The sequence below is a fragment of the Phasianus colchicus genome, chromosome 6 (genome assembly GCF_987193195.1).
Source record: "Phasianus colchicus chromosome 6, bPhaCol1.hap1.1, whole genome shotgun sequence".
Taxonomy (NCBI): domain Eukaryota; kingdom Metazoa; phylum Chordata; class Aves; order Galliformes; family Phasianidae; genus Phasianus; species Phasianus colchicus.
Window position 1 is genome coordinate 29,172,153 of NC_143441.1, and position 71,874 is coordinate 29,244,026.

At 43.6% G+C, this 71,874-nt stretch overlaps 3 protein-coding genes across 3 annotated transcripts in view; 1 reads left to right on the forward strand and 2 right to left on the reverse strand.

The window, feature by feature from the left end:
• Nucleotides 1–12,600: 12,600 nt before the first annotated feature.
• On the reverse strand, nt 12,601–39,345 carry SDHAF3 (succinate dehydrogenase complex assembly factor 3). Its single transcript, XM_031614401.2, has 2 exons — nt 39,132–39,345; nt 12,601–13,318 (listed from the first exon to the last, which is right to left on the reverse strand). The coding sequence occupies exons 1-2, from the start codon at nt 39,312–39,314 to the stop codon at nt 13,115–13,117; spliced, it is 387 nt and encodes a 128-aa protein (XP_031470261.1). The 5' UTR covers nt 39,315–39,345; the 3' UTR covers nt 12,601–13,114.
• A 25,017-nt stretch (nt 39,346–64,362) lies between these two features.
• DLX5 (distal-less homeobox 5) lies at nt 64,363–66,794 on the forward strand. Its single transcript, XM_031614441.2, has 3 exons — nt 64,363–64,915; nt 65,814–65,998; nt 66,115–66,794. Exons 1-3 carry the CDS (start codon nt 64,564–64,566, stop codon nt 66,436–66,438), a joined length of 861 nt encoding a protein of 286 aa, XP_031470301.1. The 5' UTR covers nt 64,363–64,563; the 3' UTR covers nt 66,439–66,794.
• Nucleotides 66,795–71,653: 4,859 nt separating this feature from the next.
• The window catches only part of DLX6 (distal-less homeobox 6), a 3,724-nt gene continuing 3,503 nt past the window's right edge, over nt 71,654–71,874 (reverse strand). Inside the window, exon 3 of the mRNA XM_090142770.1 lies at nt 71,654–71,874. This exon is cut by the window's right edge and continues 820 nt beyond it. The gene's annotated coding sequence lies outside the window, so the exon portion shown is untranslated.

Below are 71,874 nucleotides of genomic sequence, written 5' to 3' on the forward strand. Positions count from 1 at the left end.
TCATTAAGTAATCTGCTTGCCAATCAGGATTGCTATAATTAAGGTATCTGGCTAAAACTGAATGGTTCCGTTTAATTAATCTCGTGTACTCTGTGAGCTCACACCAGTAGATTTATTTCTCATGATACTTACACTGACATTTATATGTGATGTTAATTTCTGTGTGTCATGTTAAATTACCTGTGAAATATTGTTTTACAGAATCTGATAAAAATAATGTGATTGGTTAATTCGAAATGAAGTAAATTGACTTTGTTTTTATGAACTGATAACACGACCTGCTAACAATCCCATCTCATTTGCAATGCTGCTCTTCACTCTGAGGCCTGTGCACATCAATGGGAGTCAGCCAGAGCACGTCCATCCTGTGTTATATTCCCAGCATGATTGCCTTGTGTTCCCTCGGTGAACTAGAGCAGGCACATCATAAGATATTAGGAGGAAGTTTTTCACACAGAGGTTGGTGACGCACTGGAACAGGTTGCCCAAGGAGGCTGTGGATGCCCCATCCCTGGAGGCATTCAAGGTCAGGCTGGATGTGGCTCTGGGCAGCCTGGTCTGGTGGTTGGCGACCCTGCACATAGCAGGGGGGTTGAAACTAGATGACCTTTAGGTCCTTTTCAACACAGGCCATTCTATGATTCTATAAAATATCGTAGTTTGCAGATTCGATTTCGCTGCAAGACCCAAAAGCTGCAGTGCACAGAGGGAAGCCCATGCTCTGATGGGAATGCAAATGAACTCAAGCTCATAAAAGTCCAGGCTGACTTGAAAAAGTGTAAGCAAATAATGGAAGGCTGGAGCAGGGAGTGGCAGGGGGGTGTTCTGGAAATTTATTCCAAGTTTTACCTGGGGTTTGCAACGTGTTAAGTTGTAAGGGGCAATGAAGGGAGTTATGACGCACTCCAGCTCTTTGTTCCAGGGCTTCTGTTTTACTGTCAGCAGGTAAAACTGTGTGTAAAAAGTAACTGCAAACAGTAGGTATATGCAGCTGTGAGCTGAGGAGCTACCGAAAGTACTAACATGACACCTATGTAACTAGCAGATTTCCAGAGTTTCTGAAGCACAGATTGAAAACAGAAATATGAGAGCCGTCAGAGCTGCTCTATGGACTGAGCATGAATGAGCACAGTGGTTTCAGCTAGTGTGTATGCAAGCAAGAAACTGATTAACAAAACATGCTGAGTGCATTCATCCCTACGAACAAATTAATCTGAAATTTGGAGACGGGCATAATGGATAATAGCCCATTTCTGTACATATCAATATCCCGCCAGCATCAGGTTCCCCACCCACAGGGCTGGTGCCTGCTGGGCAAGAGAACTCTTCCCAAAAGCAGTGAAGCTGCCATGAGTCACTGTGATGAACAGCAAAGGGCAGCAGCTCATCCTGTGAAGAACAGGTCTAAAAATGTTTTCCTTTTTCATCAGCAAAATATTGTTGCACTGGAAATCATTGAAGTTTTCTAATACAAAAAAAAAAGTTTCAGGAGCTTAGGGCTGTAGAGCAAAGCAAGGGCTGTAAACCTGTTTCTAAATGAGTTAATTGACAGGAAACCAGGATGAACATATTTTCCAAGGGCATGAGGAGTAATGTGGTTTCACAACAGAAATTAGGTCAAATCCATCAGAGCTGGTATCTTGTTACAGGGACCTATTCATAACAGATATACCATTGCCATACATTTCACAATTAAAGCAAATTTTGAAGAACAAATAGGAAAAACACAACAAAAAGAATGAGTCGTATTTGACATGGATCAAGGACAGGGCAGAAAATATCCAGCCTCTCCCCAAAAAAGTCACATAGATCAGGTTTCATGCAGGAATGTCAAAGGTATCTTTTAAATAAGAGGGAAAGGAGAACAGAGGAGAGGAGAGGAGAACAGAGGAGAGGAGAGGAGAACAGAGGAGAGGAGAGGAGAACAGAGGAGAACAGAGGAGAGGAGAGGAGAACAGAGGAGAGGAGAGGAGAGGAGAGGAGAGGAGAGGAGAGGAGAGGAGAGGAGAGGAGAGGAGAGGAGAGGAGAGGAGAGGAGAGGAGAGGAGAGGAGAGGAGAGGAGAGGAGAGGAGAGGAGAGGAGAGGAGAGGAGAGGAGAGGAGAGGAGGCCAGTGCTACTTTAGCTATGCTGCACCAGCAGGAGTCTGAATCTGCGTTTGCTGCATTTCAGCTCTCAGCTCCTTCCCACCCTCTCCCTGACCCCACCAGCCAAAAGCGGAGGGTTTAATCTAAAGGGATCTCCTTCTGCAGGGATCATAATCTTTAATCAATCTACATTTTATGGTGGTGAAGTACACACACCTTCAGCTAACCAAAGTATTTGAGGGAAATCGAGTTTTTTATAAAACCAGAACTATTCTGAATCAAGACAAAGACTTTTTTTTTCTTCCCAAAGAATATATTTTTAAATTATTTATTTGAATTTCAGCACTGATCCATTAACTTCTCAGTGATAATAGGGAGCATGTTGCTTCTTGTGCTACCGTGCTTACGTATAGCAGTTGCCAGATTTGGTAATTTTCTGTTTACAGGAAGCCAACATTTATCAGTCATTAGTCTCTCTCCTTTTCATCCTTTTGCGGCAAGGAGCGATCTGTATTTTCTCCAGTGGAGTCACTGAAGTTTGTAAACCATATAGCCTTGAATCTGATATTATTCACGATGGGAATGCTCTCTCAAATTAACTTATTGAAGAGAAATGTAAATCAATTATGTTTACAGCTCTCAACAAACAGAATTAAAATCTTCCACCAGTCTGCTTCCAGCTCCTAATCATCTGAGTGATTAACCCAGGGCCTGGGATTTGCAAGGGAGTATGAGATGAATTGGCTTGTCTTCATTATCGGACATGGTTCCACTATTCCCAAGGTGTCCTAGAAGAAACAGGCAAGCAAAAAATCCCCCTTAAAATAATTATCCTTTAAACAATGGATAACACCCACCATCGTAGCTTAGGGCCCATGCACGGGGTGCGTGCCAGTCAGAAGGTTTCTCTCTGGAGGCTGCTGATGAGGAAAATCCCAGGCCAAGAACGTGTGTATGGTCAGAGCAGCTCTGCCAGTGTGCTCATGGGGGGGGCATGGGTGGAGGTGCGATAGATAGCAGCACAGCTCTTGGAAACAAAGAGCAGCGGCCAAAGGGGAAAGCTCACAGTGCTATTACCTCCCCATTACAGCGTTTTAATACTGACCCGGCACGATCCACCCATCAAGCCCATGGCGGCTGTGCAGCTCACCTCCTCCACATCCTTACTCAAACCTTTGCTCATTCAGGAGCTCGGAAAATATACAGGCAGTACTGATATCTATAAACACGGCATTTGCTGGCTTGTCACACTGATAGAATGTCACCCTTTATTTATCTCAACCTTATAATCAGAAAGTCAGAATTGCAGTAAGTGGAATCTTTTCTATCCGCTGTTTTAAAAGGTCTAATTATTTTATTACTCGTTGTATGTACATGCAGATAAGTAATAATTATTCTGAGTATTATCCTACATAGTAGAGGCAGTTAATGCTCAGAGATAATAGCACGCAGACAGCTCATTATGCCAATTTGTACTAAAATAACAGGGAATTATTAATTCTTCTGAAAAAACTCACTTGAGTTGGATAATAGCAATTTTCAATCACTTCTTTATTTGCTGAAAAATTAAACTCTGAGCAGCAATGATTTCTGTGATGGATCACTACACGCTTTCATGCTGGATTCAGAGCAGAATCAGCTGCCCAAGGTTTATGAAGACAAATTCATATAAAGCTATGCTAAAATAAAGACGATCCTGTTTATAAATGGCCTGCTTACAGGAAACATCATTTACTATTCTGTACTGCTGACTACTGAAAAACTCGATGAGAATGAGGAGGGCGAAGTCTTCCAGCATCACAGAATCACACAACATCAAGGTGCAGAAAACCAGTTGGGCACTGGGCAGGTTTGGTTTCTCCGAGACTGAGGTTATGCCACAGAGCAGGAGAATGGCAACCTGACAAAAATACACCAGCTTTATTCCTTGGTAATCCCAAAGATCTCTGTGCTCCCTGGTGCACCAGCAGGGAGTGTGCCAGGGACTCCTGGCTGCACACTTACATCCAAGGAAAGAAAATCATTCACAGAGGAAGAACAAAAATAAATCCTCCATGGTCAAGGAAGACTTTATTTCAAGGCTTTTTGTCTTGGATCCCTTGGACTCTCATTCTGCAGTGAAAAGAGAAAATCACCACTGTAATGAGCAGCTTCATAGCTCACTTCTGCTCTTGACAAAAACTCATTCATTTGCATCTTTTTTCTGCACCAGCATCTATCCATATGCCCAGAGAATGGGAGGGTTCCTCTAAAACACATGAAATACTGTTCCTGCCTCCAGGCAGGCATTACAGACTTTGCACTTCTTATCTCCCAGCACAGAGGAATGTGAAGCAATTTGCTGTTGGCTTTGCTTTATCCCTACACCAGACACTGCCAGCGTTTTGGACAGACCTACAGCACTGACCCATTTCCTCACTGGCACAAACAACACCAACCTGGTTCTGTGTGTGCAGGTGAACTGTGCCACCACCTCCACCATACGGGGGATTTATTGTAGGAAAGGTGTTTTCCAATTTCCTGTGCTCCAGATAGACGATGGCAGTACTGGTTGCAAATCTTATTTCCTCTGCACTGAAGCACTGATGAGTCCCTTTTCTGTAGATTACAAAGGACATTTTTATCATTCGAGTTGCAGGAACCAGCAACATAACTCAATGGAATATAGTACCTCCATAAATATTTCACTGGAACATGCCAACCACTATAAATTGTTCATACGGCTACTTCCAAATTCTTCTGAAGCACACTGCACATCAAATGCATTATAAGACCTTTGTTCCAAAGCCACAAAAAAGGAACTGTCTGTCCCATATGTTGGCAAAGAGAAGAGAACACCATCACAGCTTTGCTCAGGTGCACTCCTCAGCAGCATGCCATCCGCAAGCTCTGGGTCACCCCTGGATTTTGGTGACATGCCATCCAGGCAGAGCACCATACAGAGAGCGGAAGAAACTCCAGTTTATGGCAAAGGCTGTGTCTCTAGCGATGAGCTCCATTCCTCAAACTTGATCCTGCTCTGCCGTGCTGCCCAAAGGCAGCAGAGTGGGGATGGCAGATAGCGGGGGAGCAGCAGGGAGCAGCAGCAGGCCGGCTCATCCCACTGCAGATCTGCCTCCAGGGCAGATGTGCTCCAAGGTACGTAATACATCTTTAGATCAGCACAGGGTCTGAGAATTGCTAAAAAGAAATAAAATAACCTGTCTGGGGGCTTGTTGTCCAACTTCATTAAAAACAGTGCAATTTTTATATAAAGATTTGAATTTTTAGGGGTATTTTCTTTGAATAGTTTATATTGGACACCTTACCTGTTACCCTGAGGCTGAAAAATCCCAACTTGGAAATGCTTTGATCTCAGATCTGTAGGTGCCTGAGAAAGACAGCAGTAACACGCACTGTTCTGCCACAAGGGCAACATAGAAGAACAATTCACAGGAAAGGAAAATCTGAGCACATCCACACCAAAGGTAATTTCCAAGAGATTCACTGGCTGCCCATGACAGAGAGATGGGACAAACACTCATTTCTAACACCTCTAGAATGTGTTAAAGATGTCAGGGAAGCTCACAGCTTCCTTGCAATAACAGTGGAGACCCCTATTATCTGAGCAGTGGTGATCATAGAGTCACAGAATCCTTTGAGTAGAAAGGGTCCCTTAAAGGTCATCTAGTCCAACCCCCCTGTAATGAGCAGGGACACCTACAGCTACATCAGGCTGCTCAGATCCCCCTCCAGCCTGACCTTGATCGTCTCCAGGGATGGGGCATCCACCACCTCTCTGGGTGACCTGTGTCAGTGCTTCACTACCCTTATCATAAAAAACTTCTAACTAATCTAAATCTCTCCTGTTTTAATTTGAAACCATTTCCCCTTGCCCTGCCACAACAGACCCTGCTAAAAAGTCCATCTCCTCCTTTCTTCCCTCCTCTTCCACATGGGGTCGATGCTTCCCAGTCCCTACCACCACATCCTTTGGGCCATGAAGGAAGTAGCAGGGCTGTGATGTCCCAGTGATGTTTAGAAAGAAACCAAATGAAAGCTAGAGCATATGGTTCAGTTTTTAAAGACAACTAAGCATTATGCCTTGTATTCCCAAAGCATCCATACTAAAACACACGCTGCATGGCATGCTGTTAATCATAACAGATATTGCAAAACAGCAGTTAAATTCCACAGGTAGCACTGATATTTCATGTTATAGCTCTTCCCAGTTCCCTTTAGGCAGGAAACAAAGTTTTGCTCTTACAAATTACTCCACCATAACTAATCACATAGTGATCTGTTTGATTAGAAGGGTACACATGGCAGTGATTAGACCAAGCATGACTGTACATCACATAATGTTTACATGACACATCCACAGAACTGTACACACATCTCATTCCACACATTCTCTTCAGGAGTAAGCATAACATTATTCTTTGTTTAAATCTTTCTTTCCAGCGTGGCATAGCCCAGGCATTCTCAGTTTGTAGCATCTCATTTACTTACAAGAACTTTGTACAGATGCCTTAAGAACCCCCAGTGGTGTTGGTTGGCCATGGGCAGCTGCCAGGTGTGCACCCAGCCATACCACCAGCTACCACCAGGAGTACAGCAGACTCAGCTTGGGGAAGACGAATGCAATGTATTGCCAACTGATAGAAGAGTAGAGCAGCAAGAACTGAAAAGAAACAAAGCCTGCTGGATATTGGTTTTGAAATAAATATTCACGTTGCACCATGTCAATATCATATAACCAGCTTTTACAAGGTTTTCTCTAACAACACATGCCCCTAGGCATTCCAGGTCAATACCTCTTGCTTTGTCTCACTGTGTAGGTATTACCAAGCTACACAATGAGCTCAGAAATGAGCTTTTATACTGACAACTTGCAAAATGACTGTCACAGTTTGAGAGAAGGAATTTAACCAGTAATTCCTGTAACATGTCTCCTGGCAATCACTGCTGTTTATTTTTTCCTCAGAGAGCTGTTTGCCATACTCTAAATCAATGCTAGCCAGCACAAAAGACAGCACAACCTCAGCCCAACTGCTTTTACTGCATAGAGGCTATTGGAACTGCTACCAGATAGCCAAGAGGGCAGCATGTGCTTTGGGAGCCAGCTGGCACTTAGCAGAGCCAGTGTGAACTGAGGAAGAGAGAACCAAGAGATTAGCTTCATATGGCTTACTGATCCTGGAGCACCTCCATTTGGTGAAATGCTGCTTCTGAACTAATGCACAACTACTGGTGGGGAAGCACAGTGATTCAGCCATGACCTGCAACAGACACATATGGCCATTGTGATATTACCTCCTTACAAAGTTAACACCTATAAGGAGATTATAGAGAAGAGGATGTTGGTCTCCATTCTCAGGTGATAAGTGATAGGACATGAGGAAACAGCCTCAAGCTGTGCCAGGGGATGCTTAAGCTAGAATATTTCTTCAATGTATATTTAGGCATTGGAACAGTCTGCCCAGGGATGTGATGGAGTTGCCATCCCTGCAAGAGGATTGAGATGTGGAAGTGGCAGTAAAGGTCATCATTTTGTGGTTTATTTCATTGTGTTTATACTGATGGCTGGACTTGATTTTAAGTCTTTTCCAACCTAAATGGCTCCATGGCTCTGTGACAAACAGAAGGAGGTGCTGATGGATCTGGATAGTTAGGGATGGGGCCATGCAGCCTTCTCATGTGTTCCTCCAGCCTCAATGCTCATAAAACCAAAGGGATATTTCTCCAAAAAGCTCTGACACCTCTTTGATCTCACTGTGTTAGGGATGTCTTCTGCCACTGATCCAGTAAATCCTGTGCCATATAATAGCTTTAGCCTGGCAGAATCTCGCTCTTTGGTGCAGATGCAGCATTTTTTGAAAGGGCAGTCTGTTGTGCTTAAGACACATCATTTTTTGAAATCTTAAAGCTGCTTTCAGAACTATTCCTAAGCAAACACTGCAACAATCTACTTATTGTAGCAATGTGATCAGGCACACTTCATGCTTTAATCAGGCAGTACAGAAGAGCACAGACTTCATGCAGTGTCTCTGTATCCATGCCAATCACATATACAAAACAAACTGATAACACATTGGTGTTTTGCTACACAGCCATGCAATTTTTGAGTAGATTTTGCCTCAGGGAGCGGACTAGCAAGGGAAGACTCTCACAACTATTTAGAAGGTTGAGTCTCAAAATTCATATCCATGTTGTCCTAAAAAACTGATAATAGAGCAAATACAGGTAGGTCTTATATTAGAATACATCACGCTGTTCTCTGCAGACACCTGATGATGACATGCACGAGCTGAGGGGCTTGGAGCAGTGACTGTGGACTGGGAGCACTCGATCCTTCCATGCCTTGCAGCAAGTGTTCCTCATGTCCCAGGTCCTCCTCCACCCCCCTTCCCATCTCTGGAAAGGGCTGTTCTGTTTCAAAGACTTTTTCCTTCTTTTCCTGTCATCTGTGTCCTTCTTTGAGATGCTGCTGGTAGGACACTCAGATTATAATCTCACACACCAGAGGTTTTCGTTTGTACTTTTCTTTTGTTTTTGTTTTGTGGGGTAAGGGGTGAGAGGTGAGGAGTGTGGAGAGGGGGCCACAAGATGGAGGAGATGGCAGAGTTGGGAACAGAACAAGTGACTGCTGCACAAACTCAAGCCCTCATAGCAACAACAAGAAGTGTTTTCCTCCCTCAGTTTTACAGATATCACCATTCTCACTTCCAATACCATCCATGTAGAATATGTGCACTGAAAAAAAAAAAAAAAAAATCAACTTCTGATAGCTGTAAACACAAATCATCTGGCCAAAACAGCGATATATGAAATTACTGTATTATCCTAATGGATTGTTTGAAAGCACTGTGCATCAACAGCTTTGATGATACTTCCAATTGTATGAAAAGGGTTACGTTCCCCTGAGAGGCTGCATCTTTGAAAGCATTTCTGGTACTTGGATTACATCTTCGGGTGAATGTAAATGGAAAGTTGATTATATAAATGTAAAGCCCCTTACCTGTCTGGGAACTGAAAATCGCCTTCTTTTACAAGCATACAATCAGTGAAAAAAAGGCTTTCTGTTTATATATATAGAACTGAATTGCTTTTTTTAAAGGAACTGAGTTCTTCTGTGCTTTTAAATTAGGTAATGTCATGTCTTTTTATTCTGTGATAATCTGTAATTTGTCAAAACTGTTACAGCTAAATGAGAAGCTGTAATTGTTCAGGTATTTACCTGAGCCATCACTGCATGTCAAGGCAGCCACAGCCTCAGAGAAGCTTGATCTTTGCAACACATTATCCATAGCAATCCATAAAACACATCCTTCTCCATAGCAATCACAGCTGTTTCTCTGAAAGAAGCAGACAGCAAGGCAGGCATCAAACATAAGCTGAAAATGATGATATTGGAATGTCTACGGCCATTAAAACTGTAGTCCTCAAAATGTGTTACAGGCAACATAACGCCTGTGAGATCTTCCACTATTACTTCAGGTTCAAAGTAAACAATAATGGGACAAGGAGTAATGGCCTGAAACTTGAACATAGGAAGTTCTATGCTTCTATGTGTGGAAGAACTTCTTTACATTAAGAGTGACGAATCACTGGAACAGGTTGCCCAGAGAGGACATGGAGTCTCCTTCTATGGAGATATCCAACCTGCCTGACACTCTCCTTTGTGACCTAATGTAGGATAACTGCTTTAGTGGTGGGTTGGACTTGATGGTCCTTTTGAGGTCACTTTCAACCCGTGATTGCATGGTTCTGTGAGTAAGGTTGATGACAACAGTTGGAGGAGGTCTGACTGCTCAATACTGCTATCTAGGAGCCAGTGAAATTTTAGCTTTTGAATCATCAGTGAATAACCATCTACTCATAAATACAGATCCAAGAAAAAATAGAAAGCCCACTAGTAATTCAAAAAGATTAAAGCAACTCTAAATAGCTGAGGAATGTAACTCCTTCATGAATTATGCTATTTATTTTTAAGATAGAAAGAAAATTTACCAATAGCTACTGCTAGACAGTCAGTTAAAAGAAAAAAAAAGAAGACGAACTCACAACACTGAAGTAATAAAACACTGGAAGAATGACTATTTTGTTGTTCTTGTTGAGATCTATAGCTGTATTTTGCATATCCACAGTGTGATAACTTTCAGAGAGGCGTATTTCTCAAAACCGTTTGCTGATACCACCTCAGCCCACATGTCTTGTGCAGCCACCACAACCTCCCACTCATTTCTGCATCCTGCCAGCTGCCAGGCAATCACTCAAGGTGTTAGCACAGACAAGGTCCCACCAAGTTAACCAGTGAACTTTGTCACTCACTTTTAGCTCCCAACGGCCAATGAATGAAGGATCACCCAAGCACAAAGGGTCATCCTTAATGGATGAGCTGAATGGAGTGAAGGAGTTCTTGTGAGGCTGGTAGCGGCTTTTCAATCTTCATCTGCATAAAAGCAAATGGCTTATACAAAACATAAAAGCACAGTTTAAAACTTTGTACTAATTTCTAATGTGCTTATAATTATCTTTCTTTTTTTTTATTATAATTCATTATATTTTTCATAAGATAATTAGTATCTTTTCCCTAAGCAAGTATTTTGCCACTTCAAATCACCAACTGCTTGCAGTTCTGAAGTAATTTTGATGGATGCTTTTCTTTGTTAATTATCCATCCAATACCGTGTAAAATTCCCCATAAAAAGTATCCCATGCCTTCAAAACAAAAGCGTCACTCCCTGCCTTCCTTAACTAATGGCTATTGATAAATGCATACATTTATTTGCTGCCTGGATCACAGGATATCTTACTGCTTGCACTGGCTGTGTTGGAATCAGCCATCCTTAAAGGCGTTTTGCTCCTTCATGTGGTATTTTGGCTTTTGTAAGAGTTGTTTTAAACAGCAAGAACACAAATGCAGTACAGAACACTGACTACTACTGGGAATGAAAGAAAATAGTTAATAGAAAATGGTGTGCGCAGATGTTTGCCTAATCTCCAATTCACTTAGGTCTCATTTCAAGCTTGAATTTTTCATACCAAAGAGCAATTTTTCATTATGAATTAATTTAGCCTCCAGAAATGTGTGTTACCTACATACATATGAGCAGATACAAAAGTATTAGTTTCTAGTTTTGTATTTTTTAACTAGCTCAATTAAACTCACAAATTGCCTAAGAAATGTTAATCATGGTCCCATATCATAGTATTCCAAAGAAATTTGAAACAATGTGGATGCTGAAATTAGACAAGCATATAGCAGTCCAGGAGTGGGACCAAACCCTGCTGCCAAACACCTGAACACTGTTTCTGAATTGAGTAGATCCAGTGAGGAAATTACTGGTTACTGTAAATCTGAAGGTGCAATACAGTATATCCTTCTGCTTTAAATTCTGGAGTTGGATTAGATCTTTACAGCCTTTGAAGGCTATAAAGTTCACTACCTGGTGTAGGGAACCTGCTTTGGCAGGGGGGTTGGACTCGATGATCTCTGGAGGTCCCTTCCAACCCCTACAATTCTGTGATTCTGTGAAGTATAAAAGGCTGTGTGTGAACAACAGCACTGGAGAGAGTCTCCAGGCTTTCTGCACACATCCCATCTGCTTCTCACACTGTTACTGAGGTGAGGCCCAGGTAAGCAGTAGGTCAGAAGGGAGCTGCCATTCTCTCCGTGTCCTTGAAGTGTCAAGACCCAAGATTTGGAAACCCCAGCCCTGCAGCCTGGGTATCATCTCTGCCCTTTAATCTCTGTTTCGATTAGGCACTTTGCAACCATCCCTTGATGCTAAAGGATGCTCTTATAACACAAAAAGCAGAGCTGCCAAAGGAAGATGTACTGCAGTAACTGCAAGCATACGTTACGCTGGAGTCTAGAAGTTGACCTTTTAATAGAAATAAGCAACCTGAAACCTAAAATCCCAGCAAAGATTTCAGAAATGGGAAGACAGGTATGGGAGAGATAAGCAGTCTGCTCCCCAGATTTGCCCTGTTAAGAACCAGGCATGTAGCTCTGGCAAACAGCAGATTGTTAGAACCCCAGACAGGTGGAAATGTGCTTACACGTCAAAGCTGTTATTCCCAAAGTGGAAAGAAATTATGTTGTCTCAAACACTCCATGGGTAACAGACAGCAAATGGTCCAGAAATAGAACAAAACTAATAATATATAACTCAGTTTGGAATATGAAATGAAAGCTGTCTTTTGCATAGTAAGGAGGTGTTTTCTTAGCAGATGGAGCAGGATTATTTTTAGTTGCAACTGTGTGAGTATTACAATAGGCATGCATGGTCCCGATGATGGCTGACCCATTACCAAAAATCACTGATACTTGCTGCATTATGAAATGGATAACTTTGGCAACTGAGGTGCTTATAAATTCTGTTCAGCATAAAATAATGAGTTGGATGGGACACAAAGCTTTTAAAGATTACTTGAACTCTAACAGAGCAAAATAATGAATGGTTTTTAAAAAGATATGCATCACACGTGTGAAGAAAATAATTTCCTTCATAAACCAATGATTTCTTCAAAATCAATTTAATAATGAATTGCATCTTTTAAAGCACATTTCACAATGAAGCTGAAGAAGAATTAACAACGGTACGTTTCTACTACTGCTCATTTCTTTCCATTGAAATGAATGCACCATACTTTTGTTCTTTATCTATTGAATCCACATCAGAAAAACAAATGTTAACTGTACATTCTCCATCACAGCACAGAATGATGTAAAAATGGAAAGAAGTTTTGTTCTGTGAGTCGGTTAAAATTAAAACCTTCTATTTTTAAAACATCAAATTAGTGTTACCAAATTCTTTAAGTCTCCACCTTCCATTAGAAAAACAAAAACATTGCAATTAACATAAAATTGTCATGATTCCATTTTACCAGACATGAGTGCATAAAAGTCAGAGATACCACCTTCAGACAGCTTATGGTATCAGCAGCAGCCATCATTCCACAGAAATTACATTCTACCCCAGCTGGAAAAGGAAGTTTCAAAATGGTTCTGTATGCATTAAGTCAAATGTTCAGAATCTTTCAGCTTTTGTGTTCTGAGTCTTCAGAAATGGTGATTTTTTGCTTAGGTTTGGTAGCCTCGTCCATCAGCTCCTTCAGCTGCCCAATCTGTTCATCACGGAAGTCATTAAGCTTTTCTTCTGTGAGTTGGATTCCAAATACAGCCTTTTTTCTCGAGCTCTGTTTGTCGTCATTAATTTGTTGCCATATCAGCGCTGCATAGTTCTATGAAGAGAGGATATAAAGGTCACAAAAATGACACGTGCAGGATTCATGTCAACTTCTTTTAATACCATTTTACCATACTATCATACCCTTACACAACCTATGAAAATCCACTAATACCAAAAGACAAAAACTACATTTTTTTCAGAAAGAACCACCTCGAACTGAAGACACAAAGACCAGAGGGTCTTCTGAACATGAGAACTTCTCTTGACTGTGTAACTTTTGGACAGACTAAACTGCATTGCCCCAAGTGAACCTCCCCAGTGATCTTCTGAAGGGAAGCACACACACCAGTCAAGCAGGATCTTACCTGCAAAGCGTGATATACAACTACTGAAAGAAAATAGATAAAACAAAACAGATACGCAGCGTAGCTCAAATTGTTACTAACACAGAAAAGCCACCAGTGTTAAAGAATCTCTGCCTTGAAAGTGAAGCACTCCATCATGTGCTGATATGTAGTTCAGTCATTTAAGATTCAGCCTCTATGCAGAAAATGCACCATCTTCTAACTGCATGTGAACTGTAATGCGGAACTCCAGATGAAGTTCAGAAATAAGTTTAAAAACATAACAGGGGAGGGGAAGGAAGCTTACGTTTGCTCTTTCAGGAATATACCACAAAATCTGGTGTTTGCAATCTGTAGCAGGCAATGAGAAGGAGCAGCATCTTTGTTTTTGCTTTAGCTTTCCTTAGAACTTACAGACACAGAAAGTAACTATTTACCAATAGCACCTCCTCTAACAGCAGAGCCAAAACAAACCCCTGCCCAGCCTTCTCAAACAAGGAAAATCACTTCTTCCTTTCTTTTTTTATTTTACATATAGCTGCATCTTCCAAATACAACAAACCTCCTCTGGCAACTGTGATCCAAACCTCCGACAGATTTTCCAACAGCATCTTATTCCAGTTACAGTTCACACTCTGCTCACAGTACGTGAGAGAGAAGACACAAAGCTGGAGACAAACCAGCCTGCAGGCACAGCAGAGCCATGCTCAGCGTACGTGAGGCAGCAGAGGAGAGCAGGAGAGCAGCTGAGCCCAACCATCGGGCTGCCTCAATTCTGTGGCACGAGATTGAATGATGTGGATTCTGTGGCTGTCTGCTACAGAAATTCAGAAAGTATTTGCTGTAATCAATAACCACCTTTTTTTTTTTTTGTATTTCCCCCAAAAAGTTCACTATCTGAAGTGAATACACAGCTTTCCTCTGTTTTATCAGAATGGCCCAGAGATGAGTGACAGCCAAGGTTTTAAAATATCACTCATTAAGGAAAGGGTGTCAGCTTGTTATTACAAGGTTTAGAAAAAAACAAATACAAAAATAAAAGCCCCAAATGCCCAAACAAAAGCTCTGCTCCCCAACAGTCATATGGACAGACTGCCATCCTGCCCAATATATGCCGACAGGCTAGCGTTCACCTGATATGCTGATATGAAATGTTGAGCAAAATGTATGATTTAATTATAAGGTAAAATAAAAATTAAATTCCATTTGCAATGGGAAGAATGGCAACCATCTTCTCTGTCTTCTTTGGCATCCTCCACAAAGGTAGGCCTAACGTTTAGAACATTATATAGAGCTGACGCCTTCATCTCTTCCAAAATATCATCTTCACTTACAGCCAAATTAATGACAACACTGACCAAACAACAACATCACTGGGACAGAGCAGAGGCAGCTGCTCATTGCCCTGTTCAACATCTCAGCCAGACATTGAGAAGTGATATCAAATGATTTTAAACCATTCCTCAAGATAATATCTAAAAACAAGCCTGGCCTGGCAGGTCACCCACATCACTCATTGGAAATTAACTCCAAATTGTAGCCTTTCAAATTCTTGTTCTGTTGCAAAATGTTACACCTGCTGCCAGGGCTGTAGTGTGAAGAAACAATAATGCAAATGGACAGCACAGCAAGCAATGCCCTCAGCTTGGTTTGCACAGAGACACTGAATTTATGTTTCTACACACATTCAGACAGCTTTCTGTAGCTGACTTTTTTTTTTTCCCAAAAAAATCTCACTTTGCTTTGCTTTGTTTTCTGTTAAACTAATTAAGTATCAATTACAGACAAAATATTCAGAGAAGTGGTGTTTAAATGGGGGATACAGCTCATGAAATTCCAAAGCATTAGGACTATGGCCAAATCTGGAGTCTTCAGTACAGCAGAGATGTGGACCTGTTGGAGTGTGTCCAGAGGAGGGCCACAGTGATCCTGGTGTAACACCGCTCCTGCTGGGAGATGCTATCAGATTCACCACACAGCCATGAACATCATCAACATCCGAATGGCAGGAGATCAAACATTTCAGCTCTGCTGCAACAAACAACACTTACATTCAGAAGCTACAATGAGGCCTCTCCAGGTGCATCATGCTCCATTTAAAAAAGCACTAGAAATAAGCTATCTTCATAAAACTATGGCTAAGCTATACACAAGGAAAAAAAAAAAAATAATGACAAGCTGATTTATGACAGAAGTAAATGTTTTTTCTTATGTTTTCTTGATCTAGCATCTAATTCACTACCAATGCCATAGGTACGGAGTCCATTAATAAAACACCTAATATTGAATAGAATAAGGCAGAGCTGTGCAAAATCACAACAGCAAAGATAAGTAAGCCTTCTTTATGTCCTGTGTTCACTGAGTTTTGCTGGAGGTAAGCTTAAATAAAATTCCAATCCTCCTTGCATGCACACACAAACTTCTACTGCTCAAATTAAGTGAACTGTGAACTCCAGCTCTTGGGTAGTGAGAGGATATGGAGCGGAGTCCCAGCACAGCTCATGCATGCGATGCCAGATTCATTCACCTGCCTCATGAGTTACATTCCATGGGAGCAATTTGGCTAAAAGTACTCAGAGATCTACTCACCACCTTCAAGCCAGAAAATCTGCTCTTTCTATTACATTTCGAATTTCAGACATTCTTGATGTTTTCTCTTAATAATAGAGAAGCTAAAGATAGAAAGTTACACAGAAGTCAATGTGTTAGATCTGTAAGTTTATTCAGAGGTTTGCTATGTACAAAACCATGAACACTTGTAAAACAGACTAAGTACCTTATAAGACCAAGTCCAAGACAAGTCCAAGAGCAGGGAGCAGCTGAGAACCCATCCTACCACTGAAGACATCTCATGCCCCAAAAGTAAATGCAGGTCAAAAAAAATCCTGTATTCTCTAATTAACAGACCAAACGGTAATTAATGAGGAGCTGTAACCACAAGCTGCACGAAGAACAAATTCTACCACTTGCAATGGATTTTCTAAAACATGCCTAAGAGAAACTAAACATGCAGACCTGAGCTATGTGGGGTGACACTTCTTTTTCAACACATGATGACCTGATAAACCATCCTTCAGACATGTGGGTCTCATCACTACATTCCTTTCTCTCACTGGCTTCAAACAACTTTTTTTTTTTAAAGAAAAAAGATGAAAAAATACCTTTCATCCTTGAATGAGTCTGTAATCCCTCCTCCGCAGTCTGTTTCCTGTTTGGGAACCCTGCTGAGGTCAGACTCAGGAACACCCTCAAGTGAAACATGTGACCGACAAATTCTCAGTTCCTTTTTATCTTCAGAAAAGTTTGAATGACATGGCATTTTCATTTCTGAGAGTGAAAGACCACATCACCACTTCTAATGCGCAGGGCTAAAACAGATTTCCACAGTACAAAGTCATCGGGTTGTCAAGACTGGAAGCAACCAGAAAATGTCAAAAGTTTTCTAAAACTTCTTCAGGAAGGAAAAGCCAAGAGAACTTTAAGAACATCAAGTTTTCCCAAGAGATTCGAGTCGGATGCTAAACCAACCCAAACTTCAGGGCAGTGACCACAGTAAGGCAGGGACGCGCATACTGCAGCCACAATGAACTGGTACCATATGAGGTTGGTTTTTTTGGTTGCTTGCTCATTTGCAGATTGGAAAGAGAGAATGAAAAATTGTTCAGCTAAAATGGAGCCAGGGAATGTAATTATGTACTACTTAGTAATCAGCACGGAGAATTATTATTTGATCAGGAAGGTACAAATGGACTCCTTTTTTAACACAGTTTACTAATATCGTTAAACTGGAAGAAATGACATTTATTTAGAGAAATGTGAAAAAAGTTCAAGAACCAATTCACCTTCGCTTACAGCTTAAATGATACGCTATTTTAATTTCCTTTTTCATATAAGACTTATGAGATCACAATATGAGGTAAAAGTGGAAAGTTTGTGGCTTGACCATCAAGGTAAGTATATATCAATTACCCCATTAGAGTATACAGAGTGACTTAGCTGTCATTTGTGGAAAAACAATCTGTGATTAATCATTTCTTTCTGGATGTACAATACCAACATAAGGTTTATGTATCAAAGCCAAAACTTAGGTATCTAAGAGCTTTTTGTATCATCTGATAGCAGACACGGTCTTTAAGATCATCTCCACTTACGTTAATAAGCTTCATCTCAGGTCTTAAAGAGAAAACTTGAGCTCATTCTAATGAAGGAGAAAGGAATATTCAGCACACAAGGACCATGAGGATGATCCAAGGGTTGGAGCATCTCTCCTAAGAAGACCAGATGAAGGAACTGGGCTTGTTCAGCCTGCAAACAAGAAAACTGTGTGGAAACCTCACTTGCAGCCTTCCGGTATTTAAAGGGAAGTTTATAAACAGGAGGGAAATAAACTTTTTACATGGGCAGACAGTGATACGATGAGAAGGAATGGTTTTAAACTAAAGAAGGGGAGACTCAGATGTCAAGGGAAGATTTTTACTGAGAGAATGGTGAGGTGCTGGAACAGGCTGCCCAGAGAGGCTGTAGATGCCTCATCTCTGGAGGTGTTTAAGGCCAGGCTGGATGGGGCCCCAGGCAGTATTATCTAGTACTTGATCTAGCAGCTGGCAGCCCTGCCTGTAGCAGGGAGGGGGCTGGAACTTGATGATGCTTGAGGTCCCTTACAACCCAAGCCATTCTATGATTCTATGATTTTGTGACATGCTGGATAGAAAAACTCCTAAGAAGAAATAAATTGACCAATTCAGTTCTGAAAATAGATCAAACTGAAATGTAAACACAGCACAGGAAATGGAACAGGAAGAAAAGACTAGAAGTGAGACCAAAGAGATGGTCACAAAACTGAGTTCCAGTGGCTTGCCAAGCTCCTATGATACTCCTCTCTTCCCATGGACAGGCTGCAAAATTCAATCTGTAAGTTCCCCTTAAAATAAGCATAAAAGAATGAAAGGGGAAAAAAAAAGAAAAAAAAAACCTTCTCTGAAGCACGTACCAATGTGTAGAAGACTCTTTAAATTGGTGCTAGACACAAAAATACTTGGAAGAGAAATCAAAACCTCATTGAATTTAATAACATAAACTGAAGAACAGAACACATACCAAAAAAAAAATTCAGTCTAGATCTGTAAGAATTATGATGAAATTACACTGTTACTATTGACAAACTTTAAGGCTGTTATGGCGGCACAAATAAGCAAAGGACCAGAGAAGTCACACTTCTTTCATGAACACTGTTTCACATTTTTATACAAATCCTACTAACCCCTCAGCAATGAGAAAGACGCTTATTTATCCACCCAGATCTGATTTCACACTTCACACAGTGCACGGCAGCTCTCCTGCGGCCCTGTGCACTTTCCTCTACTCCTGGTATTTTGTTTGGCAACTCCTGTGCTACAGCCTCACAGAAGAGTCAAGGATTCCTCACAAGCTGTTCATTTAAAGTGGGGGAAGGGATAAGACCTGAAATAATAGCATCAATACATTTTTTTAGGAATGTAACTTGTTCAGTACACTAGTTATACTGCAATATTTCTATTTAAATATTAAGCTAGAAAATCTTGGCAAAGTGCTTTACTGCAGCTAACTCCAAGACAAATATCAGCAACAAGAACAGACATTTTAGGTTAAAGAAAACTACATTCTGTTTTAGAACTACAATCACACAACCACAATTAAAGCACACAATCGAAACATCATCTGTTCTTCAAAAAGAGAACTGAAATTTGCAGTTATTTCTTTGAGAAGTCTCACTACCCGATTTTCAAAGAAGACAGTGATTTCATATCTAGGTATTTGCAAAAGCAAAATAAAGCCTGTTTCCAAGACAACCACATCAGTTTCCAGACTGCTAGCTGCAGAAGATTAAATATCCCAATTGATGGTACTACTGAAAGGCCTTCCATGCATGTTCTATTCAATTTATACCCAATGAAGCATAAGCATACATGCAGAAACTTGGTATCCTTATTTTTCCATTACTCATATTCCTATATGCTTATTAGAGCCAAAACTTTAAGCTAACAGAACAGCAATAAAAAATCTCAAGTATAACCAAAAATTTCATCTGCAAATAGGTGCCTTGCATTGACTTCAATGACGCCACAAATAAAATTTCTGCTGAGGGTGCACTGAATTTTTCACTGCAATGGACCTGCAGAAAAATAATGCGATTGAATGAATTAGCTAAAACCTCATGGGCAATATTTAATAAGAGACCAGAAGGTTATTAGCATAAACGTCAGATCAGTCCCTCAGGATGGACAGAAGCATCCCCAGTTTCAACTGAACATATTCTACACTCCCTGTTCCAAAGCAAATTTGGCAACTGAAAATCACAGAACCGTGGAATCATTAAGGTTGGAAAAAACCACTAAGATCATCTAGTCCAACCTCAATCCATCGCCACCATGCCCACTGACCATGGCTCTCAGTGCCACATCCACGTTTCTTCAAAACCTCCAGGGAGAGTGACTCCACCACCTCCCTCTAGTAACACAGGCTGAGATGTACACCCTGCAGCAGTATTTAAGGCAGACAAGCAATGGGTCGTGGAAGATTATTGACCCCACCTTTCCAACAAAATGGCACACACACATTGCAAGGCGTGTTCTTCATACAGCACAATGAAGGTGACTAGCTGTCAATAAAAGAAAGCCTATGTACAGTGGAACTCCTATACTTTCAAGAATAAAAAACATATTGCAGCTGGGAACCACAGTGAATTCTTATGGGGTGTTACTTAAACAAGCATATCATCCAGTCTAGGAATTTTTAAGGTCTACTCTGAAGAAATAACTCCGTGTAGTTAACCAAAATCATCCAGTTAAAATGCAGTCCTTGTTGTTTTTAAATAACAGCAATACATCATTTTTTTGAAAATAAATGCATGCTGATAGAATATTTTCCTAAAGCAACTGACAACATACTGGTTTATATCTGTAAAATCGCGCTGCAGTAAGGACAATTTATTCACACTACTGATGTGCACTTGTTAAAAGGCAAAAGGATTAACCCACTAGGCTCTGTTCTACACTCTGGGCAAGTTCTTTTCAAGTTCTTGCTGCTGAGCACCAAAGGATGCTAGATGACGCTCACATTTTAGTTAAGAAATACACTTTGTACACACATAAACTTACTTCCATTAAATAAATTGTTTCAAAAATCTTCTCTACTCTCTAATAGAACATACCACAGCACTTCCTTCCTTTTTGTTTTACAGCTCTCAAAATTGTAACAGAAGGTCCTCTGCTCTGCTTTATTTTCCTAAATTGTGGCAATATAACAAGCATGCAGCCAGAAAGTCTTCTGATATAATAGTGCAGACAAAAAGGTCAGAGAAATTAAGTTGCCTTTCTAAACATAACCCCAATATTGTGCTGGGACTTTTTCCTGTTTGTTTGGTTTTTTTCTCCTGTTTCTGGAGATCGAGAAACTCTGAAGTGTACAACTCTAACCTGGTTTTTAACTTGTTCCGAGCTATTTCAGAAATTGCCAGAATTTTTCAGTGAAGAAAGCAAATGCATCATCAGTGTATTTAAAAGCTGTTGTAAAGGAGGACGCATCTCTACTATGTCAAAACCTCCAGATTTAGGGAATAAAAAAAAAACACTGACCATCTACAAGCCACTCTCTATCTCTCTATCCAAAGAGGATTTTTAAAGCATCTTTCACATTACAGCAAGTAAGGGCTGACCTGTCACAGAAGAACAAAAGACTGGAAAGATGAAGTGCAAGAGGAGCAAGAAAATTTCATTAATCATGGAATCACAGAACATCCTGAGTTGGATCACTGAGTGCAACTCCTGACCTGCTGAACAAGTTTCCAAATTTAAGAACGTACCTGTAGAGAGAACTAATTTGAAAGCACCTCTGAAAAATTCCATAAAATATTCTCTACTGCTCTTGGGAAAATCAAATATATATCAAATTCAATTTCTCCTATAATTCTCCTATAATTTCTATACTACACATACTTCAAAATGAACTCATCCAAATCTTGTTTTGCTTCTTTTTTGTTTCTGCTCATTACAAGCTGTTCTTAACATGAGAGGTGGCTTCCTCTGAATTCTTAACTGAGACAAAAAACAAGCTACGGAAACCAAGTAAGTCAAATAGGGTTGTATGTACTTTGAGATGAATGAACATTCAGCCAAGAAAACCTTAAGCTTTCACAACTATAATTCAGACTGCCTGCTTACTCCAAAAAATTTTCACACACTTGGTATTGCTGAACTGGAACATAAGTTAATTTGCTCTACAATTTAAAAGATCTTTAAAAATAAGTGAAAACGTCAAGGCAACATTTCACAAAAGCAAATACACCATGCTGAGATCGCTCAGACTGGCTTAGATCTGCTCTATGGCTGCCAACCTCCCAGGTGCTTCAACAGCCACATGCTATGTTGTTCAGCTTTGGGGAAGGTATTGACATTTGGAGCAGGAGCAGCTTCCCTGTATGGATGATAGCAGAAATGTGAAGTGCAGCACATCAGTTCTACCTGTGCACTGAAATTCCTGAGATAAAGTACCTCTGCTCTGAGTTAAGCAGTACTACTTAATCATTTTGGTATGGCACATCTGCATCTGTTGAAATGCTCTCTCCACGTTAATATGAAGATATGTTTTCATTAGCGTGAATGATTAACTGCTGTATTTTTTTATTTGTGCCTTATTGGGAAACATGTCCTTCTTCTACTGTGTACAGTGACCTGGAAGAGTTTTCAAACTGACTAGATATCAAGTTCTAGAAAAATCTCTATCTGCCATCCACTGGGAATGTGAATAAACCTTGCTCAAGGTTTCTACCATTCAGAGAATATTTAAGGTATTGAGATATCTCAATTTGTGCTTCAAGACTTCTCAACAACAAGGAATTATCTCAGCTTACATTAGCATGGCTTTACAATGTCTCTGAAGCTGTTTATAAAGCAATACAACACTGTTCTAACAATAAGAACTTGAAGTATTTTTGAGCTGCCTACACGCCAATGACTTTCACTTGCTAATCAAGAAAAAAAATGGAAAAGATCTTGTGCACATCTGCTCGCAAGTAGGCAGTTCCATCATAATCACAGTGACTTCTTGTCTCATTCTCCACTCTGTACAAAGGCCTTCAGAGACACCTATTTAACTTAAACTCCCAGCTAGGAGACTGCTTTTTAGGCATAGGATTCACCATAGATTAGACCAAGACAGCTAACAGGAAAAACTCTCAAATAAGTTACCCGAAGACACCAGTAAATAATCTTAAATAACATTTGCATTATCCACAACGCAGAGATGCTTACCCTTGAAACATATTAATGATAACTTACGGCATTTTAGTTAGTAGTGTTTTAATAGATCTGGTCTAAAAGGGCTAGTTTTTTTAATTTTTATTCAGTTAAATATGATTTATGCTACAGAAAGTAAGCTATATTATTAGAAGTAAGCTGTACTAGCCCTATAAGGCTATTAGACAGGTTTGCATGCATATCCTACTGCTTTTTTTTTTTTTCTACAGAAGAGAAATGGGATCATCTGCATTCTACTGTGTTCATTTATGAGAAAAATCCAAAATAGATCCCCTTGTAACTGCTTGTTATATCCACTGTAGGAGTGACTTTAAAAACAATAGTTTTGCAAAAAAAAAACAAAAAACACCAAACCAAAACAACAACAACAACAAAACCCTTTCCTTGCAGAATGCAGCACAATATTTTATTGCATTTGGTGTGTGCAGAATTGCCCTGGGAAAGTTCTGCCACTGGTGCTGCCAAGACTATCATACCTATCTGAAATATCATTAGGATCCCTTCTTCCTTCCACAACACTGCCTACAAGCAGCTTATTCACAAATGTAAACAAACAGTAAAGTGACATTACTAAGGAAAAAGGAAAACCTTTGGCAAGTAACTTAGTTAACATGTGCTTCTGATGGATGCATGGCTGTAGCAAAGGCCCTAAGCAGCAAATGGGATAGCTAAATAGTACAAGGGGTCATGAGAAGTCATCTGACACAACTGAATAAGAATATCTGAAGGTGAAAAGAAAACACGAAGCCAAATTAATTCAAAGAGCTCACTTGTGCTATTATTTACAATTAAAACCATTAATGCTGTTGCATGCTTTCTGGTAGCCTACTAAATAAATTCAGATGAAGCACTGTTTGATTCTGGTTTAGCTAATGCATCCTAAAACTGTAATGTTGTCAACTAACTGGAACTAAGTCATCGAGATCATGGAATTGATTTTCAAACAAGAAGTCTATACAGACATAGATGCTTAATTTAATTCTACCTTTATCTGTTGCTATGCATTAGAAGTGCATATTTGTGCAAATAAGTGCACAAACAAAACACGAAAAACAAAATGATAAAACTTAAGGATGGAGACAGAACCCACATCCAGTATGACTCTACTTTCTAAGTCCTTGCCCACTGCCATAAGGGTTTTTCCAGCAACTGCATTCATACTGCTCAGCATATTAATCTTCATTTCAGCCACATATGTAATTTATATGACTGATGTTGGTTCCACAATACAAAATCTCACAAATTAAACTAAAGCGTACCAAACGTTGTCAAAAAATGCAGCCAACATCACATCTACAGTTACATTACATACAAATTAAACAAATAACTGAGTGAAACCAGGCAGTGTGATTTTCAGTTCTTTGTGCTGTTATTCTTGGATGGCAAACAAGCAATGGGCTGTACCACACGGGATGCTGACATGTATCTCAAGAGTTCACACTTGCACTTCAGTACCAGCCCATCGTGAGTGCAGATTTAAATTATGGCTTTCTGGCTTTTATCACTGTCATTAATTCTGCTTAAGCTCCAGAAGCTCCGGGAATTTTCCCAGTTAACACTGGAAAACTGTAAGTTAAATCTTTTCTCAGAAATCACAAGGATAGGTCTAATATTATTATGGTTTGGATGTCAAAAGATCAAGTGTTCTACACGTCACAGTAACACACTTTCAGTAAGCTCTTCAAATAAAAAAGCAGAGATAAAATTGTAACCTTGGAAAAACAAAATAACACCAAGGTTCTGTGTCGCTAGCAAAAATTAAAACTTACCTAAGAATTCCATCAAACACCTATTTTCGAATGCTGTGAAGTACAAGCAGAAATGACTTGCTGCCACTACATGCTTACACATTACGTGCAATTAATCTCATTAAAGACATGAACATTCTTCTCAGGTAACGGTTAAACATGAATGATTTTACTTAAAACAATAAAAAAAAAAAATTGGAAGCTAACACTACTTTGCAAGAACTTCCCAAACTATTATCTAATTAATACAAGATATATCATTTAAATCCCAGATGGAAAAAATATATTAAAAGCAAGAAGAAACAAATTCTCAGCTCCCTCAAAGCAGCAGAACTTCAGGATTCAGCCAGTGTTTTTTCAGTCCAGTGCTTAAGAACATGCAAAAAAATTCCATATCATCTAAGAAAATGAACATTTTATCATTTCCCAATCAAAAGTAATGCAGCTGCTCATTTGAAAACCCAAACACAATGCAACAAAAACCAACAGAAGCAGCTTTTTCTGCCACATGAGACAGCACCACAGTGGATGCCAGACTGGGAGAACTACAGGCTGGATCTCACTCAGGTCCTTTGGTCCAAGCAGCCTTGGCTGGATCTCACTTGGACTACCCAGGCAGAGCAGTCTGAGCCATCCATTTAAACAGAATGCATGCAGAGAGTCTGACAGAAGCAACCTCAGCAAATCCGTGGCTGGAGCACAGGCTGCGCTAGGAAGAGTTGAGAGGCCGCACTGCTCAGCCTTCAGAAGAGCAAGCCCAGGGTATGAGTAGTGTGCAAGGGGAATATTTACTTTCAGTTGACTTACTGAAGCCGTATCAAAATACCAGCTTTGTGCAAATGTACATATCATCTAGTTTTTACGTTACATTTCCATCTAACTCTTCTGTAACAAACTCAAAACTTCATTGGCAGAGATTTCCAGAAAACAAACAGAATGCATTTATCATTTTCCTCACTAAAACAGCCATCAAAGCTTTGCTTGCCCAATATGCAAAAGGAAAGAAGAACAAAACCTCCTTTCTGAAAAACAATGCACATTTTGCAACAGCAGCCACAAAGTATCAGATGAATATTTACAGGGAATCAAGCACACCTTCAATAATCTCTGAAAGTGTGATGGGATTCCATATAGCAAGCCAAAATGAAACAGCAAGAAAACTAGCATTTAACAGATGCCTTCCCTACCTCTGCCAGAAGCACTACAAACCACAGCATGCTGGAAATGCATTATTCTGTCCAACATACTCTGTACCAGAAACACAGAAAATGTTTAAGCATCGTTTGCCCCACTAACCTGAAAGCTCTTCAGATGAGTCTGTTTCCTGGGGTCTTATTCCACGATCCAGGCAGCCAACACCTTGTCATGATTGATTCTGCTCCTCCAGCTTCACTCATCACCCTCTGATCTGGCCACCTTCCAGCCTAAAGCATCCCGGTGTCCTGTCACCACAGCTGTGCCACCACCAACACAGGGAAGAACAGGGAGGCAGTCACATCCTTGTTTGTATCAATTCATTAGTAAAATCTTATTTCAGATCTTGAGTTTTGAGATACTGACAACTTCTGCTGTTTGATGAACACATCCCAGTATGTCTTTCTTAGCAGACAGGCCTACAACTTGGCCATCTTCTTCTCAACATGTCTCTGAAGGTTTTGTAAGGGTGTGTCTTACTAAAATTCACTGAGACTTGTGTTTCTAAGTTATTGCCTTCTTACAGGTTTTCAGCAATCCTGACACAGGCACTTTTCTGCCACAGAGAATCCCTCCAGTGACACTTCTCGAGTCCCAAGACTTCTAGCCTCCACCTTATTCAATTAGCATACAGAAGAAGAACAGAAACACCTTACTCTCTCTGCTGCCATTTCCCTGATATGGGGTTTATCCCATCAGCAGGAAAAAAAAATCTTATACAGCTACATTTTACAAGATAAATATTTAACTGCTTACAGCACAGGCTGTTCTTATCAAGGGAAACAAAGACAATACCAGGCAAACTGCCACTAACATTTCTAAGAAACAAGAGCCACCACAACTATTTTCCTCTAGTTGGTCAATTTTGGGAAACTAGTCTCCTGCTTCAGAGTGGCATCTGCTGGCAGACAGGTACCAATCTTAAAAAAAAAAAAATAATAATCAATGTTCACAGTTTTCACAAAGCAACTTTCATTCTTTCTTGATCGAGAGCACAATGCTTCTTCTTAACGATGAAACTTCTTTCAGCTATAACAAAGGTAGTACTGCCCATGAACCTGACACTGCCCGTTAAGTTTCTTTTCATCAATTAATCAGCAGCAGAACCAGTGAAAAAGAAAAACAAACACAGCTATACAAGATCTCCTTTCTTTAAACCACTAAGGACACAATATATACTCATTATTTCATTAAAACTCTTCACATTGTGGCTCTCCAACCCTTACAGCAATTCACCACAATGGCTGTTAAAAAGCTCACCAGTATGCTTCACTGCCGACAACCAACTGAATTTAAAAATTCAAGAGCTCAAGCAAACAACTGGATATCATATTCTTCTGCCAGACACCTTCAAATGAATTCTACACATTAAAACAAACACAAACTACAGTAAATGAAGTAACTACACAGAGCAAGACAAGAAATTTCAGCACAAAGAAGAACAAAGCAACATGCTGGTACCATGGCCTAAGGCTGACCTATGCTTTCTACGTGATGCTTGAGGTGAAGCAAGACTTGAGGTATCTTCATGGCTCCAATGAGGACTCCCTCTCTGCTCCCACAGCAGCCTGTGGCTGGAAAGCAGAGAGCTGCAGTGCATAGGAATTTCACTTCCGTGTGCACCCAATATGTAGATGAGGCATGTTCAGGGATAGGGGCACACTGGGTCCTTTCATCAGACCAAGAACACTTGGTGGAAAACTTACTAGTGATCTAGACACCAAGATGAGAACTTAGAAAGAATGACTGGCACAGGAAAAAGAAATAAAGAACAAAATGCACTACAGTATGCCAAAAACATGCATCTGTTATGGAAGAAGAAAGCATTTAGCTAACAAACGTGCCAGAGAAAGGCTTAAAGAGAAAGAACAGAAGAAAACCAATTACACTCAACTGTTTGATCACAAGACAATGAGTAAAACATTTTGAAGAACTCCAAGAACTTTCCAGCTCCAGGAAAAAAAGGGACTCTTACCACGTCAATGTCTGTCAGAAGCGCAGTTACACACCAGCAGCTATTAAGTTCCTCAAATTTGGTTAGGATTTTTTCACTTCAATATAGCAGCGGCTAGTGCAGGGTGTTCATGTCAGATTAGTTTGCTGTAGCAGGTTTGACTCATCTACAGATGCAGCTGGGAGATGTAATCTGAATGATGTGAGGGAGGTAGGAGCAGATTATGAGAGATATCTCCACGGAGAGATAAGACACGTTTCTCAAACAGAGAAAAACCAACAACGGGCTTCCGAAAAGCAAATTTCAGCACAATCAGGGTCAGCAGGTAGAATGCCAGGGAAACACAAAGAAGGATATAAGAATGGTGTGTGTCTCCTCTTCTCTGACAAGGGATCAGAGGGTCACCACCAAACTACCTGGGGAGGTACCAGCTTTTGCTGCCGGAGTAACAAACTACTCTGATGCAAATCAAAACCAGAAAACACCACTAAATATGATTATGGCCACAGAAGGTAGAAAATGCAATATAATTTTTTAATTAAAAAGCCTTCACACAACCTTCAGCAGTATTTTAATGAATTTATAGTTTTCAATAAACAACAAGAATTCAAGCTGTGAAAATTCTAACTAATTTGTATTAGAAAATTCAAAATCCTACTAGTTTCTAGTAGACAAACATGACTTATAAATTTAGGTGTTTGCTGCCATCACGTGTACACTTCAAAAACTGCAGTCTTATGAAGGACAATCACTTCTGATGTTATCACCAAAGTCTAAAATCAGCTATCAAACTACAAGTGAGGGCACCACTGACACAAGTCAGAAGGTGACAAAGCCTGAGAGATTGCTAATGTAGTACAAATTCTTCCATCAAGACAGACTATACAGATGCTACTACTATACCTCAAACAGCACACAAACTCAAGTCAATTACATAGCCTGTATGCCTTCCACTGTGCAACTGAAAAAGGCAAAAGCTTGATTATGAGCTAAGTGACATTTGTTGGGCTACAGAAAACAAACCAGTTGCTCTGATTTATTCTATGCAGTTTTTAATACTACCGACACTATTCAGTATCTTCAGTCACGACAGCTCCAAAGAAACAATAGTCATGGGGAGTTGTCTTAAGTTCCCATCCTTTCATCATGCTTCTTCTGGTTCAGATTCAGAAAAGAAAAATGTAAAAAGAATAAAGAGATAATATTGCAATGACCTAAACACCTGTTAATTTCCTCTAATTTATGGATAAGAATAATTCAGGAAGGAAAAAAAAGCATAAAATTAGTGTATTAATTTTGTATCATTCAGGAAATCACATGTAACAAGAAAACGTGCATTACTTTGGGAAATGGTTTTAAACTAAAATAGGGGATAGTTATATTGGATACAAAGAAAATATTTTTTATGATAAAGGTAGTGAGACACTGGCACAGGTTGCCCAGAGAGGTGGCAGATGCCCCATCCCTGGACACAGTCGAGGTCTGGCCGGACCACGCTTTGGGCAATCTGATCTAGCTGTAGGTGCCCCTGTTCACTGCAGGGGAGTTGGACCAGGTGACCTTTAAGGGCCCCTTCCAACTCAAATGATTCTATGATTCTATTGCACTGGCCATTCTTGAAAGATGGGTACAAGATCAACCTCGAGGGTTAGCCTGATAAGACAAAAAGTGCATCACGCTGTCTTTTGCTTTTGTCTGCTCTGTCTTTCACTAGTACCTCTGCAACAAAAACGAGCATATTATCAGCACTCAAGCTCCCAACATATCACTAAGCCTAAAAATAAAACTCAGTAAAGTCTGTTTGTAGTATTACTGGTAACTAACTTCTAGTATAATGAACAGTTCATTTGAAAAATCTCATTGACATTAACTTCTGGAAATGACCTTTAAAAATCAATAAATTCAAATGTTGTCAGACTCTAAGATTAAATAAATGTTTCATATCATGTCCTTCAAAAAAAATGTAGTTTTTAATTAGCAATTTCCAGACACAGAAATAAAAATGTTTTGCCAGAAATTTGCTGCTCAGTGTATTCCAGGAGTGAGCTGCACTATCAATAGTAGAATATCAATTAGAAGACGTATAGTACACAGAATGAGCTTCAGTCTTAAAACATACAAAGCTTTCAGCATTGTGAAAGACAGCAAAAACAGAACAAAGATTGATAAAGATGCTACAAAAGACAAGATTATAAAGTTGAAATCTAAGGTTTGGTGTCTTGTCAAAACTGACACTAACATTAGTAAACTGTATAAGGGAGCCTTGGTGAGTCCAAACACATCAGCTACACATTTAGATGTGCTGTACAAGCTCAGGGCTCTAAAACTCCTCTCATCTGTACAGAAAGACTTGTGCAGATACCTCATATGATGCTAAAACGTGAAAAAAACAATTCTGAAAGAAATATTTAGATATGCTTCAGATTCCATTTTAATTCACAGAAAAAATATCAAATTTGTGTCTGCACACAAACAGAACAGAAAAGCATATCCATACAGTACATGCAATTACAGCACTCATAATATTACTGCAGTAATTACAAAATATAGTACTTGACAGCACTTGTGGAAAGTTGGCAGTGTTTAGACAATGTTGACAGTGGAAATGCATTGAAAACATAGTAACACCTACCACGCTTATAGACACTACAATCTGGCAGTATTCAAACAAGTGCCAAACAAATGCTAGAAGGAAGGTATCAATTAAACATAAACAACCAGAAATTCTTATAAATAAATACGGTTTAAACCTCGTTTTCTGTTCAACCTGCTACAGTCTTAAAATACAAGTCCAAAAGACTGGTGGATGTGTTATTGAGGCATTTTCTCCATCTGCAAACTTAACTTGGTAAGGATTTCTAGACCTGTATCAAATTAAACCTTTTGAAATGTCTGTCACAGAACACTGATAAAGTAGAATCAGATTAATTTGCAGCAATTAAATAAACTGCTAGAATCAAAGAGTACTATCTGAATGCATGCCATTAATATAACTGATCCCTGATTATTATAACTTCAATATAAAAAAAAGAAATCTGGAGGCTCTCAGAGTTACGTGCTGTAAAGTACATCATTTGCATCCTTAGGCTTTTTATTTCCTAAATTTCAACCACATACACAAGCATTACAATGCTTCACATACCACAGTTATGAATATGCTGTGCTTCCCTTGGCTTAGACAGAATTTTATACCACCACTAGATGGAAACCTGATTACCTTTTAAAATCACAATTCTGCTAACATCCCATTCCTGTGCATGTTGCTACAGCGTCTGACATTTTTGCCATGTTCTTATTCAGACATCTAATCACAACCTGGCTGATAAAAAGCTGGATTCATCAAAAAAGTTTCCATGAGCAGGCAGCCACAGAACTTCCTCTGATGCATATGAATCTGCAAGCATTAACATAAACATCCCTGCTCATCTCCCAGGCAAGTGCTATTGAATGCAAGGAGTGAACTGTTATGCATATTAGAGATTCAACCTGCTTATACAGCAATCTCAGCTTCTCTATCAAAGTTACAATTAATAAAACTTCCCATACAGTTCAGGCTTAATTAATCCCACACAAAATATCAAAGGCACTGCATATACTTTACGAATGCATACAATGACCAAATTATCTAAAATTTATAAAACTATTTGCACACCACGTATTTATATTTAGTTCCACCACTTCAGTGGCATTTACTCCACAATTTACAATAACCTGAGGTGAATGGCAGCCATGACCATCTGCTGTGTCCCCAGTAATTCACACAGTGCTTTTTGCTGTACCAAAACAGTTGCAAATAAAAACTACTTGTAGCAGACTGACACATCTATCAGGACAGCCACTGTACCAGCTACATGCACAGACACAACAACACACATCATCACAGAACTACAGAATGGTTTGAATTGAAAGAGACCATAATGATCATCTAGTTCCAACATCCTGCTGTAGACAGGGCTGCCACTCATCAGCTCAGACTGCCCAGAGCCTCATTCAACCTGGACTTGAACACATCCAAGGACGGGGATCCACAGCTTCAGTGGGCAGCCTGTGCCAGTGCCACACCATCTTCTGATGAGAATTTCTTCCTAACATCCAATCTAAATCTCCCCCCTCTTCTAGCTTAAAGACATTCTCCCTTGTCCTATTATTATCAGACTGTGTAAAAAGTCAGTCTTCCTTCCATTTATAAGCTCTCTCTAAGTACTGGAAGGCTGCAGTGAGGTTTCTCTGGAGCCTTCTCTTCTCCAGGCTAAACAAGCCCAGTTTCCTCAGCCTTTCTTCATAGGAGAGGTGCTCCAGCCCTCTGATAATTTTTGTGTCCCTCCTCTGGATCCACTTCAACATCTATGCTATGGACACCAGGCCTGGACACAGTACTCCAGATGGAGCCTTGCAAGGGCAGAGTAGAGGTGAACAATCACAATTCTCTCCCTGCTGGCCACTCCTCCTTTGTTGTGGCCCAGGATACTGTTGGCCTTCCAAGCTGCAATTGCACACTGCTGACTTATGTCCAGCTTTTCATCCACCAGAACCCCCAATTCCTTCTCAGCAGGGCTGCTCTCAATGAGTTCTTCTCCCTGAATCTGTACTCATACCTGGGATTGTCCCATCCCAAGCACAAAACCTTGAACTTGCTTTTGTAGAACCACATTCAGTTCGTGTTGGCCCATGTCCCAAGTTTGTCCAAATCCCTTTGGATGGCATCCCTTCTTTCTGCCATATCAGCTGCACCACTCAGTTTCATGTCATCAGCAAACTTGCTGAAGGTACACTCAATCCCACTATCCATGCTACTGTTAAAGATGTTGAAGAGCACCAGTTCCAAGACTGACCCCTGAAGTGGAGGCCATTCACCACTAGTGAATGGCCTCCACCTGGACACGGAGCTTCTGACAACAACCCACTGGCTATCAATTCCTTGTCCATTGAATAGTTCACTCTTCAAATCTACATCTTTTCAACTTAGAGATAAGGATTTGGTGTGGGACCATGTCAAAAGCCTTGCACAAGTATAGATAGATGACATCAATTGTTCTTTCTTTGTCCACTGATGCTGTCACTTTGTCCAAGAAGGCCCTTGGTGAAGCCATGAGGAGATCATCTCCTCATCATGTATGTAGCTTAACACAGCTACCAGGAGGATCTGCTCCACGCTCTTCCGAGGCACAGATGTGAGGCTCACCAGCCTGTAGTACCCCAGGTCTTCCTTTCTCTGTTTCTTAAAAATGGGAGTCATGTTTCCCTTTTTCCTGTCACCAGCGACTTCACTCGACAGTTATGACTTTTACAAAAAAGATGGAGAGTGGCTTGGCAACCACATCTGCCAGTTCCTTCAGGACGCTGAGATGCATGTTATCTGGTTGCATAACTGGCATGGTAACATTATATTAGCATTAAGAATACCAATGTCAAAGCTTATGAATTTGGAAAATGCAGTCAAGGTCTAAAACAAAATCTCAGTTTTGCCTTTAAGTCTTACTTTCCATTAAGTCCAGACCACACTATTACTGAAACAGGAAAGAAAAAAAAAAAAGTGGTATATTTCCATACAAGTTAAACCAAGCAGCTTAATCAAATGGTGTACCACACCAATCCAGAGCCACAGACATACAAGGAACTGCTGGCGTCAGAGTGGGCAGAGGAATCTGATGGAGAAAACGCTGTTCTCTAGCTGACAAGTACTCAGTGCTCATTCCCATGAGGTGCAGACCCTGCACGTGCCAGGCCGCTCCTCTGCATCAGAAAACCCCCAGGCTGTTGGAGCCTTAGCAGAAGAGAAGCAGGCTCCCATTCCTGCTTCTAATCCTACACTTGAAGAAACACTGGAAGGATGGGAGTAAAGCCAAGGAATTTCATTACCAAGAAATACTGTTAAAGGGATTCACTTTGGTTCTTCTCCTATTTGGTTTTCTCGTTGGTTTTTTGTCGCTTTTTGGTTGTTGGTTTTTGTTTGTCTGTTTGTTTTTGTCAAAGGGATCTTTGCACATAATAGCTGGTTCAGGGAGCTCACCAAACCCTGGAAAAGCTGCCATCTTGTACAGGCAGACTTCAGATTTGGCTCCAAAACAGGTCACCCCATGTGCAAGGTCAGGGAAGCAGGATGATTCCCTGCATTTGGCCACGTTCAAATCCCACATTCTCTTTCATTTATCAGCCATAATTATTTAGCTTTCAGAAAAGTGAGAAATTCCTTCCTGCTTCTTTAGAGATATCAAAGAAAATAAAGGAAACTGTCTCCAATTCAGTGCTTACAAATTAAGACTCGGTGGCTACCCTAAGTAGCAGCTAAATATGTAAGTCTCAATAGGAATTTACTCTTAATAAGAAGGTTTTCACCCAGATAGTCATAAAAAACACTAAAAGCAAATTCCAATGTATCCGGTAACGTTACAATGAAATATTACTCTTAAATCCTATTTCACAGTTTTCATTAAAGTCATAAAATGGCAAAAACCTTAAAGTCATATTTCACTTCCAAAAATATGTACTTCTTTGTCAGGCACAGAGAAGATCACTCATATAATGTACTTTACAGAAACTTACAGCATAACACAGAAAGTTAGCAGCAGTTGCAGACTTACGCAGCCCATACTCTTGCTGAAAAGGCAACCCACATGCTCAACTCCTGTCCCAGTCTGATTCCAGTACTGGCAACAGCTTCCTCATCTGCCCAGTCAATTTGTTTGGTCATTTGCTCTTCAAATTCTCATTTCAATTTCTAAATATGCTTTTGAATGCCAGAAGCTTAAAAATAAATCAAGAAGAAGGAAGGAAGATCATACTAGCCAAAAGAAGAAGCAAAACATTTGTTATACCCAGTCACTAGCAGAAAGAGATGCATCGTGACAGCTGTGTCCTGAGAGATATTATGGGTCCATGCCATAAATCATTCCAGCAAATCAAATACTGCAAGTGCCAGGCAAAACTGAAAACAAATTTGATGAATGACAATTACTTTTATCATTTCTGATACCACGTTAACTAGAAAAATTAGCCATTCTTGAGAGGCTAAGGGACCAGTTCCCCAGACAGAGAGACACAGTTCCATCTTATTTTGCCAATATAATGCCCAGCCATATTAACAGGAATGAAAAATAGTCACCTTTCTTCTGAGTGTACAACAGCAGATGCCAGCTCCCCAGTCAGTCTCAGTTAATTTGAAAGCTTATAAAAAGACTTTCTGGGTGAAAAAAGGCCGAAGCATTTCAAAGGCAATTTATTCTATCTCTCTGATGTGAGAAAATGTCATGTAATTCTGCAGAATGATTCTGCTCATCTCAAGACAGTCCAGACCTTCCAATCTACAAGGTCAGACTTTTTAAACAAGGTAAGTATGAAATTACCTATTTCAAAATTAAAAGAAGAATTACACAAATGATGTAAAACAAATACTCAAATTACTTAGCTGAATATTCTACATTATATCACTTGTAACCTGGAATGAAGTAATCAATATTACCTTAATATTACCTATTCTTATGTAAGCGTTCTCATCAGCTACCATACGATTTAGAAGACTTGAACTAATTCACTTACCATATCTGTCAGCATTAATTCAATAGCATTCCAAGGTAATAATCACTATCAATCTAATTATATCAGCCACCTCCTGTAAATGAGTACCAATTATTTTAATTAAAATATTAAATATTTAGAAAATAGGAAGGAGCATATATTAATAATTGATACACTTAATTTGAATCTACCTGAACAACCATAATTCCTGAACAACAAAGCCTGCTTTCTTTGCAACTCCCTTTAATATTTCCTAGTGGGTTTCAAGAAGCAAAGCATTAATCCAACAGAAATGATAGGAAAAACACAATTTCAATGTTGTTCTACTTTTATACAAATTTGCATATACCTGCAGAGTATTTCTACCAGTTCTGATTCACTAAAGAACTCTTCCAAGAATATTCAAAGCGCACTTTATCTATTTTATTAACTCAAACAAATCCATCTGGATTTGCCATAAAATGGCATTTTCCACCAGTACAAATAGTGATAGAACAATAAATCTTCCCCTTTCTCTATAAACCAAACAAAGAGTTCTTTTCCCATCTCTGTTAATGGAAACTGATACTGCAGCAATATTAGGGCAGTACAGGAATTCTTCCAGAATCATCCACATACTGAGACAATACTATCTGGGGGTCTTTTCAACACTTTTTTCAATTTCTGTTTAAACTTAATCTAAGAAATCTCTCTTCAATGTTCTACTTGTGCCTCTGTGCACTGTAAGTATGTTCAAAATGACTGCACCCATTGAGAATCAGAAGGTTCATTCTGATTCTTCACTGAGATTTGGGTTCTTCCTTACTGCAGTGTAACAGAACCTAATATTAAAGAACTGCAGCAATTTTAAAAGCTACAGTGGCTTGAATGCCCTGTAAAAATAAAATTCCTCTAATGGTTCTTCTCAATTAATTTAAAAATAAAAGGTTACAGTTTTTCACCACGTTTCACGAGAAATAAAGAGGACTTGCGCAGTTTATTTTCCCAGGTAAACAATCCATGTGTTCAGTTACCTTAAAACAGCATCATGATTTAAAATAGCACGGTGAAAAAACATTGGAAGCAACCCTAATGACTGATTAAAATGCTAGGCAATTCACTAAATAATTAGTAAATACAGATCAAATAAGAGGACAACAACCTTACAAACAGACTATGTGTTCAAACCAATGACCTTCAACACATCCCATAACTTAGTAAGAGCTCAGCTCCATTTCTGTTTTATAAAACAGCATATTCAGGCACCTTCCCACACACAAGGTCTGACCCTATCCATAAAGCACCACAGAAGTTTTAACAAGAATTACAGAATCACTAAGGTTGGAAAAGACCACTAAGATCACCTAGTCAAACCATCAGCCCACCACCACCTTTAGATCTTGTTCTTGCCTAATCCAAGTCTTTTACAGAATACCTCAGGTACCTGGTTCAGGCCTTCAAGGGCCACAAACCACAGCACGCTGTGAGAGGCACAGTCCCAAAGGCCAGAAATGAGAAGGTCTGATTTAGAAATTCCACCCTTGAAACAGATAATAATCTGGGGGAGAAAAATCCCGGAAAGAAACAAAAGATTAAAGGAAAGATGAGAAGAGCCACATTAACCACTTGCTAATACATCCCAGCATCTTGTTAGAAGAAAGGTGGATTTGCAAAGTTCTTACTGCTCACGCACTCAAAACAGTTATTAAATTAGTTTCATTTCTTTGAACGTATCATAACTAATAGCAATGCATGCCAGGTTTCAAAATTCACATTCCTTTCCTCATAATTTAATTTTTCCCAGTTTTCTCTGTAATCTACTTCTAAACATTTTTAAACTGAGAAAAGTGTTCACTATCTGTTCACTTCACAAAAATGGCTAAAAATATGTGTAAACACCATTTTCCTTTTAAAAATATTTTAAGATTTTACCACTGAAAATAGTAACCTGCAACTTGCCTTTTTAGCTCGTGCTAAAACTGGAAACAGCAAAGCAGAAACATTTGAGCACTATCAAATAAATTGCAACTGAGAATTATAATAGCATCAGCCACTTGCAAAGTAGATAACAAATTTCCAGTTTCAGCATCAATCAAGTTGGTAAGCACCAAATAAAATATACTTCTTCCTTTCCTCTAAGGAAGATACCAGGCAGCACTCTCCCTGTTCCTTACACCCCAGTGTTGGGTTAATGGATCTGCATTACTCCCTGCATTTTAGCTGCTCTATAGCTAACAGACAGATGGTTGGACCAGGTCTCCTCCAGCACCTTTCCATCCATCAGTCTGCAGCTCTGCACACCACCTGTTCTAATCAACTCCCAACACACAGCAGAGAACAGAATGCAACTTTCCTCCACAGCAAGGAAAATAATTTTGAGAATAAAAAGACAAAAAAACGAACATTTCAATGAGTATGAAAATTAACTAGAAGCTTAATTGTCTATAAAATTCTAGAATCTTTTGAGTTGGAAGGGACCCTTAAAGGTCACGTAGTCTGACTCCCCTGCAATGAACAGGGAAACCTACAGCTAGATTAGAGCCCCATACAGCCTAATCTTGACCATCTCCAAGGACAGGACATCCAGCACTTCTCCGGGCAACCTGTTCCAGTGCCTCACCACCCTTACTGTGAAAAAACTTACATCCAATCTAAATCTTCTCTCTTGAAATTCTCTCTCCTTATCCTATCACAACAGACCTTGCTAAAGAGCCCATCCTCTTCCTTCTTATATTCCCTTTAGATACTGAAAGCTCACTCTCAGGCCCCCCCAGAGCCTTCTGATCTCCGGGATGAACAGCCTCAGCTCTCTCAGCCTGTCCTTATAGGAGAGGTGTTCCCTCCCTAGGATCATTTCTGTGGCCATCCTCTGGATGCACTCCAATAGGTCAATGTCTCTCCTGTACTCAGGACTCCACATCTGGATGCAGTACTTCAGGTGAAGTCTCACAGCTCAGAGCAGATGAGCAGGAGTACCTCCCTTGCCCTGCTGGCCATGCTTCTTTTAACAGCCCAGGATATGGTTGGCCTTCTGGACTGCAATCATACAGATATCTGTTCATACAGATATGTCTCTCATCATTGTTTGGATGCTCTAACTGAAATCTCTTTTCCTTCATGGAGTATCTGTAACGTTTCCCTGTTCTGTGGACTTTTTAAGGGCCTACTGACCTGTCAGCACCTGACTGACACCCAGCCACCTCAAGATTCCTTCCCCTCTGGCACTTGTGAAACGTCACAGAATCACAGAATACTCCAAGTAGGAAGGGATCCATAAGTATTACTGAGTGCAGGTCCTGCTTCCACACACGAGCACCCAAAATCCAAACCCTGTGCCTGGGAGCTTTGCGCAAACACTGAAGTCCATCGGGCCTGCTGCCCTAGGAACTGCTCTGTAAAGGCAACAATACCACTCAAAAATGAAATACAAGTTCATGTGGAAGCTATTTACACATGTACATTTAGTTAATTGTAATTATACAACCAGCTACACGTGTAGCTATATATATACATATTTATGTAACATATATGCAAATGACACCCCGTAATTTCGCACCTGTTTTACACGTACAGATAGCTAATTATATAATTGTTACACATAGGCGCGCACACAGTTGTGGTCACACACCTCCAAGGCAACGACAGACCCCCAGCGCTGCCCTGGGCTACCTCCCAGCGGGGCAAGCGAGCGGGGTGCCCCGCCACAAGCACGGGCTGCGGCAGCGCGGGGACCACCGGGCTGCCAGCGCGCCCAGGCGGCCTGACCCGCCGCAGCCTCCCCCGCCACGCGAGGGGCCGGGCCGGGCAGCCGCTGAACGCCGCTTCACCGGGCACTTGCCTCCCATTCCCGCAGGAAGCGCTGTGCCTCCGCGGGCCCCGCGGCCTTGTGCTTCCTGAACTCCTCCTTGACGTAGCGGTCGCCCAGCTCCCGCAGGGCGGGCGGCAGCGCCCGGTGCAGCAGCAGGATCCGCCGGTAGAGGCTCCGTGCGCCGCCCGCCCGCGGCCCAATCGCGCCCGGCATGGCGGCGGCGCCGGGGCAGTCAGGCGGGGCGCCGGGGCTGCGCTCCGCCCTCGGCGGAAGGGGCCCGGCGCGGGGCGGCCGCGGAAAGGCCCGGAGATGGCCTTCGCGGGTGGAGGGCCGAGCAATCCGTCCCTGCAACCTCAGGGCTAACTGAAAGTTACAGCATATTCCGACGGCGTTGTTAAATCCTTGAAGTGGCAGGCACGGGGCACTAACTGCTGTGCTAGTAGAAGGGTAGTGATTATGTTGCAGTGAACAATAAAGAAATTTTTCCACAGTACAGTCTGAACCATCGTGGTGCAGCGTTGTCCAGTTCTCTCATACCTTAGCTCTGTTTTCATAGAAATACGATGATTGGAAAAGACAACTAAGATTATTTAACCAACCGCCTACCCATCCCCACCATGCCCACTGGCCGTGTCCCTCAGTGCCGCATCCACACGTTTCCTGAACATCTCCAGGGATGGTGATTCCACCACCACCCCGGGCAGCCTGTGCAGAGCATCACCTTTCTTTCAGAGAAGCTTTTTAACTTCTCCAACCTGAACCCAACTTGGTGCAACTTAAGGCCATTCTCTCTCATCCTATTGCTGTTACCTAGAAGAGGCCAACTCCAACTTCACCACAGCATCCTTTCAAGTCATTCTCCAGACTGAACAACCCCAATTCCCTAGGCTCTTCCCCATCAGGCTTACGTTCCAGACCCTCACAGCTCTGTTGCCTTCCCCTGGACTCACTCCAGGGCCTCCATGCCTTTCTTGTAGCAAGAGGCCCAAAACTGAACACAGTACTCGAGGTATGGTCTCACCAGTGCTGAGTACAGAGGGGCAATCACCCCCCAATTCCTGCTGACATTATTTCTGATTCTACCAGAGGAAATAACTCATTTTACACTTTGACAGAATTTGGAGCAAATTAATTCATCTGCTAAGACCAAGCTTTCTCAACTTCAGTTTGGTTTATCTGCATTTTGAAGCCTGGGTCCTGCCTTTCTGGGTCTGCCAAGGCTTTGTGCCACCCCACTGCTATCTCCAAGCTCCCGCTTTCTGCTGCTTCCCACAGACAGCTCTGCAGCTTGCAGTGAAGTTTTCTCAGCTGTTTAACATCGTACCCAACCCACCCACATGGAAAAATCTTCAAGTATCAACAGTCACAGGTATTTTGAATAAAGAAAAAGGGGCTAAAACTCAGGCGGCGGCAGCAGCAATGAACATCCACAGCGTAATGACGGTGCCCCGTAAAGTTCTTGCCAGCCGCCCAAATAATTGACTTCAAAACAAAAGGGGAACATTTCCATAGGCCCAGGGAGCATTAAACTTCCCCCAGGATACTGAGAAATGTAATAAAAATATACTACCTTGTCAAAAAGCCTTGTCATTATGCCCAAGCAACAAGAAAAGAACAAACTACAAACTATTTCACTTCCTAACATTTTTTGAAGTTTATTTATTCTTCTAGGCACTTCAGGGGAGGAATGTTGAGGTTCCCAGTATCTAACTCAGAAGTGATGGAAAGCACAGACAGCTCGTCCAGTTCCCATTCTCCTGTCTGTCTCTGTCCAGTTCTCCCAGTGCCTGCTGAGCAGTGCTAATCCCTAAATCAGTTCGTGTTACTATATTTTCAAACCGTACTTCTGCAGACATTTCCATCAGGAAGGATTCTTAAACTTTTTGCATTTTGTCCATCAGGATGTTCAAATTGCTAAAATATTTGTGTAAAAAAAACCCGATTTGTTTCTCCAGTTGTGTTTGTGATGCCGTTCCTCTGAATTACATCAGGATGCGTTCATCTGAAGAACTAATTTAAATATTTTTTCTTGTAATGACCTTACATTACACACTGCATCCTTACTTACATTGCACACTGACAGATTTCTTCTTGCTACACCCATTGCATGTGTGTCTGGGAGTCCTTCAGTGGCCTACTGAAGCCCTCTACTGGGCACTTCCTTTGTGGCTCAAATATTAATCAGGATACATCAACCGTTTCCCATTTCTGCAATCTGCATTTTTTTTTTTTTTCCACATCTTGTCTTTTTGTCCACGGGGACTAAAAGCCATTTTGCTCATCTTCTGTATAATATTCATTATATCTCCATATGATGAACTTTTGTGAACTGGTCTTTTTGTGATTTAGATAATCCATGAATAATTCTTCTGTATCCAACTGGGCTCACAAGCACTGGCTCAGTGTTTTTGCTGAAATTGGAGCAGATCCTACAAAGACACCAGAATATCTCTGTGCCATACTCCATAGCACCTGTGGATTCTGGGAGATGATACCAGCTTTGCTACAGGGCAACATAAAGCCAGACAGCAAAGCTGGCTGCTTATCTGTCCTTCTGTGCTAGCAGCCAACCAATAGCAAGCAGAAGACCCTGTGAATCTACAAATTAGCAATGCTGTGTGTTCCATTCCTATCTCAAAAGGCAAGACGAGTGGAGGAACTCTTCCATATTTGTTTTGTTCCTTTTATCAGTAATGTGTTGACTAGAAAAGCTGAAGCTGAAGTATTCATTGAGCTGCTATAATTGCTGTAATTTAAACAATTAGCAAAAGCATCTTAAGAAGATTTCTTAATGTGAATCAGAATAAATGGTTAAATATAGAATGCAATGATGTTATGCAGTTTTCCAGAACCTGTGGCCGTCCGGACAAAACTAAGCTGTATTGTCATCTGTTAAAAAAAAAAAAAGAAAAAAAGAAAAAAAGAAAAGAAAAGAAAAGAAAAGAAAAGAAAAGAAAAGAAAAGAAAAGAAAAGAAAAGAAAAGAAAAGAAAAGAAAAGAAAAGAAAAGAAAAGAAAAGAAAAGAAAAGAAAAGAAAAGAAAAGAAAAGAAAAGAAAAGAAAAGAAAGAAAAGAAAAGAAAAGAAAAGAAAAGAAAAGAAAAGAAAAGAAAAGAAAAGAAAAGAAAAGAAAAGAAAAGAAAAGAAAGAAAAGAACAAGGATATTCTGCAATTTTCTTTTTGAGACTGTAGGTTAAATGTTAAAGTACAGAACCCTAGGATGTTCCTGCTATGAACATAAAGAACCATAGTCATGTCTTATGCTTCCTATCTTTTCAATGTGCAGAGTACAACAAATTCCTCATACTTCAGAGCAGTGAAGTTTGTAATAAAACCTCTACATATTCAAATAAATTAGTAACAGTTCCTTTTTACAAACTATTGTTGATTCAGAAACCAAGCCAAAGATATGTTGTGATGGTTAATGCCTGCTAAATATTCTGTGGCAACTGCACAATGAAAAGTTTCATAAGTGACTTAGAAAAAGCTCCTGCTATTTGAGTTTTATACAACAATTTTGCAACTGTCAAAATAAGGTAAGGTTTTGACCTTGATTCAACAGAAGCAAAATCAGTCGTAGTATAGGACAGTCTGCTCCAAACCCACCTAAAATTTGCACATGCAAGTGAATGTTCACATATGCTGCCGTAAAATGAATTGGCTCTTTCTCCAGGACTTGGAGGAGTGCAGGCAGTGAATATACCAGACGTGGCTGAGTTTGCTGGAGAGACAACAGCCTGTCCACTGCAGGCTCAGGTGAAGGCAGGTTGCTCAAGCAGAATGAGCTTGGTGTGCCAGCAGGTAGGGCAGCGTGGCACAGGACAGAGCACAGGGAAGAAACTGTTTGCATCTGAAAGCTCCATTTCACCAAGGGAAGGAAACGCCATAATTGGTGCTATTTGACGTAACTCATCAGTTTGGCCTCAAGTACTCAAGTATGCATCTCATAGTGGGATGAAATCAAATAATGGAAAGTACTTCTTAAGAAATAAATAAGCTACACTGTATTTTTGGGAGGGAGATGAAGCCAGCTGTTTCTGGATTTTAGTCAACTGCATGATTGGCAGGTTGATGTTAAAAGGGAGTTGTGTTTCAGGTCAGTTTCTGCCCGTGCTGCTCATTTGTTGCAGGATTCCTTGTTCTTTCATCTGAAGCATATGATCTGTATCATCCAAAACACATTCTTTGGCAGTCAACAGAAACAATTCCTGAGGAAGTGCCATTTGCTTCCTGCAGACCTGAGAGATGATGGTTGAATTGCAAATCTGAAAGAGAATTTAGCTGCCATACACCATCGACTTTCTACTGGAATGCGTATGAACGGAGCTTTGCAGTGAGCCAACAGTAGGCAGGTTCACATCTGAGGAGGAGTGCTGGCCTGAACATGGCCCCTTCTGCTTTCCATCTCCCCAACTCCCCTCCACAACTTTCTTTTCCCTATTCCTGAGGCAGTTTTCATGTCTTGCCCCAGAGCAAAGGCACCAGCACTTCTCAGGTAGGTGACTGTTAAAAGAATGCAGGATTATGAAGAATCTGTGAGTGTTTTGTCTAATCTCATTTTCAGACACATCTACTATTTAGCTGAAATTTTCTAAAAGAATTAAACTCAATGAAATGATTCAAATGATTGAAACATTTGAGAGTAGACTGATGAAAGAGCACCAAAGCTCAGTGTAATGACAAAAAAGATATTTTAGGGGAAAAATGCTACACCTTCATTTATAGGCAGCAGTTCCAAATCAGACAATGAGCTGGAAATTCTTTTTGTCCTTAACCTGTTATTGCTTTCAAAATTCAAAGTAAAGAACTAGAAGATAGCCTAGATTGTAAATCAGTTTTCCTATGGAAAAAATGGAAACAGAAATTTAAAGTGTCAAGATTTAGAACCACCATATCTTATGTCTTCTATGACTTTTTGGTAAATGCACTCTTAATCAATTTGGTTAATCTGCCACGTGTACTGTTCCGTTCAATTGCATTAAAATTCTGTGAAAGGTGTGATATTCTCCTGTTAACTCACATGAGCACAGTTTGAAAGAGCACATTTTGTTATTTCAAATACTATGTGAAGTGTGCACCATTCGTTGGCAAAGCCTTGTTTTCCTGGTCTGCTTTTAAGTCATGGTAAAACTTCAAGCTCTGCAAAGATGCTTCCACAAATGTATCAAAATCCCCTCCAGAGCACAAAAAGAGCAAAAAACAAATTGTTGTTGATGGGTGGGGAGAAAATGGCCAAAGCAAATAAACAAAAATTTTGAAAAACTGCAGAAAGGACCAATGAGTGTGTGAATACAAAACAGCAGTTTAACCACCTGAAGTCAGGAATGAACTGCTGCTCCCCCTGCTCTCCAAGTGATGCTCACTCAGATCTGCAGTCCAAAGTCAGGGAATAGAACTAGCCAGCCTGCATTACTTCTAAGTTTTTAGCCCAGCTTTGCATTTGCCCAAGGGGAATTTAAAACACAACATAAACGTGTGTTTAAATAGAGCTAGAAGAAAGCTTGTTGTCCTGTCTCCTGTTTTAATTAAATATGTTTTATATGAAAAGCATAGCTTACAAATGCAAGCTATGTGGTTTCTCTGGCAGCGCTGCAGCTCTAAGTAAATATGCCATAGTATTATTTTGTTTGCTTTCTTCCCTAATTAAGTTTTAAAAGTTTCCTCAGCACTCTGTGTGGCTGCTGCAGTTTTGGCAGCAGCACTCTGGTGAAGGGGACTGGGTGAAACACGCGTTCTCTTTTCCTCCCTCTCCTCACCAAGTAACTAGTCTCAGCTGAAAATCCCATAACTTTTTTAACCATCTACACTCAAGGGATGAAGCATCAACTTGTTGTACAGCCATGAGATCCTGTTTTTTAGCAAGGTGAGGTGCAGCTGCACTGTGCCACACACTTTTTGGAGGAGAAATGAGAGCTGTGCTGCAAAATTGGAATCCAAACGTGAGACTACTGCACTTTGAAGGTGCTTGGATTTATCACTTTACTTCAGCATGAAATCACAAAGCTCACAGAGTCAGAGGCTGCAGGTTCTCAGCTTTAAGCATTTCTTATGAAACTCTTAGCATTTGAATAATCCCTATCACTGTCAACTATTTAAAATGAAATATACATTTTCCAACAGCACTCATAGTTTTGGCATAAAAATATGCCATCAGAAAAACATTTTTCACATTTCATATCCTTTCTGGATCTTTGGTAGCGCTCTGCATGCACCCAGTTTGTCTAGGGCAATGTAACACATCAGCCAAACACTGGAATACTTAACTGACCTTGTATTATAACACTTCACCTTTCATGTAAGGTGATAGATAAGAATCTTTTGTCCCCCTCCAGATGTTGTAATCAAGAAAAACAAAAGCTGCATGGAGCGGTGTAGTGTTCTGCCGTTGTTCATTTGTTGTTCCCTACCCCAAAATTCAGTGCTGCACTGCAGACTGGGGGGTATCACCATGGTGGTTCTTTATCCTGTTCTTATTATTCGTTGGATCTAGTAATTTTTGGAGTTTCATTTCTTGGTACTCAGGATTTTCCTTTGTGGTTTCTTGGTATAACATCACATATTAATGGCAGAGCTTCAGGATGGAGCTGTAGGATACCACATGAAAAAAAATGGAGCTTTAACATAAATACTTGGGCTTTCTTGAACCTGTTTCATGTAACAGCACTATCAGCGTTCATCAGTTCCTCCCTCCGCCCCCCTCCCAAATCACCTGAAGGCAGGACTGGCAGCGATCAAAAGACATGTTGCATTTCTTAGCATTGAAAAGATCACATCTGTGAAATATGGATTTTAATAATGAGTTCATTGCTGCTTGCTCTGTGAGTTATGGCTCTTTTTTTTATTTTTTTTTTATTGCACTTCTCCTAAACCAAAACAAAAGTTATTTACAAGGTGCCACAAGAACAGTTTTCAGACCGAGCAGCAAGTAAGTTAGCAATCACAAGCTCCTTGCTGGTTTGTGAAAGCAGTGTCTACTTTTTACTTTACTGAGATTTGCTTTTACTCTGAGGAGCTGAATGCTGGTTTGTTCCTGTATGCTATGGAGCAGTAGCAGCTGTAGGTGTTACAGGAAGAACAAAGCCCTTCAACTGCCAAAGCACTCCGCAGAAAAAATGTTTGACTCCTTCAGGCCAATGTGTTATAGTCATGGTCTCTACAGGAAAAAAAGGTTGGAGACTTTCCACAGGTAGGGGAAAGGAGCTACAACGTGTCACAGCATCCTTATGGTCCTGTTTTGTTTATTGAGCCAATATCAATTATAACAGTTTTATATTAATTAAAGGGGGAGAAAAAGTAATCTATATTTGAAAACCCTTGACAGTGAGTTTTCCAAGTAGAGTGCTGCATGGTGCAGTGATGTAACGCTGCAGTTTCTGCTCAAAATAGTGTTCTAAAGGACAGATGGTTTTTCTGTGAGCTCTGAAATTCAAACGTTTGCCTGGGTCACACTGAGAAACTGGAGAATGCCATCCAGGTCTGTAGTTCATGTGTCAGGTCATTTAAGTAATGGATACCCAGAATGAAGCCCACCTTTAAAAAATCTTCCAGAACTAATATCTACTAAAGTCGTACTGTGTTCAAGGGATCATTTTTCATTTTCCTATACATGAATGAACACTAGCATACCATGAGTTGTACTGGAGGGGGATCAATACTTCAGAAATTCTTTAAAAGGACAAGAATCACATCCCGTCTGTTTTTCAGTTTCATATATCAAAATTGTGCTTTTCACAGCTTCCAGAGGGCTTTGCTCTGACTCATTTACTGTCTTCCTGCATTTTGTTTTCAAAGTTATGCCCTGGGAGCAAAGCTGCTCATTTAAGAGCTGGATTTCAAAGTGCTCTAAAATCCACAGGCATCTCCAACATGTTTTGAAAATTGTTATACCTCATCAGAGCCTGGGGCAAGATTATCCTTGCAAGTCTGAAGTCCTTTGGTCTAGCAGGTCTTCAGACAATACCACTTCTTTCCAGCCTTCCCAGGAAAGACTGCATTTAATATGCAAGTTGCTCTGAGATCCACTGGGATATGATTGTCTTGAAAACTCAGTCATGTCAATGACTGCAGGACGGTTTGCAATGCAAATTTGGGGTCATTCCTTCTTCCCTGTTGCTGCTTACAGCTATGCTTTTTTGTTTGCTTGTTGGGTTTTTTGTTTGTTTGTTTGTTTTTTCCATCAGCAGCTTAGAGAAATCTGAAGCTCTGAATCCCATGAAATATATATGCACATGATGGTCTGATCCTGAGCTCAGCTCTTCAGTTTACCAGACAGAAGTTACTGAAGTTCCAGCCAGTTTAGAAATACTGAACACCACTGATTGACTGGAAAAAGTGTAGACAAAACTCCAATGTTGTCTTTAGGATTCTGGAACACAGATCCCTTTTCTTGCTGCCAGAAAGTGCTGGAGATCCTTCTCAGCTATTGTCTGTATGATACATGTGCTGTCATGCGAGCAAAAGAAGATATTCCATGAATATGTATGTGTAGATATGCATATACCTCTTTTTTATGCATGTGTGTAGACACATACATACACCCAATACACTTCTCCTAGCACATATATGTTCACCCATACACACACGCATACATGCATGCATGAGTGCACATAAGACTGTTTTGTTACTGTAGTGGTCTGAAGCAACTTAACAAAATCATATTTCCCTGTTTAACTTTGTAATCAGATTTTTTGAGGTTTATAATATGGTGATTTTTTTCTTTCTTTGTGATAACTCATCCCAGCAGTTCCCACAATATAAACTGTACCCTGTATTCACTGAGTGCTTTACATGCTTGCATTTCAAAATGTGCCTTTAGCTACATCCAGATTGCCTGTTAGTCCTGCATCCCCATTCAGAAGATGGGAAACTTGAGAAAGCGAGACACACTGCACACCCATCATTCAGTAAAACAGTGGCAGAGACAGGACAATAACTGCAGGCATTCCTGGGTCTCAAGTAAGTTTTTTAGCCAATAGCTCATATTGTTTTTGAGGTTTGCGTAACTTCAAGCATTAATCCACGCTGTGTCAAAGTGATGGCTGTTATTAATAACTTTTTGGGCAATACTTTGTCATTACATGGTAAGTTACCCACAAAACCAATGGCAAGTTTAGTAAAATCTATCTATAGACACTGTCAAGGCTCTCCTAACAAAGGGAACGTGCAGTTATTGAGGTTTGAAGTCTTAACCCTAGGGTGGACTGAAAGACATTCGTTTCAACAGCAGAGCTGCACATGACAAAAAGACTTGAAAGATGCTGGTTGACTCTGACTGACGCTGAGTAACATAAATATGTCTTAAGGCAAGGTTAAAACATTCATTAAATGAGGAAAATGAAACGGCACTACAAAAACTGAGGTTTCCCCCTTACACTTTAGTAGTTACAAAATATACTTCTGGCTCTTTAATTGCAGTTTGCAAGGGCTCTATTACTGAGTCACTGAGTTTCTGTAAGTAACAGCCCTGTCCTGGCCTTTTTGGCATTTACTCCTGTGCCACCCACATTAAACTCCAAATCTGGATCCAAGGATTGCTGAGCTGTGAACACTGTATTTGTATAATTCTGCCAGTAACCACCCATATAACCTCAGAAGAATCAAAGAGAACTAAAGATATGCTGAAACATTCAAAAGTTGTTTGAACACCACCTACCGGCAGATGCTTACAGGATTGAGGGTATTATGCGTATATCCTATCCCTTTCTCTGGTTGGTCTTTTCAGCATGGAGAAGGATTGGAAAGGGCCAAAAAATGCCTGTTGGTCATCTAGCAAAAAGGCTTTTTTTTTTCTGTACATCCATCACATGTCATGCTGCAGGACTAGAGGGAGACATCTGTGTGTTGCCACAGGGTGAAAGCACATGGTTAAAGACTAGAAGCTCTAAGAATAACTAACATGGCCATTCCACAGTTTGTTCATTCACTACATAATAAACATTTTGCCTGCTTACTGAAGAAAGCAAAGAGATGTACCAACGGAAAAAAAGGAGAGGTCAATTGCAAGAGCAGAGTTCCCTGAGTACCCATGGCTCTGACATGGTGTGTCTGAGAGTTTTGTCCTCGATCGTCCCAGAAGTTGCTGTACAGCTGGAAAGGAAGTACTGAGCACAGCTGCTGGTTGAATTCAGTGTCCTAAAGGTGGCTTCCAAAAGTGTGTGTCTCACAGTGGGCACCCAAAGGTGAAGAGCAGAAACCTGCCCATGAAATATCTCCAGATGGAGACTCTAGCTCCATACACACAAAGTTCTGTGGCTTGCCAGTAGGCCCAGAGGGGAAGAAGATCTGTCTCTATACATCCATATATGCAAGCAGACTTCTGTACTAAAGCCAAGATAACAAAAAAATCCCAGCTCTGTAACTGCCCATGGATCATTGGATATATCTGAAGACAAATGTGTTTATTAACCTGTGTTTTAAGTAGAGTGCTCTGGCCTTCCACTTCATTTTCTGTAATTTCATGAACATTTTTCTAGTATCAAACGGCTTTTCTGTATTTCATCATTATCACAGAGCAGCCAAATAACATGGACAAGTGATTAATTTCTCACCATTTTCTTACCCTGACTCCTGGGTGCAAGCATAAAGCTGCATTGTCCGAGATGCACTGGCCAAAAGGAAGATTTGTAATGAAGACACACCATAATCCCCTCTATCCACTGCAAATGATAAACATAGAAATATCTCCACAAGTCTTTGGTTTGTCAAGAAACTGTGTTTACAGTTGCTATTTTAGCTTCCAGCTCGACGTCACAGTATCCCTTAAAACAAATAACCCAAGCACTGCAGTTCTTTTTGGAGGGAGAGCATAGGCTACCACAGAGTGTCCTCTTGCTGGTCAAGAGATTTAGCAGATTTTTTTTATTTGTATGAAAAAAAAAAAAAAACTATTTATTATCTGAACAAATATTTTTTCTTGACAGTTCATATGTAACCAAGTACATGGGAAACATACATGGAAATCAGACACCGGAAGGCAATAAGTAGGTGGGCTTCGGAGAATGTTTGATTATTACCCAGAATCAATGCAGAGCATACCCGTGGGCACTTATGCACACATGTGCCAACCTGCAAGTGTAGAAGGCAGGAGTTGTCTTCAGGTTTGTGTTCGCACTAGCCAGAGACACAAGTGTCACTATTCTGAAGCTGCATCATGCTTAGTTACTGCAGCAAGAAAATCAGTAACATGCATGAACACTTACTGAAGTTGTAGGTGCTGCGATAACTTAAGGCAGCAGCCCAGAAATCTGCATCTGATTTATTTTTTTATTCATTATTAGGTGTCACTGTGTTTAACATGAAAGTTCATATCCCACAGTAGCTCTCTGTAAAGAACATGCACAAGTCAGAAAATAGGGAAAACATTTTCTTGCTCTTGATTTTTTTCTCTCCTTACAATATAGCCATTCAGATCCAAAGCCCAGGATGGCACACTCAAACAAGCAGCTCAGCAAATGCATGCATTCCTGTTTCATCCTGCATCCTGAATGCTGCAGTCAGGAACCAAATGTCACATTCTAATGCTCTGAAATGATCTGAGGATGGAAATTCAGCCCACAGTTGTCCCATTATTAGCACCCCTGCATCTCCTGCAGGGATGTCTGATTCTGATGTACAGAAAGATAAATATGCTGTGTGTGATCTGGTAAAGAACTTTCTGTAATATTTGAATGTCAGATCTTTCTTTTTTTTTTTTTTTTTTATCACAGATTTCTGTTTTGTTGCTCTGAGGAATATCAAACCTTTAATAATAGCAGACTGAACTTGTTACACATTATCATTTTTTTCTTTTCCACATTTTGCCTTTTCTCCTTCTGTCTTCTCTTCCACACAAACCCTCCTCTTTCTTTTTCCTTCCTTGAAAACAGCACTGTGAAGAGCCCATTGTTGAGCAGTAGGGTTGTGACATTAGGGTCAGTTCCCTACCCCTCTGCTCAAATTCCTTTTTCTGCTCTGTAAGGAAGAGAATACTTGCACAGTCTCAGTCTTCTCATTTGTATCACAAATGTAGGTAATGCTACAAGGTAATGCTCCACCTTGAGCCCATTCTTGTCTCCCACTAAAACCAACACACAACTGTTCTCCAGTCATCCTGGATCAGGGTGACTATTTTTGATGCAGAGCTTTATACCAGCCCAGTGCTCATCTTCACTGTTCTTGCTCCTGTGTACAATACTTTTCTACAGACTGGCTTGTCTTCTCACCACCTGGAAACTGGTACAGCTCTGGACTGGATCTAGTGCCTGCCGCATCCCTCAGCTTGGGATTGATTTGCCTCCGTCAGCTGGAGCAAAAGCTTCTTTCCTGCTTAGTGTGGTCCTCTTCTGGGTGCTATGACAATTCCGTATCTGTATCACATTCTCACTCTAGTACCATTGTACCAAATTGTACCATAGTACCAAACTGGCACAGCCTACCGGTTTTAGAAAGCAGGTATGAGGATTTTCTAAGGTGCTGCATCCTGGTGAGGCAACAGAACTAACACTGTAGGAGCTGACAGAAGACAAATAATAATAACTTTGAACATAGAAAGTGAGAGCTAGTGAGAAATCTGTTCTCTCTCCTATTACTAGTATTCACATTTTCAGAAACAGAAGTTTTGGTTGCCTTCTTTAGTTATATTAATAACATTATTTGCAGAAGAAGTACCTTAGCACTGGAGCACCATGTGTTTGTGGTAGATTATGCAAAATTTTATGCAAAAGACTTACAGAGATTGCATCATGTTCAGAAAAAAATGCATGGACAGCAGTATGGTGCAGTAACCAGGTCATGTTGAGATGTCAGAAACCTGTGCTTACATGTATTTCTTTTTCAGGAGCAGAGGAGGAGGTGCATTTGTTCACACTGGGTGTTCTTGGAGGATTTCTGGTGGTTACACCCAGTATATGTTGCTTTAACTCTTTTTCATCTGACAGCCAATTCTGAAGACAATAGGGAAACTTTTCACCATCTGAGGATTTGGCCAATGGTTTGTTTGTTTGCTGTTTTTTGCTCCCAAATAACAATAAACAAATAATGTGTAAGTAGAATATCTTACATGTTATGTTTCACAATTCCCATTGTATTACTTGATTTACGCCCTGATATTCCAACCTATTGCCCATCATCCCGAAGGGATGCCATCCCCTCTCCTCGCAGGGGCCGATCTGCTGGTTGTTCCCCAGCCCCGCTGCCAGCCCGCAGCGGCCACCAGATGTCATTGTGTCCCCACTGCAGGAGCGCATCACACACACCCGTCTGGCTGCAAATGCATGTCCAGTCCTGCAAACAATGCTGTTGACTATTTAGGACTTTTTCAACCTCGAGGCAAAATATTTGTCAAAGATGCTTAGCCAGAAAAGAGCGAAAACGAAGTTCCAAGCATTTGATAGCTGTGACTAACTAGCCAGAATACCTTCAGTCTCAGCCAACAGAGCTCCAATGGCGTTACACAAACACAACTTTCTCAGCAGGACACAAATCACTGTTAATATGTTATGACAAAGGACGCCAGCAGAAGAGAGCAGAAATTGTGTCTCGTGGATGAGCCAGCTTCCTTAGGTAACCAGCTTTCTTTGCTGTGAGGTCATCTGCTCTTTGACATTCAAAGAGACGGGATTGAGGAGCCGTACTTCAAAACTTTCTAGACCTTCAGAGCATAATGAGAAGTGGCTGCAGCCTGTTATTTTTCAGCTATTTTATCTTGGGCTATGTTAACAGCTTCCTAATTTGCATGATATAATAATATTTGTGATGTAATTAGAAAGTTCCATTTGAGGTCAAAATATGGTAGCAATAGAGAAGCAAACGCTTGGCAGCCATCCCAGAGGTAGGGTTTTCCAGAAAGTCTGACATATTTCTTATCAGCAAAAACTCAGGAGACATCATTGTAAGTTCTAATTTTAACCATCTTTTCACAAACTTAATTAACTTAAACTGTGTTTGATATCTAAAAGCTACATTCTCGATTACAGAATCTCATTTTCCATGTTAAAGGCAGCACAAGGCAAACAGAAGGTGAAGTTAGCTTGTGACTTCCATGCCCAAAATGGCAGCAACTGGCAATGTGCCACCAGTTGCAGTGACATGGGACATCCTTGACAGCTCCAACGGAGAGCTGGCCTTTGGCAATGTGATTTGAGAACCTGAGGGCGTCCGCAGAAGGGAGTGAAGTCAATGGAAATCCTGTGCTGGTTGGCAGTGGGCTGAAGCTAAGCTATGAATCATGAATTTCTGAAGTCCGGGTGCAGCACATCTGTGTTGGGGTGAGGCAGCCAAGAGGAGTGTGCTCTGATGGAAAGGACAAGCTGCACCCCAGGGGCTTAGGGGTCTCTCTCTGCTTGAGCTTTGCCATCTTAAGAAAAACCTGGGACACTACTGTGATGAAGGCCACTCTTCCCTTGCTTAAGGGAGTACAAGAAGAGCAGTTCACCCTCTTGTTCGTTCATGGAAAAACCACAAACCGTTTCTGGCCTGGGAGATTTTTGCACAGGGATGAATTGTAGCTGTTCGCAATCTGGCTGCAAGGCACACTACAACTGAGAGACCTTTGGCTGTCCTGACACCAAGACTGCCCTTGGCTGTGCAGAAAGATTCCCAAAGGACCTGGAAGTTCTGCAGCCGCTTTTTGCAGGCAGTAAGACACTTGTGACAAAATATGTGACTACTCATCAGCCAAGCTGCAGGAGACATTCCCGTTTCCCACATCCATGTCATGGATGGCTGCTGCTTGCTGGCTGAGGCATGCAGAAGAAGCCCTGCGCTTGGTCTGCAGAGCTTCCAGTGCTGCCCCTGTGCACCTACACATTTAGTTGGTGTTTCTCATCTCAGTGAGACAATTTAGTGTTATTTGTTCCCAAATATGAAATAAGAAATTTGCAGCTACAGCCCTGAAAGGCTGTATTCCAGCTCCCTGCTCCTCCATCCAAGTCCTCTCTCTGCTGTTCCCTGTCCCACTCATCAGGCATGGCTAGCATATAAGGAACTTTCCCATTTTCAGTTACACACTATTTTCTGGCAAACTGCTACTTCATTGCGGTGTGGTGATGTCAAACATACACTCAAACCTAAAGGGGAAGATGTTTTCTCTCTGCCCAAGGACACTCACAAAGAGCAGACAGCAGTGAGTGCCCCAGCTGGATGGGTGTGGGAGCCCAAGGAGCCAACGTGCATCTGGCCTCCAGCAAGCCTCCTCTGCCTCATCTTTCCATCTCAGAGAGGGGAGGTAGTGCTATTCATTATCCCATTTCACCCTAGGAAAACTGTTACCAAGATTGGTATGGTACTTACACAATACAGATACTAGAACAGTCCTGTAAAAGGCCTCGAAGAAATGACTGGCCTTACTTGTTGCACCAAATGCAGTAACCAACACAGGATCACTAATGTAAAATGACATGGAATAATGCTGCTGACTTATTTTATTTCTTAAGCATGCCCTGGATATCCTCGCCAATACAAATTTAAAAAGAAAAAAAAAAAAAAACCCACTAGTACATGATGATATAATTAAAATGTAATAGTATGATTAAAGCATCTCCCTGATGGAAGTGTGATCTTACAGACACTTTCTGAACTTTGAACATTTTGGTACAGCCCAGGTTTTCTCTGCAAGAGCATCTCAGGTGGGACTGGCATGATAACCTCACAGGGGCCTGGGCACCCAGTGATCCTTCAGAGGTAGAATCACAGCATTAAGGTTGGAAAAGACCACTAAGATCACTTAGTCCAAACATCAACCCATCCCCACCACATCCAATGAACACTCAGTGCCACATCTACAGGTTTCTTGAACATGTCCAGGGATGGTGACTCCACCACTTCCCTGAGCAGCCTATTCCAATGAATAAACACACATTCCGAGAAGAAATTCTTCCCAACATCTGTGCAGAGCACTCACTGCACATCCTGGCTTGTGAGTTGATGGATCTGTAAGATATGGCACAGGGAGGCGTAAAAAGAGATGGATTAATTTACAACTTTTTTTGTTAGCTTTTCTTGTTTTTCCCCCATTATTTCCCTCTGTCATGGCACGCTCTGCACTCCCCAGCTCACGGCTAGCTTTAATTTATTCTCAATCTTTTGGCTATTAAAGAAAAAAAGAAAAAGAATCAAACTTTGCAAAAAAATTAAGCAGGAAACCCACTTGTGTTCATGTGTAACAATTATTTTCAGCTGTGTAATTTTTTTCAATAGAGTTAATAACCTACTTATTCTACCTGTTTTTAGTATAGTCTCATCACAAAACTCTCATGGTGTGCTCAGTGTGGAAAGTCAGCTGAGATGCTATAATGATGTCGAAATGAAATGCTGTCAGCGCAAATCCACAAAATGACATAACGATGTCAGAAATGAAAGGGAATCATAGCAGAGTGTGTTCCAGCATCGCTCAAAAATTTGCTAGAGGAAAGGGTGCCACCATTTGGGGACAATGTTTGTTATGACAGAAATTCTCAAACAGCTTAAAAGGGAACCTGCGTTTGCCAGCCACATCACTTTTTAATCCAACAGATTTATCGAGAAGTTGTGTTAATTTCCTCTATAAATATCTCTGTGAGTACAACGCTGCTTTGTGTGGTACAAAGTGGTTTTTAAGTAGTCATAACTCCATGTTTCTTCCAAAATGGAATAGGAAGGATTGTTTCGTTGTTCACTTAAAGAAACGGGCACTGCTCCTTTGAGAGAAGGAAGAAGAAAATCCCCCTTTGGTGATCTTCCCTGAGGAAATACACACCACAGTGCTGCCACACTCTCCCAGATAAAGAGTTAAGGTCCATTCCCCTGTCTATTTGTTCTGCTTCATGGTGGTAACAAGTCCCAAAAAACTCCAACACCCTCTGAGAAAGGATCTATATTTTGCAACTGGTCACATTCAAATTAAATAGTTCGCAGGAATGCAGCCATAATGTTAGCACTCGGACTGTGTTTACAACAGCATCCACGGGCATCCTAAACAGTTGACAACGTTCTTGGTGTCAGCAGTAGATACACAGCTGCCTCGTGATGCCTCTCCCAGGAAAGCACAAGTCTTCCTTATGAGGCGTGACTGAGAGAGCCAGCATTGTTTAGTCTTGAGAATGAGACCATAGAGCTTTCTACAAGTGCCTGAAAGGAAGTTGTGGCAAGATGGACATTGGTCTCTTCTCCCATGAAAGTAGTGATAGGACCAGAAGGAATGGCCTCAAGTGCCAGGGAAGATTCAGGTTGGATGTTTGGAAAAGCTTCTCCGAAACAGTGGTCAGGCACTGGAATGAGCTGCCCAGGAAGGAAGGAGAGTCACCGACCAAGAAACATTTAGATGTTGTACTGAGGGACATGGTGAGTGGGAAATATTGGTGGTAGGTGGATGGTTAGACTGGATGATCTTGGATGTCTTTTCCTGCCTTGGTGATTCTATGATACTGTGATTCCCCTCAACACATTTATTTTTCTCCACCTCAACCATGGGAGCAGAGCGTCTGTGCTCAGAGCTGGGACTTGACTTTTGGGTGACAAATTTAGGTGAGCTGCACTCTGTGTTAATGAAACTTGCTGAGAAGTTGTAACAGCCTATATTGATGCTCAAGGGTACAACCTTCTCAAAAAAAAAAAAAAAGAAAAAGAAAAAAGAAAGAAAGAAAGAAAAGAAAAAAGAAAAAGAAAAAGAAAAAGAAAAAGAAAAAGAAAAAGAAAAAGAAAAAGAAAAAGAAAAAGAAAAAGAAAAAGAAAAAGAAAAAGAAAAAGAAAAAGAAAAAGAAAAAGAAAAAGAAAAAGAAGAAGAAAAAGAAAAAGAAAAAGAAAAAGAAAAAGAAAAAGAAAAAGAAAAAGAAAAAGAAAAAGTTGCCTAATGTTTCAGTTGATTGGAGGAATTTCTGAAAGCTCCTATCTGCTTTAGGGGCTCACACTCTCTTCTCCAGAGCCAAGTTTAAATAACAAAGTGGGTTTAGATGAGTTATTTTCATACAAAGTTGTCTTTTAACAAAATCTGTAAACTTGGTCAGTGTAAGATAGTCCATGACTTTACTAGAGAGGATTTTTCTTCAACTGTTCATGAGACAAAACAATATGGAAGTCTAAGAACTCCACACTGATATTTCAAAACATATTTTCATTCTGCGATTGTAAAGTGTTTTACATTTCCTTTATACAGAACTGAAGACCTTAAAGAAAAGTCAAAGCTGAAGTACAACACTTAATTTCAAGTCAAGAAAAATGTATGTTTTATATGATCTAAAAAGCCCATCACTGTTGCTAAATTCTGCAACACTGAATAAATACTGAGTGATCATGCCAAATAAGTTTTTTAAAGATCCATTAGACTTTCCATTGAAACAAAATCCTACCCAGACTGCCCAAACCGCTTTAAAAGTAGTGATCTCTTATCACCAATGGCTGAAAATTGAAAGTCACATCAATAATTTCAAGTGATTTTTCTACAATGATTTTTTAACCCTACCCTGCTCTACAGTGATTTTTTTTACCTGACTGCGCTCTAGAAATGGTGTTAGGAAAAACTTCAATTTATTTCTAAGAAGACATTCAAGCAGATTAAACCTCCTCAGGAAATTTTTGAGGTTGGTGTGGATTTTGACTAGGTAATATCTTTCAGATATCTGCAGTTCTGACAAAATACAATCATTTGATTGGAATAAATTATTAAGCTTTCATTTGTGTGAAATTTGCTCCCAAAAGCAGTAAAGAAAGTGCAAAATAATATTTCACATTATGGCTAAATGCATTTTAAAGCTTCTCAATTAAAACCTGGATTTGTTTAGGGAAGGTTGAATATTCTTGTTTTCCTTCTATAAACAAGATTTTCACTGAAATGAATGCTCAGAGGTCTTCTGCACACTCATATATTTAAAAAGTAAGTCTATTACTATGTCAAATGTGTCTCACTGGAAAAAGCTATTGACTATTCCATTCTCTTGCTTTAATTTTCCACTGCTCTTGTAGTTGGAATACTCCAGGTGGGTACTGTGCGTGCTCCTGATTATGCTGTGTTACACAGCAGGGAAACCTCTTATCTCAGACTGGTTGCCTAGTTGAGAAAAAAAACACATTTAAGGTAGTAAACACAGCTGTGGAAGAAGTATTTTCTATTTCCTTGCTGTTTGTTTTAATGTACTAAAATGACATAATTATGGAAGTTTGCAAAAATGCCAAAATGTAAAACACAATAATAATGCTGTGTATGTTTTCTATTACAGTTTATGTGTCTTCAGATGTAGCTCTAAAGAGTCCAAGAAAATCTTCAGAAGTGCGTTTTATGCTTTGCGCTCTGTTTTGCCATGATAAATAAAGCACAGAATTTCAGAGAAAAGGGAATTTAGAAATAAACCGGTGGTTGTGCTGGCATTAAGGAGTGTTCAAGTCTTGTTCCTGCCGCTTTCATGCCAGCTTGGAGTTTCTGGCTTGAAGATTTTTGTTTCTATTGTTTCCTCTCAGACTCTGTGCAAACTCTTTAAAGATAGGAAATTTGCAGATCTGTGAAAAAAAAAAAAAAAAAAAAAAAAAAAAAAAAAAAAAAAACAAAGAATAGAGTTTTTGTAAATCTAGCCACCACGACTTCATCTGAAGAAAATGAAATCTGAACTCTGAAAGAGGACAATGCCTTTTATTTATTTTTTTCAGCTTACAAAGAAATAGAGTAATGCAATCTCTTTTATTTCCTATTCAAATGAGGCTGAAGTGTTTTCTTCTGTGGCATGTAAATTCTGCTTTGCAAAGAATTCGGAGCACACACATTGTATGTGCCGAGAGCACCGGGCTTATATTGGATGAGTAAACAGCACTATAATGTAACAATTTAGACTAGATATTAGGAATAAATTCTTTACTGTGGGGCTGGTGAGACACTGGAACATGTTGCCCAGCAAGGCTGTGGATGTCCCTTCCCTTGGAAGCATTCAAGGCCAGGCTGGATGGGGCTTTGAGCAACCTGGTCTAGTGAGAGGTTGGAACAAGATGATCTTAATGGTCTCCTCCAACTCAAACCATTCTATCATTCTATGATTCTATGATTACAAACACAAAATGTGCAGAAGTCAGTGATTGTCACTTTTATTTTGACTTCCAGAAGTTAATGCTGAGCACCCAACAGGGAGCTCTGCTCCCCCCGAAACCACTCTCCCGCCACCAATAGCACACCAAAAGAAGCACCAGGCTTTGGTAGAGATCCTCAGTGCAAACTTTGCCCGTAAAAGCCTACAACTCTCCCCCCTGAAACTCTGTGGAAGGTAACGCTAACAACATCCTGGCCGATCTGGTCTTAGAAGTGTCCAGTTTTTATACCAAGATTTTGAGAACACAAAGGACTCCTGAAGTTTTGCTGAATGCAGCTGGGAAGCCTCACGCTGGCACCAGCAGGTCCTTGGATCACACTGCACCCTCCTTTCACTCGGCCCAGAACCCTCACTGTGTTGCCCAGAATTGTTGTGAGGTGACTGTCTCCCTTCATAACTGCTGCACACTATCCAACTGCTCTTCCAAAACCAGAAAGGGGAATTGCTGGCCCTTGTGTAACACTGCAGCAAAGCCCAGGATAACCCGGGAGAGATGGCCTGCTAAAGCCAGCAGTTCTCCTGTTGGCTTTAGTGGAACTTGGAGGAGCTCTGTTGGTCATGACAGGTAACTCTCACCAGCAGGCAGGTTCCCCACCTTCCTTACACCTTCTTGTAAAGAGCCCTAGTGTTCACCAACAGCTCTTCAAGAGATGGCAAGTCCCAAAAACAAATGTAGGCATCATCACATGCCCATTGTGACTGAGGGAGTCTGCAGTCAGAGCAATGTCACATTAACCATGCATGACTCTTGTGGCAGCATATGAGAAAAAAAAAAGAAAAAAAAGTGCATTTTTTCAGAAAACTGGTGAAAATGTTACTAAAAACTACACAAATTTGAAGGCCAGAAATGAGCACAGAAGTCATTTGCTCAAAATAAGCCATACAACCTTATCTACTAATTTCTGCGTTGTTCTTCTATTATGTGCTTGCTCCAAAGACCTGACCTGGAGAAGCAGTCCATCTCCATGAGAAAGTATGTGTCAGAAGGAAGCCACCATAACCCTTTGTTTTTTTTTCCAAAGGTTGATTTACCCTTTTAGTAAGAGGAAAGAAAAAAAGATAAAATGTGTCCCATTCCTTGTCCAAAAGCATTTTCAGCTAAAGGTTTTTCATGAAAATCCTTCTGTAGGTGTTCATCCAGGTGGTATTTTACCGCGCAGCACTTGCCTGCCTTAAAATAGGGAGTGATTCTTAAGAAAAATACCTTATTTCTCTGTCCCATGCCAAGGCATTTTCCTAATAATAAAAGAACTAGAGGGCTCACAGAAGCACAAATGACACAGCCCCAAGAGCTATTTTTCAGTCACCAGCTAGAGAGCGTTGTGATGAAGAAATCCGAGCTGAAGAAGAAAATAACCTCCGTTTTTCCAATAAATGAACATCTTCACAAGAATGTAAAACGAGTGTTAAAGCAGAGCATCCTGATGTTTCTTCCAGCAGGGCCTCTTACAGGGACAAAGATGTAATTCAGGCAGGGAGAGAAAGTCTTTTCCACTGTGCTTATGGCAACGGCAGTGCCCTTCCTGAGCCCCTAGAGCAGGCAGCACGAGCTCTGCACTGAGCACCGCACTGACAGGCAGTGTCCCTGCAGGGCTGCTCCCAGCTACAGGCAAAGGGAAAGGCTCCCTGTGCTTCCTGAGGAGACAGCATTCAGATTATGGCAGCACACATTTCAGTGAGGGATGGATAAGCCATGGAAGGAGATGAAATGAAATAATATAGCACTGAAACTGCAATCACAGGGAAAGTCTTGTATGTATTCATTATTTAAAAAAAAAAAAAAGACTGAGTAGGAGAGGCACGAAAAGAGATGTGATTTTGCTGTTTTGATCTTTAACCTGCAAGGTGTCCTGACTCCTTGTTGAATGCTACTTCTCACACTCGCCTTCTGAGCAGTCTCACTGCTGTGTTTTATCACTGCATCGATTTGTAGGCTTTAATGCTGCCTGATTTGTGCTGATTGCCTTTGAATCTAGCACTAAACATCCTGAGAGCTTTGCCAAACACTGCCATCATCCCCAGTTCTGTCCAGGTCTAAACTATAAAAGTTTGGTCGACCTCTGCAGGATAACAAGGTATTAGAGACTTATGAAAAGAACAAAATGACAACAGTAAGCTTCACTCCCGAGGTTTCAAGGGGAGATCCATGAGCTGTGGCCCTTTCAAAAGCCTTCTGCCAGCAAACGTGCCCTGCTCTACTCCACCGACAGCAGAGCGAAAGGGATGGCAGCCCTGGGAAGCTTGGGTGCTTTGATCACTCATCTTTTAACGGGCATGTCGGTGACCTGGGAAAGCATTCCTACGGCACCGGGATGCAAAGGGATTTATCTAACCATCTGAAGTCCCACAGAGCAGCAGCCCTGCTCCTGTCTGAGGCCGAGGAGTGAGTTATGGCTGAAGGAGAAGTGACAGGCGGCGAGAATAAGCAGAGCGAGATGAATCAGCCCTCCTCCTCCTCAAGGGGTAACTGCCTGCGGCTGCCCGGAGCTGAAAGCTGCCGCAATAAATTTTCAGGCCTGAAAAGATCATTGCAGTCACCCAGCCCAGCTGTCCATCCCCGCAGGATGCCGGATTTCCTGGAGTCCTTCCTCCTGCAGGCCTTGGAGCTGCAGGCAGCTCTTCAGTCCCCCTCTGCTCATCCTCTCACTCTTCATGGCCATGCCAGGCCTAGGCCAGACAGCCCCCAGCAGCCCCACAGCAGCTCTGAAAATGCAGCCAATGCAAGCATCATCTTGGGAGCTTCCCCACTGGCCTCCATGGCCTCAGAGAGGTCAGTGGCCTTACTCCATGGTGTGAGACAAGGGCTGGAGGTGGGAAGGGGCCTCTGGATGGGCCTCGCCTTGCCGCCCAGCCCAGATGATGTCTGCTTTCCCATAAAAAAGGGCCTGTGTGTGCTGAGCTGAACTGCCATTTGGGGAAAGCAGGTGGGAGCATGAGCTCCTTATGTCAGCACCCGGGCCAGTCACAAACACAACTTTCACAGAGTCTGTTAAAGGGCAAATTCCAGTTCTGTCGGAACTAAGGATTCCTAGGCCACGGTTTTTCTGTGCAGCATAAGGTTTGGGGCAGGCTGAGCCCAGCGAGCCCAGACCACATACACCCAGCAGCAGCCATGCCCGGGTGGCAGAAAGTGATCTGCCTTCAGGGCAGGGAAGGGGAACACAGGAGCCCAACAGATCCTGTCCTCAGAGTGCCAGAGTACCTGAGTGCCCCTTCCTTCCTGACCCCACAGTGCTGCTGAAACCCCAACAGAAAGTCTCACACTCGACCTGGATTTTCTGCCACGTTTATTTCTCCTCCCTGCTCCCAGTTCTCTTTTATTTTTCCCCCCAAATCCTTTCCTGCATTCTCTCCTTTCACCACAGCCCTGTGACACTGGCACTCACTGCCCCTCATCGCCGTGTGCATCTGCCCCTTCCCTGCACTGAACACGACGAGATTTTTGCTTTGAAGCAGACCGCATTTGTTTCCACCCTCAGGCAAGGCACGAGGACGTTCAGCCCCTTTGCCCCCCCCCCCCCCGCTTTGGAACTGCCCTTGGGTACAGAGCGCAAAGCCTGGAGCAGTGCACTGGAAGGAAGCCCTCCGTTGTCCAAATTCTTGGGAAATCTCCATTTTCTGCTGCTGTAAAACATGAGTTAATCCATGTTTCCACTGTGGAGGGTTTTTTTTTTTTTTCCTTTTTTCTTTTTTTTCTTTTTTTTTTTTTTTAAGGGGGAGGGGGGGGGAATTCCTTTCATTCTTTGCCAGCAATTTCCATGGAAATACAGTTTCCAGCAAAACTTTGTGCCCGAGCTAGAATATTTTCTCCAGAAAGTAAAAGATTTTTCTCTGAACAATTGAAAGATTGCATCCAAAAGTCTGAGAGGCTTCATCTGAAATACTTCGCTCGCTGGCTGCAAACAAAGCCCCGAGGGGCGCGGGGACGAAAACGCTCCGAGAACCATTCGGGTTCCCAGGCGGGGGGCACCGCGCCGCGGGGCGCTCCCACGCCGCCACGGGAAGGGCGGTGCCGAGGGACAGCCCGCAGCCCGGCCCCGTCCCGCGGTGGGCTCCGAGCCCTCCACTCGGGGCCGGGGCTCGGCGCCCCGCTCCCGGCCTTCCCCCGCGCCGCCTCCGCGGCATCTCCCCGGCGCGGGCGGGAACAATCGCCGCGTTGTCCGGCGGCGGCTCCCGCGCTCCGCTCTCCGTGCCCTGCGGGGACAGCGCTGGCGGGGCCGCCCGGCTCCGCGCCCGCCGCCGCCGCTCAGTCTGGGCCCGGAGGGGACGGGCGGCGGCGGCGGGGCGGGGGGGCCGCAGGTAGCGCGGCGCCGCTCCCACGCGCGGCCGCAGCGTGGCGCTATTGTCACGGGCACGGCCGAGCCGCGCTCCGCTCCGGGACTGAGAGCGGGTGAGCGCGGGGCCCCCCGGCCCGGCCCGGCCCGACCCGAAATGGCGCAGCGGGCGCGGGGCCCCGGCGCGGCTCGGGGAGCGTGTGTGGGGAACAAAGCGGGCATTGTGGGGAGGAAAGCAGGGGCCGGCTGTTTCTGAAAACGCGCTCTCCCCACCGGATGTGTTAAATAAAAACCGCTGGGGAAAAAAACAGCGGAAAGTCAGGAAAATCGGGTTCGGGCCGGGTGGCGTGGGGGGCTGAAAGCTCGCGAGTGCGGGGGGCTGTGTGGTCTCGGATGGGACTGCTGAGGCTGCGGATGCCTTAAAAATAATTTGGGGGGAGGGGGGTTATATCTGGAGGATTTTTCCTTTTTTTACTTGAATATCCAACACTTTTCTCTCTGCTTTGACTCGGAATAGAACAAGAGCAAAGTTTTGGTGCTGCTGTTCCAGTCCCCAAATCCCAAATCCCAGCTCCTCTCCTCCCCGCGCTCAGACGGCACCGTCCTGCCCGGACGTGTCGGAGTGCAGTGCCCTGGAATTTATGACAGCGCACAGATTTCCCCCCGAACCCCCCCTCGCTCTCCCCTCTTCGTGTGTTTCAATGCGAATTGGGAGCTTTCATAAACACGAAAACGCTCCTGGAGCTTCACGGACCCCCCCAGGCCCCCGAGCATAGTGCTGCGAGGGGACCGGAGCATTCGTGGGAGGCCGGGGGGTTCCGTGGGACGTTCTCCATCTCGAAGCCGTTCGGTCACCGCCGTACGGTTAGGACGTAGCTGTCGGTATTCACTTGAAAAGAGCTTGAATGGGACTTCCCCCCCCCCCCTTTTTTTTTTTTTTTTTTTTTTTTTTAAAGCCAAAGCTTTGTTGTGCTAAACTAGTTGGACGAGTTAGGGTGTCGCTGCTCCCGATTGCTCTGGCCAATGGAACCCGATCCACCCTGCTGTGCGTAAGAGCGCAATTAAGGATTTAACCAAGCCTATGCTGCGCCCCAGCCAGCAGTCTGCCGCAGCCGCCGCGCTGAGCCGCCTCCCCCGGCCATGTCCGCCTGAGCCCGGCGATCCGCGCTATGACAGCAGTGTTTGACAGAAGGGTCCCCAACATCAGGTCCTCCGACTTCCAGCCGCCTTTCCAGAGCGCCGCAGCCATGCACCACCCGTCCCAGGAATCTCCCACTTTACCCGAGTCCTCGGCTACGGATTCCGACTACTACAGCCCGACGGGGGCGGCCCCGCACGGCTACTGCTCGCCTACCTCGGCTTCCTACGGCAAAGCGCTCAACCCCTACCAGTACCAGTACGGCATGAACGGCTCCGCCGGCACCTACCCCGCCAAAGCCTACGCGGACTACGGCTACGGCAGCCCCTACCACCAGTACGGAGGCGCCTACGGCCGCGGGCAAAGCTCCGCGGGGCAACCAGGTGAGAGCGGGGTGAGGGACGCGGGGACGGGGCTTCCGCGGCCGCGAGGAAAATAGAAAAATAATAATAAATGAACGATAGAAAATAATAAACGAACAAAAAAAATAAAGAAACCTTTGAAAATTAAGAAAGAAAGAAAGAAAAATTTTTAAAAGTGGAACCCCGCGTCCACTTTTCCCAGCTCAAACCCCGTCGGAAAGGGCTCCGGGGAGAGGCGGCCGTCGGTCAGCCTCAACCGGGCCCCGCTGCTGCCTTCCCCCTCCGCGGGACGGGAGCACGGCCGGCTCGTGGTGCGCTGCGGAGGCGAGAAGAGCTGCCGTCCCCGTTCGGGGAGGGGGGGAGCGGAGCGGGGTCGGGGGGTTGTGCCAGCGCTCTGCGTTGCCTCTTTGTAAGAAAAGATATATTAAGAAATACAAAGGAGGATAGGTGGAGGTAAAGAAGTAAGGAAATAACGAGAGCAAGCCGAGCGCTCGGCGCTTGGTTCGGGACGAGAGCGGCCGCGGCGGAGCTCTGGACGCGGTGCGGTGCCGGAGCGGTGCGGAGGAGCGAGCGCCGGCCGGGCCGGGTCGGGCCCTTCCCTTCCCTTCCCTTCCCTTCCCTTCCCTTCCCTTCCCTTCCCTTCCCTTCCCTTCCCTTCCCTTCCCTTCCCTTCCCTTCCCTTCCCTTCCCTTCCCTTCCCTTCCCCTGCCCTCCCTCCCGGCGGAACACGGGGAGCCGGGGCCGCGCGTGGGGCTCCCGCAGCGCCCTCCCTGCGGGGAGCCCGGCGGGCAGGGAGGGAGCGGCCCCCGGCGCGGGCGGCCCGGGGGGAGCCGCGGGGGCCCGTCGGGACGGCGCCGCCGCCCGGCCCGCGCCTTAACGTCTGCGTGTGTGTCTCTCTCCCGCCCTTGCGCCCGTGCAGAGAAGGAGGTGGCGGAGCCCGAGGTGAGGATGGTGAACGGCAAGCCAAAGAAAGTGCGCAAACCGCGGACTATTTATTCCAGCTTTCAGCTGGCGGCGTTGCAGAGGAGGTTCCAGAAGACCCAGTACCTCGCCCTGCCCGAGCGGGCCGAGCTGGCCGCCTCGCTGGGACTCACGCAGACGCAGGTACGCGGCTCGGGGCGCTGCGAGGCGGGGCGGGGCGGGGGGGTCCCGCTGCGATCTCTGCTGCCCGCGCCCGGTCCTGACCGTGTGGGTTTCCCTCCGCTCTCCCCCTCTCGCAGGTGAAAATCTGGTTCCAGAACAAAAGGTCCAAGATCAAGAAGATCATGAAGAACGGGGAGATGCCCCCGGAGCACAGCCCCAGCTCCAGCGACCCCATGGCCTGCAACTCCCCGCAGTCGCCGGCGGTGTGGGAACCTCAGGGCTCATCGCGTTCCCTCGGCCACCACGGGCACGGGCACCCGCCCGCCGCCAACCCGTCCCCCGGCAGCTACCTGGAGAGCCCCTCGGCCTGGTACCCCGCCGCCAGCCCCCTCGGCTCCCACCTGCAGCCCCACGGCTCCCTACAGCACCCCTTGGCTCTGCCCTCCGGGACGATCTACTGAGGGCCGAACCCTTCTGCTTCTTTTGTATTCCGCTCCCTGGACTCCTGTGTTTTACTGTTAAGGAATAATAAGGAAAGGAATGCGTATGGGGGATTCTTAAAGGGAAGCGAAACAAACGACAACAACAACAACAAAAAGGTTAAAATGTGTAAAGCTTGTGCATGTAACTTATTGCATTTCAAAGGAACCCTTTTTTATACCGTGCGGACGTTTTTCGGCTCAGCTGTGGACACTGTCAATGGTGCCTTGAAATCTATGACCTCAACTTTTCCAGAGACTTTTTTTCAATGTTATTTTAACCCTTGTAAATAACTGTAGATAGAGGAATTAAACTGTATATTCTGAATAAAATAAAATTATTTCGACCACGAGAAGCGTTCCCAAATATCACCCCTTCTGGAAAAAAAAAAAAAAAAAAAAAAAAAAGCCCCAGATGCGGACGGAGAGGCACTTTGCGGGGCCGGAGGGGAGAGAAGGGCAAAACGAGGGCCTCGCTCACCGCGTTCCTGCGGGTTCCTCCATCGCAGGGATTCTCACCGCTGTATCTGCGTGCGCGGGGCGGGACATCCCCGGGCCCCGCGGGGTGGGATGGCGGCGGCGGAAAGATGGAGGACAGCCGGGATGCGCGGCGACATCCCGATGCCGGGCGCGGCGGGGCCGAGGGAGGATCCCCGCCGTGCTGTGCCCGGTCCGTGGCGCGCAACGGGAAGGCGGCCGTGCGGCGAGGCCGGGGGCCGCGAGCCGGGAGCGGTGCGGCGGGGCAGGACTTCCCGGGGCGCTGCGGGCGGTCCCGGCTTTAGGATTTATAGGGAGCGACTGTCGAGCCGCTCGGCTTTGTCTCTTCGGCCAAATTCCATCTGCTTCAAAAAAAATCGAATTAAATGAAAAAAAAAAAAATCCCGACTTTTTTATTTTCTTCCTCCTGTTTAGCTTTAGTCAAGCAGTATTCTTTTCATTATTACTGTTCTGTTTGGAACCTGTAGCCAGAACTTCCCCTTTTTTCCCCGAGATTTCTCGCCCCGGCCCCCGAGGTAGCAGACCCGGGTCGGTCTCTCCCCCCCGGTCCCTCCGCGCTCGCTCTTTCCCTCCCCCACCGGGAGCCCGGGGGCGGCGGCAGCGCTGGGAGCGCCGGCACTGTGCCCCGGGCAGAGGCCCTGGCTGGGAATCGCACCGCGCCCGGCCGCTGCCCCTCTGCCCGCGAGGTGCGCAGCCCAGCGCCGGCGGGGATGCTGCTGTGCCCTGTGCTCTGTGTTCTGTGCTCTGTGCCCTGTGCCCTGTGCCCGGCGCCTGTCCCGGGGCCTGGCGGCGGCCGGAGAAAACCCGTGAAGGGGATGGAAGACGGGATGGGATGAAGTGTCCTTTGTCTGACGCTCTCTTTGGGCACGACGGATTGCTGGTTGGGTTGGGTTTTTTTGTTGTTGCTTAATTTTTCTTTTCTTTTCTTTTTTTCTTTTTCTTTTTTTTTTTCTCTTTTTCCCCTCGCTCTCTCTTCCCCGCCCTTCTCTTTTCCTGGCGGCCACTTCCATGAGGAGCTGGGGCAGCTCGGGGAGCCGAGAGGAGCCGCATTCCTGTGGGTGCCGAGCGGCTCCAGGGCTGAGCCGCAGGGCCTGACACAGACACACACAGACACACATACACAGTCTCACACACACAGTCAGACACACACACACAGCCATAGGCACCATGGAAAAGCCTCCCCATGGATCCCTGCTCCACTCCCCCACCACCTCTGCCCCCCCCTTGGCACGGAACGGCCTCCCTCTCCCAACCCCGTGTCTCCCCACCCGCAGCGCGGCTCCGCGGGCACTTCTCGCCCTCTCTCCCCATCCATGCCCACTCCGTGTCCGCTCCATCCCCGTTCCATGCCCGCCCCGGGGGCACCGCGCATGTGGCAGCGATTACAGATACCCGTGATTTGTGCCACGCGATTGATACACCGAGGTGGTTGTGGGGGTGGCTGTAGGATGGAGATGGGTTGCTTCGGGAAAGTCGGGGCGGAGGGAACCCCCCTTTCTTACTCTCAGCTCTCGGAGCGGCCGCCCGCAGCGGGGCAGTGACCTGCCCGAGGGGTCGGCGGGGGCTGTGGAAATGGAACCGCAGAGCTCGCACGGAGCCGCCCTTCCACTCTGCTTTTTTTTTTTTGGGGGGGGGGGGGGAAGAACCTGTGTTCCAACCTCGACGCTGCCCTTCGTTCCGCGCAAAGCCCCCTCACACGGCGGCGGGGGCCGAGCCCCTGCCCTCCCCCGGTGTTTGCGTGCCCACGGGGCCGCGCTCCACTCCCAGCCCCCGGCCGCGTACTTTCCCTCCCAGGTGCGGGCCCGCAGCCGCCCGCCCGCTGCCGTCGCTCTGCCTGGTGGGGGGCTGCCTGAGCGCGGACTCCCCGGGCTCTGGATCCTCTGCCCGTCCCCGGTCAGGCAACCCTCCGCACCGAGAAACCTCTGCTCTCTCCTCGATGCACGCCACACAGCGCCTTTGCAGGGCTCGCGCTGCCCGTGGACCACACCTCCCCTTTCCTTCGCACCGCTTCCATCCATCCCCGCTCGAAGGAAGGCCCCGCGCTGCAAGAGCCGCCGCTCCCCGGTCCCCATTGGAGCCTCCATCCACATGCGGCCCTGCGCCCACCGTCCCTGGGGTTCACAAAAGCGCATCGGGAGGCGAAAGGGAACCATCCCCACGCGCGAACCCCGCGAGCCGCAGGTAGCCCTGTTAGCCGGGCTCTTTGAGCTTAATTAATGACAATTAGCAGGTTGCGCGCTAATTTCCCTAAGGACCTCTGCCTGCTGCTGCTGCTGCAGGGGTGCGGGGCAGCGCGGAAGGCCGCTCCGCACCTCGGCGGGGGATGCACGGTACCCGCAGCCGGCCGCGGGCGGCGGGCAGAGCCGCAGTGCGGGGCCGGGACCCGCCGCATCGCCCCGCGCATCGCCCCCAGGCGCCCGTCAGCGCCCCGCGCCGCTCCCCCCGGGCCCCGCACCGCCGCGCAGCGCTGATTCGCTCCTTTCTTAATTCCCGCTCCTCTCGTTCCCTCGGAATAAAACACTCTTTTGTCCTTCGGAGTTTGATTTGATCGCTCCCGTTCGCGTTTCACTTTTGTGTTTCTCTCTCCCTATACCATTACTCATTGAGTGCCCCGCGAAATTACAATCGTACATTTTCAACTCAGCAACCCATTTGCAGTGCAAAAATAGGGTCTGAATAATGGCTGAATGAGCCCTACTGGACAGTTTCAGATGTAACACTCCGTAATAATTACATCGCGGGCTGGATTAGGATGCTATTATCATAATCTGGACGTTTACAATTATCTGTAATTTGCAAAGATGCGCCAGGTCTTGATTACAGCCGTTTTTTTTATCAAGCTAACCATCACTAAACAGTGACAGTAATAACAGCTAATTTTGCTGGCAATATAAGAGGTGCCGGGGTGTGCAAACAATTTCACACCTGGATGTGCTCACTCAACCACGAATATAGAGAAAGCGCTTCTGCCCTGAGCCGCAGAAAAATACCCCGCACCGCTCGGGCTCGGTGTACGCGCGCAGCCCCGCGCCTTGCCGGACCCACCGGGCACGGTAAGTGTGGGGCTCCGCGCTCCGGGTCGCTCCGCGCCTCTTCCCCGCCTCCCCCCGGGGCTCCGCCGCCGCTCCCTGCGCGGTCCCCCGGCGTCGCGCCTCCGCTCTCCGCAGCCGCGCGCGGAGGGAACAGCGCGCACATCCGCGGGGCGGCGGGGCCGGGCGGGAGGGCGGCGGCGGGGCACCGCGCAGCGCCTGCGGCGGGCGGCGGCCAAGCGGGGGCCGGGATGCGGGCGGGCGGGCGTGCTGCCGCTCGGTCCATAGATGCCGCTGTTTCATGAGAGTCGGCGGGTGGGACGCGGCTCTGCCCCCGCTGTCACTCGCCGCCCATCCCGCCGGCGGAGCGGCCTGCCCGTGCCGCTTCTCCCACCGCGTTACTCTCACCGGGCTCTTTTTTATTACTCCTTTGCTCGTTCGCCGTCTGGCTTTCCCCGGATCCTGCCCTCGCGGGAGGTTGTGGGGGTGCGGGGAGGAGGCTTCCCCGCGGCCCGCAGCGCCCGCTCGGGGCGGCGACGGAAGGGTTAAAACCGACTCGACCCGACCCGGCCCGGTTCGGCCCGGCCCAGCTCAGCGCACCCGGCGCGAAGGCCGCGCTCCCCCCTCGGCCCGCACTCGGGGCCGCCGCCGGTGTCATTTGAATAATGCGGGGAGCCCCGCTCGCAGCTGTACCGCTGAAGCCTCTTCCATTCTTTTCAGCATTATAATTTGGGTTAATTTTCAATTTTAGGCCCTACGTCTCTGCAATTTGTGTATGAATAACAGAATAATTTTCCTCTTTTGTTTCGCCTTTCCTGTTCCCGAATCTAAATAAAGATGGCTTTTTAGTATTAAAAGTGGAAGAAAATTACAGGTAATTATCTTTGACGGTAAAAACGCTGTAATCAGCGGGCTACATGAAAAATTACTCTAATTATGGCTGCATTTAAGAGAATGGAAAAAAAACCTTCTTGTGGATAAAAACCTTAAATTGTCCCCAATGTCTGCCTCAAATTGGATGGCGCTGCAGCTGGAGGCTTTGTTCGGGGCTGATCCTGGGGAGCTCTGAACCCAAAGTTTCACAGTGGGAAGGGGAAAAAAAGAAAAGAAAACCTTTTTCCTACTGTAACAATGCGAATGGTAGGAAATGACAGGACCGAGCGGCTCTAAAGCACTCCGAAGACTGACGGAGCGGGGATGTCGATCCAAAAAAAAAAAAAAAAAAAAAAAAAAAAAAAAAAACCAAGCAAAAAAACCAAACCAAACCAAAAAAAAAAAAAAAAACCCAAAACACACCACCCCCCAAACGGGGTCTCTGGGTAAGTAGTCTTTGCTTTGTGTCTAATTACAGTGAGTGTCCGTTGCACGCCTGTGTGTAGCTGTCATTAGACGGAGCGCTCCGTGGGCTCTCTCGGCCCCGCGGCCGCCGCTTCCCGCAGCGGTTGTCCGGCGTTGCGGGGCTCTGCCCGCCGCGGGGTGGGTGCTGCCGTCGGGAGGGCTCCGGGCCGGGGGCGGCACGGCGCTCCGCGCGGGGAACGGCGGAGGGACGGCACCGCGACGGGACGAGCTGCCCCCGGGCTCGGCTGTGCGGGGCTCCCGGACTTTCCCCCTCCCCGGCGCGGGGCAGGGGCCAGGCTGCGGGGCAGAGAGACGCGAGGCGGGCGGGCGCTTGGTGGCTTTTACTCTAGATATGAAAGGAGACCAAACCATACAAAGTATTATGTACAGCTAAAATTCAACAATATATACAGAAAGGTCGCTCGGGAGGGAGGTCCAGCAGCAGGAGCGGGGTGTCGGGCTGCTCCGCGGGTCCGGCTGTCTGTCAGTCCGGCTGTCAGTCCGGCTGTATGCCTGTCAGTCCGACCGTCTATCCGTCTATCGGTCCGCCGGG

What these genes read in the sequence shown, in the direction of transcription:
- SDHAF3 (XM_031614401.2), bottom strand. Translation starts at nt 39,314, where the DNA reads ATGCCGGGCGCGATTGGGCCGCGGGCGGGCGGCGCACGGAGCCTCTAC. An exon ending in GCTTCCTGCGGGAATGGGAG is followed by an intron (nt 13,319 to 39,131) that starts GCAAGTGCCCGG and finishes CTCTCTTCATAG; the next exon opens with AACTATGCAGCGCTGATATG.
- DLX5 (XM_031614441.2), top strand. Translation starts at nt 64,564, where the DNA reads ATGACAGCAGTGTTTGACAGAAGGGTCCCCAACATCAGGTCCTCCGAC. An exon ending in AAGCTCCGCGGGGCAACCAG is followed by an intron (nt 64,916 to 65,813) that starts GTGAGAGCGGGG and finishes GCGCCCGTGCAG; the next exon opens with AGAAGGAGGTGGCGGAGCCC. An exon ending in TGGGACTCACGCAGACGCAG is followed by an intron (nt 65,999 to 66,114) that starts GTACGCGGCTCG and finishes CCCCTCTCGCAG; the next exon opens with GTGAAAATCTGGTTCCAGAA.